Raw genomic sequence first — 65,909 nt, forward strand, 5'->3', positions numbered from 1 at the left:
CAAGGAGTCTCCCTGGGGTTTTGGCACCTGCAGCGACAGGGCAGCGATTGGGCTCCAAACTTCAAGAAACACATGGAGGGGCTGGAGCATGTCCAGAGATGGGAACGGAGCTGGGGAAGGGTCTGGAGGACTTCTGAGGGGCAGCTGAGGGATCTGAGGGGGCTGAGCCTGGAGGAAAGGAGGCTCAGGGGGGACCTGGCTCTCTCCAAGTCCCTTACAGGAGAGGGCAGCCAGGAGGGCTGGGGCTCTGCTCCCAAGGGAAAGGACGAGAGGAAATGGCCTCGGGGGAACCTTTGGGGTGGATGGTGGGGAAATTCTCATCCTCCATGTCTCGACAGAGGGGGAGGGGGGGAGGGGTGGGGCACGACCTGGGGACACGGGGGTGGTGACGGTGGGCTGGGGACACGGGAAAGGGCACGGGAAAGGGCACGGGAAGCCAAAGCCCCGCTGAGCGCTGGCGCTGGGCTGGCGCGGGGTGAGCCGGCAGCAGGGCCCCACAGCCCTGAGGGACTCGCCCTGACGCCCGGGGAGTATTGATCCTGGTCTCTAAAAAATGACACTCAATAAAATACCATTAAAAGATGCCTCCTTCTCCTTCTCCTCCTCCCCCATCCCTTCTCCTGCTCCCCCCGGGCCCAGTGCCCACCCTTGGCCCCCCGTTTTCCCAGCGCGGTCGCATCCGGCGGGAGGAGCCGGGATGGAGTCGGGGCAGGTCGGGCTGGGGCAGGGCTGGGCTGTGGGCCCGGCCTGGGAGCCCCCCACGCGCCCCCTCCTCAAATTCCCCTGGCGGGGGGCGCTGGGGGCGAGGGGGGGCGCAGGTGGGGTCCGGGTGGGGAGCGCCGGGCGCTGCGGGTCTGCCTGGCAACTGGTGAGTCACCAGCGCCGCGCGCTCTGATTGCCTGAAGGTTGTTCAGCGCCTTCTCTGATTATCTGATACTCGCGGGCAATTTTGGTTGGTCGGTGGGGGCTGTGGGGCGGCTTAGGGGGGGGGCCTCTGCGCCTTTGGGGTTCGCTGGGTGCCGATTTGGGGTTGAGGCGCCTCCCAAGGACCCCCCCGGGGGGGCGACACAAGGGTGACACACGGGGGTCCCCATTCCCGATCCATCCTGGGGCCGGTTCCGCCCCCTCCACTCTCGGTCCCCGCGCGGGATCCCCCAAAGTCCCTTCCCACTGTTCCCCAATCAACGGGACCGGGGCGAACTGGGAAGCCTTCCTGGGAACACTGGGAGCAGCCGGGCAGGGGCAGAGTGACAGCGGGGCTGGGGGGGACACACGACCCCCCAAAATCAGTTCAGTGCCGCAGCGTGTTGTGCACAATGTATATGCTGACAAGAGAAGGGGGTGCTTTTGGAACGTGTTCCTTCCTGACACGTCTGTCTGTGGGAGCTTTAGGTGCTTGGACTCAGGGATAGCGAAGGTGTGTGAAAGTGACTGGGCTGCGAGAATCATGTTGCACAGGGAAGAGGGAAGGTCAGCAAATGTCTCCTGTCCTGGCACATGTCTCAGTCTGAACTGCAGCTGGAGATGCTTCACTTCCGCCAAGGACTCTGCCACCTGGAGAGAAGGATGCGCTCGATGGAGTTGAGAAAGAAAGTGCGTATCACTAGCTTGTTTCCTCTAGTTCCTAGACAGCAAAGGGGCTATGAAAGCCAGCAGTGGCTTTTTGTTCTAGGACTTTTTCTTGACAAGCAGCTGCTGGATGTTTGGAAGGGGGTTTGGCATATGCAAAAATGAGAGGGTAAGATGGTACACTGAGCTTGAGAGAAGAAGCATATCTTCAGGGATTTGGATGCATTTCAGAGGGTGTGAGTTCCATGCTGAGCAGCTGATGGCACAGAAAAGGTTCTAAAGAAAGAGGCCGTGCTGGAATTGCCTTTTCTTTTGCAGCCTAGAAACTGCACAGCCAACAGCAAAAACGATTCCTCCTCCCTCCCTGCACCATGCAGGATCACATTCCTTTATGTCTCCAAGAGGCAGGATGCACAGCCGAGCTCTTCCACCGACTGCTCGCACACCACTGGGGCCGCGCCAGCGGAGCGCTTGGCTTTTTCCTGGGCACTGTCAGCGCTCATCGAAACAAGCACACGATAGCGCTGCCCACTTGCAGAAGAAGGAATCACTGCGAGCCCAGCTCGAAAGCAGCCCAAGGGCAGAGGCAACTTGGAAACTTCCCTGCTCTCAAATCAACGGTGTCAGGACAAAAAGATTTCCCTCATCTTCCCCTTGCAAGTGCAGACTCCTCTTTGCACCCACACTCCAAGAGCAAGATGAACTCCTTTGCCCTAACTTGCACTTTCCTTCTCAGCTCTAGGCACCATCCTAAGCCTTCCCTCTCGCAGAGTCAGGATCCAAAGACAACGGCACCAGGGACTGCTCACACACGAAAGGCACCAGGACAAAAGGCTCCCGAGCTTGGCCTTTGCATTCCCGCTGACAGCTCAACAGCTCTAAGCCAGAGAAGTGCCTGGTGGGAACAGCCTTTAGAATCACTCTCAGCACCTCATGACAAGGAGCTGCAGCGTGTGGCGATGAATCTCCAGCAGCCTCCTGCCCCAGAGTGTCCCCCGGGAGCAGCCATGCTCCAGGCCGTCACTGCCACCTGCACACCCAAAGGAGCCGGTGTTCCACACCACGGCTGTGCCTGGGACAGAGACACGAGTGGCCACAGAAGTGGCCATGGCACTGTCCGCACGCTGTCCCTGCTGCTTCTCCCCCAGCCGCTGGCGGGGCACCAAGTCCCAGCCACCCACTCCTAAAGCCACTGGGACACTGCGGGGGCTCGTGGAAGCCGGCGGCCATTGTGACACAGCGGGGCTGCACAGAACCCACGCTGCTTTGTGACCCGTGGCTCCCAGGAGAGCCTTTGTGATGCTGGGGACCTACACGGAACCCTGGCTCCACTGTGACACCAGCACAGAAGCTCGGGGAGCCCTGCAGACCGTGGGGATGCTAGGGAAGCTGACGGAAGCCTGGGCACCACAGTGACGCTATGGAACCTGGTGGAACCGAGGGGCCACGGTGACACTCTGGGGCCTTTTGGAAGCAATGAGACCCTGGTGGGAAGCCACGGGATGATTAATCCTGACAGGAACCTGCTCCAGGTGGGCTCCTCTCTCCCAGCTTCCACAAGCGCTGCTAGGATCCCACTGCGGCACTGGCTTGTCCCGGGCTCACGGCTTCCTTTGGGAATGGCTCTGCTCCCGGATGGCATGCTGCAGAGAATGCAGGTAGATTTTGTGCTCCCTCCTGGCATGCAGGTGGACAAGAAAGCCTGATCCAGCCCCCCCTCAGCCCATGTCCGGCTGTGTCACTGGGGCGGGGGAACTTTGGGAGCAGCCCCAGCCCTGCTGCACAAATCCACAGGGAGCTGGGATTTTTCCAAGTCTCGTGTCTCCGTTGTGCCGTACTCCCAAAGAAGCAGCACCCCCTCCCGATGAACACGGCGAGTTACGCGGATGCTTGTCAGCTCCACTGCCTGCCTAGAAATCTGGGAACTGCTTCTACATGCTGCTCCCTTCAGCTCTTGGGCACCGACTGACACAGAGCTGGGAAACAAATCCCCTGGCTGCTGGCTGACAAGGTGACTTCCGCCAGAGTCAGAGCTCCGTGGGAAATCTCTATCCACGCCTGTCCTTTGAATAGATCCGCACACGGGGTGCGCAGGGACGTGTCCTGTATGGAAAGGAAGGAGTGTGCCAGCACCGTGACTGACACTTTCCCTCTCCGTGTGCGTTGCAGAGCCACGGGTACACAGACGTGATGGAAACCCTCGCACAGCCAGAGCCTTCTGTCCCTGCAGAACGGAGCGCGGCGGGTGGGGGCGGTTGGTGGGCAGCGAGTCCCGGACAGCGGGCGAGATCCGGCTCCACAGCTGCCAGGCCCCGCTAAGGCTTAATGCCGCCTCCTCGGCAACAGGAAAGGCCTTCAGCCTCGTCCCTGCCCAGAGGAGCAGCGCTGGCCTGGCTGCACAGCTCCTTTTCCCCACAGGTCACAGGAGATGAGATCACAATGCTTGCAACCACCGACTGCGAGCCACAGCTCTGGGTGCTCACCATGAACCTCAGCTCTGCGAGCGCTGTCTGCCCCAGGCTCCAGGGGATGCAGTGGGAGCCCGGCTGGGCTCTGCCCTGGGACCATCCTCCAGGGACAGCTGCACACAGGGAGCATTTGGTTGCCACAAAGAGCCAGGCCATGGCTGCAGGGAGCTGCTCCAGGTGCGGCCTGCACTGCTGTGTGCTGCGCTCTGGGGCTGCTGCTCCCCACAGAGGGGACTGCCCTGGGGTGCCAGAGGAGACAAAGAAGCTCCATCTTAAGCCTAACTGGGCTGGGTGGCTGGGCTGGGAAGAGTGGCGAGAGTCAAGGGCATTCACAGAGCTCATCCTGCTCTGTGAAGAACGAGGAAAAGGGAGTGGGAAGCCAGCAGTGAGCAGAGCTGAGGCCTGGAGAGCAGCTCTGAATGACACCCAAATCTCACCAGACCTCTGAGACATTGCTGTTCTTCAGCCAGTGACTACATGAGTCCCTAAACCTGGGGCTCGCTCTTCCTCGTGGCCAGGGGTATCAAGGAAGGCTACAGCGCAATGGGGACTGCAGTGAGCTGGGAACTCACTGGGGGAAAGAGGGAGCACTTGTGGAGCAAAAGGCAGGTGGGGGAGAGAACTGTTCAGAGAAGGGCTGAGCTTCAGCTTGAGCAAGCTGAAAAACGTCATTGGGGGTCATCCCAGACTGATTTCATTTCAGAAGTTACTGAACAAGTTTGTTATTGGGGGGTGTCATATTTTCCCCTGGAGGTGCACGCTCTGCAAACTTGAGCTGCACTGCCGAGCTGCTCGGGCACGTCTCTGCTGCAGGTCACGGCGTTTCTTCTTTGGCTTCTCGTGGCCCCGGGGCTGAGCCGCAGCAGAGCCCTGGCGGAGCCCAGAGCAGCCTCAGCATCCACAGAGCCCGGCTGCATGGAGGCAAAGCAGAAAGCGCCCGTCAGCTGAAGGCTCCCGTTCCCCTTGTCCCAGCCGCCCGCGGTGCCCAGGCCGTGCTGGCCGTGCTCAGAGCGCTGCCCAAAGCTGCCCAGCATTGCTGCCTCTGGCAGGAGAGCAGGAGGGCAGGACACGTGCCCAGCCTGCAGCCGGCCGTGGCACAGCCACCTCCTCAGCAGCTGCCCAGAGCGGGATGCTGCTGCGCTCGCTGCCGTCTCCCAAAAGCCCTTATCCCAGCCGTGCCAAGAGGACGGGCACCCACCTCACGCCTCCCGCCGCCAGAAGAAAAGCTGCTCCCAAACGCTGTCCTCAGCCTTCTCCAAGGGCACGTCCCACCCACGCCGCAGCTGCTCCCGAGCACTTCGCCATCCGGACCCGACAGCACCTAGAACGCTTCCTTTGGAAAAACAAACCATAAATCAATGAAAAGAGATTACAGACAAAAAGGGGAAACAAGGAAAAAGGTAAAAAATCTTCTCTCTGCTGGGGCCTTGAGGAAGGCCCAAGCCCGCCATGCGAGGGAAAAACCCACCCACGGGCCAGGGCAGCCCACGCTTTCTGCCTTCCCCCTGCACTGCCCCCAAAAGTCATGCTGAGCCCAAAGCCAACAAGGGCAGTGGAGTAGCCCAAGCCCTTCCTTGCCTGCAGAGCAAAGCAGCCCATGCACAGCTTCTGGTGTCCAACCTCTGCTCCCACCATGGGGCTTGCTTTGTGTCGGGCCGGCTGCCCCAGCCCCAACGTGGGGCACGGTGGGTGCTGGGGGCTGTTGGCAGGGCCAGGAGCAGACTCCCAGTTCAAAACCAGCCCAGCCTATCCCCCCAGCCCTGCCAAAAAGCAGCTTGGCAGCCGACTGAAGAATTGGTTGCATCCGCCCCAGCAAAGGGGGGAACCTTTGCTTCCCGGCCAGGCTGTGCAATGCACAAATCTGGGAGCAGCCCCCTGCGTGTGGACTCATCTGCAAATTCGCCGTGGAGCCTGGCTTTGGAGAAGGTGCCACAATTGAAGTCCATCATCTTCAGCTTGCCAGGTGGAGGAAGAGCTTGTCATCCTTGATGTCACCCTCCATGTCTCCAGCAGCAGCAGCCGCACCTGGCACAGCTTCTCCAGGGGCTTCTTCTTCCCTGGGGCTGGAGCAGGCTGTCAGTGCTCTGCCCAGGGCCCCGGCTGTCGCTGAAGCAGGACAAGCAAAAGCAGCTGGCATGGGGGCCACCAGTGCTGGGAAGAGCAGCTCAGCTCCAGCAGCAGGGCTGCGCGTGCCCAGCTGAGGAGCCCTGCGCAGCGATTCAGGCAGGACAAAAACTCTGCCTTTCTTTGCTGCCTCTTGCCAAGGCACGTGTGCAGCTGGAACTTACCGGCTCCCTGGCTCAAAGCGTGCGTGTGGCTCTCTCCATTCTCCTACGGCACGCGAATATCCTGCATCCAAGGATCACAGGACAGGTCTTCTAATGAGGGCCTTTCCGAGGAGAGCACGGATAAACACCGTCGGATGAGATCCTGGCACTCTGCGCAGAGAAAGCAGAAAGCACCAGTCAGTTGCAGAAGGCTCCTGTCCGCTTTGCCCCACTCTTGCCATGGCCAGGCCGTGCTGCCTGTGCTCAGGGCTGTGCCTAAACTTTGCCATCAATTCTTTCTTTTGGAGGGGAGCAGGACATTGCCACCTCCTCAGCAGCTGCCAGGGTGGCATGCTCCTGAGCCCGCTGCTGTCTCCCAGCACTGCTATTCCCCCCGTGCTGCAGAGACGAGGATCCACCTGGAGAGAGCCGTCGTGGGAGCGAGAGCCGGCCCCAGGTGCTGTTCCAGCCCCTCCTGAAAGGGTGCTCCCCGCAGACCATCTGGTGCAGCACGATGCCCAGGGACCAGACGGTCGCTGCCTCGCCGTGGTACCAGCCGAGGTGCGTCCATTCCGGGGGGCTGTAGGACGGTGTTCCTATGGAATAGAGATGGAGTTCTTCAGGGGGACGCTGCCTGCTCCCAGAGCCTCACCCCAGCATCCCTGGGCCTGCGGGGGCCGCACCCGCTGCCCTCTCGCCAGCACCGGGGACTTGTGTCCAAACTGGGGGTTGGAAAAGAAGCCGCTGGTGTCGCAAGAGGGCAGCGGAAGCCCTGGCAAGGCCCGAGCATTCCATGCAAAGGAAAAACGCACTTGGTGCTGGGGAAAAACCACGCTTTCATCCTCCCTGCCTGCACTGCCCCAGAAACCATTCTTAAGCCAAGGCAAGCGCGGGCAGCAGAGCGGTCCGAGCCCTGTCTCGCCTGCACACCAAACGGGCTGGAGCACAGGTTCTGGCCCCCCCTCTCTGCTACCCCCACCCACGGGTGTTTCTGTGGCGCTGGCTGCCCCAGCCCCAGCGCCAGTCCTGGGCAGAGTGGCTGGCAAAGGCTGCCAGCAGGGCTGGAAGATGGGCCCTCAGCCAGCGCCGCTCAAAAGCAGCTCAGCTGAAGACTCCGGCTGCCATGACTGGCAGCAAAAGGGACGATCCCCCGGGCCACAGCCGGCTTGGGCTGTGAGCTCTTGGGCTCTGAGATGCCGCTACCAGGAGCCTCCCCCTGCGTGGGCTCACCTGCAAAGCTGGTGTAGGCTGCGGCTTGCAGGTAGGTGCCACAGCCAAAGTCGATGAGTTTGGCCTGCCCGGTGGCCAGGTCAACCAGGATGTTCTCTGGTTTGATGTCCCGGTGCAGGACCCCGCAGCTGGCGCAGTGCCGCACGGCCTCCAGCACCTGGCGGAACAGGTGCCGCGCCACCTCCTCGCACAGGAAGCCCCGTGCCCAAATGAAGTGCAGGAGGTCCTGAGACCGCTCCGGGCGCTCCAGCACCATCACCACGTTGCTGGGGAGCTCCAGCCACTCGTGGAGCTGGACGATGCCGGGGAAGCCAGCGGACACCTTGTCCAGCAGCACGATCTCCAGTGGTGCTCGGGTGCCGTCGGGCTGTGGGAGGAGCACGATGCCGTCAGCGGGGCCGATGCCGTGCCGGGGCTCGGCAAGCCCTCAGCCAGCCGGGGACGCTCTGCGCGCTCCGCTGGCCCCACGGCCGCTCTCCCTCGAGGCGTTCTGGCGGCTTCCACCCTGCCGGGCCTCGGCTCATCCCCGCCCGTCGCGCCCCGGCTTCTCCCGCTGCCCCTCGCTCACTCACCAGCTGGCCCCAATGGTGGATGCGGTTCCGTGGCACCCGTTTGATGGCCACCTGCAAGGCAAGGGGAGCAGCGGGCTGAGCTCGCCGCCCGCCGTGCCGAGCCCCGTGCTCCTTCTCCTCCTCCTTTGCCCCCCGCCTCCTGCGCCCGCCGCCGGCCCCGCCACTCACCGGGGCGCCGTCCGAGAGCCGCGTCGCCGCGAAGACGCTGCCGAAGCCGCCGCGCCCCAGCAGCGAACCCAGCCGGTACCGCTCCTTCAGGCCCTGCTGCGCCTTCCCTGCCGGCGAGACGCGGCCGTCAGCGCTCGGCCCGGGGCCAGGAACGGCCGCCGAGCGCCGCTCAACCGCCCCGGGCCGGCCATGTCCACATGTTGGCTCTTTTGAAGCGGACACCGGCGGCTCGGGGCCGGCGGCCGCGCTCAAGAGCGGCGGACTTCGGAGCGGGGAAGACGCTGCGGAGGCGGCGGGAGCGGCCGCGCCGCCTGTGTCCCCGGCGGGCCCCGGCAGGAGCCGAGGCCGGGGTCGGGGTGGGGGTAGGGGTCGGGGTCGGGGTCGGGCCAGCCGGAGCCAGGGGCTGGCGATGGTGCCCAGGAGCCAGGCACTGATGCCCGCCCAGCAGCGCCACAGCCAGGACGGCGAGAGCCGGGCGGAGGCGGGACCGCGGCGGGACGCCCGGGGGCGGGGAGGGGGCAGCCCCGCCCGGGGCCGGGGGCGGGCCGGGGGCATGGCCCGGCCGGGCGTGGGGAGAGGGAGGCCGCGGGAGGGGGGGTTGGGGAACGAAAGGGAGAGCGGGAGAGGGTGCGAGACACTGGGAGAGGGAGAGGAGGAGCAGGAGAAGGGACGCAGAGGGTTCGTGGACTCGCTGCTCTTGTGCTGCTCTTGTGCTGCTGCTGCCGCTGCTGCCGCTGCTGCCGCTGCTGCCGCTGCCGCTGAAGCGCTGGGAGCGTTTGTCCGCGTGTCCGTGTGTCCGGTGCCCGTTTGTCCGTTCCCCCCCGCGCGCCCCACGGCCGAGCCCCGCGCGCCCCGGGGCAGCACGGGCCGCTCCGCTCCGGGGCCGAGGCGGAGTCCCGGAGCATCTCTTCCTCCCGCAGCCACAGCAAACCCGCTCGGCCATTGGGAGCATTTTTGCACACGTTTCCCTTTGAAGGGCTCCTCTCTACCCCCATTTCCAAGGAGTCTCCCTGGGGTTTTGGCACCTGCAGCGACAGGGCAGCGATTGGGCTCCAAACTTCAAGAAACACATGGAGGGGCTGGAGCATGTCCAGAGATGGGAACGGAGCTGGGGAAGGGTCTGGAGGACTTCTGAGGGGCAGCTGAGGGATCTGAGGGGGCTGAGCCTGGAGGAAAGGAGGCTCAGGGGGGACCTGGCTCTCTCCAAGTCCCTTACAGGAGAGGGCAGCCAGGAGGGCTGGGGCTCTGCTCCCAAGGGAAAGGACGAGAGGAAATGGCCTCGGGGGAACCTTTGGGGTGGATGGTGGGGAAATTCTCATCCTCCATGTCTCGACAGAGGGGGAGGGGGGGAGGGGTGGGGCACGACCTGGGGACACGGGGGTGGTGACGGTGGGCTGGGGACACGGGAAAGGGCACGGGAAAGGGCACGGGAAGCCAAAGCCCCGCTGAGCGCTGGCGCTGGGCTGGCGCGGGGTGAGCCGGCAGCAGGGCCCCACAGCCCTGAGGGACTCGCCCTGACGCCCGGGGAGTATTGATCCTGGTCTCTAAAAAATGACACTCAATAAAATACCATTAAAAGATGCCTCCTTCTCCTTCTCCTCCTCCCCCATCCCTTCTCCTGCTCCCCCCGGGCCCAGTGCCCACCCTTGGCCCCCCGTTTTCCCAGCGCGGTCGCATCCGGCGGGAGGAGCCGGGATGGAGTCGGGGCAGGTCGGGCTGGGGCAGGGCTGGGCTGTGGGCCCGGCCTGGGAGCCCCCCACGCGCCCCCTCCTCAAATTCCCCTGGCGGGGGGCGCTGGGGGCGAGGGGGGGCGCAGGTGGGGTCCGGGTGGGGAGCGCCGGGCGCTGCGGGTCTGCCTGGCAACTGGTGAGTCACCAGCGCCGCGCGCTCTGATTGCCTGAAGGTTGTTCAGCGCCTTCTCTGATTATCTGATACTCGCGGGCAATTTTGGTTGGTCGGTGGGGGCTGTGGGGCGGCTTAGGGGGGGGGCCTCTGCGCCTTTGGGGTTCGCTGGGTGCCGATTTGGGGTTGAGGCGCCTCCCAAGGACCCCCCCGGGGGGGCGACACAAGGGTGACACACGGGGGTCCCCATTCCCGATCCATCCTGGGGCCGGTTCCGCCCCCTCCACTCTCGGTCCCCGCGCGGGATCCCCCAAAGTCCCTTCCCACTGTTCCCCAATCAACGGGACCGGGGCGAACTGGGAAGCCTTCCTGGGAACACTGGGAGCAGCCGGGCAGGGGCAGAGTGACAGCGGGGCTGGGGGGGACACACGACCCCCCAAAATCAGTTCAGTGCCGCAGCGTGTTGTGCACAATGTATATGCTGACAAGAGAAGGGGGTGCTTTTGGAACGTGTTCCTTCCTGACACGTCTGTCTGTGGGAGCTTTAGGTGCTTGGACTCAGGGATAGCGAAGGTGTGTGAAAGTGACTGGGCTGCGAGAATCATGTTGCACAGGGAAGAGGGAAGGTCAGCAAATGTCTCCTGTCCTGGCACATGTCTCAGTCTGAACTGCAGCTGGAGATGCTTCACTTCCGCCAAGGACTCTGCCACCTGGAGAGAAGGATGCGCTCGATGGAGTTGAGAAAGAAAGTGCGTATCACTAGCTTGTTTCCTCTAGTTCCTAGACAGCAAAGGGGCTATGAAAGCCAGCAGTGGCTTTTTGTTCTAGGACTTTTTCTTGACAAGCAGCTGCTGGATGTTTGGAAGGGGGTTTGGCATATGCAAAAATGAGAGGGTAAGATGGTACACTGAGCTTGAGAGAAGAAGCATATCTTCAGGGATTTGGATGCATTTCAGAGGGTGTGAGTTCCATGCTGAGCAGCTGATGGCACAGAAAAGGTTCTAAAGAAAGAGGCCGTGCTGGAATTGCCTTTTCTTTTGCAGCCTAGAAACTGCACAGCCAACAGCAAAAACGATTCCTCCTCCCTCCCTGCACCATGCAGGATCACATTCCTTTATGTCTCCAAGAGGCAGGATGCACAGCCGAGCTCTTCCACCGACTGCTCGCACACCACTGGGGCCGCGCCAGCGGAGCGCTTGGCTTTTTCCTGGGCACTGTCAGCGCTCATCGAAACAAGCACACGATAGCGCTGCCCACTTGCAGAAGAAGGAATCACTGCGAGCCCAGCTCGAAAGCAGCCCAAGGGCAGAGGCAACTTGGAAACTTCCCTGCTCTCAAATCAACGGTGTCAGGACAAAAAGATTTCCCTCATCTTCCCCTTGCAAGTGCAGACTCCTCTTTGCACCCACACTCCAAGAGCAAGATGAACTCCTTTGCCCTAACTTGCACTTTCCTTCTCAGCTCTAGGCACCATCCTAAGCCTTCCCTCTCGCAGAGTCAGGATCCAAAGACAACGGCACCAGGGACTGCTCACACACGAAAGGCACCAGGACAAAAGGCTCCCGAGCTTGGCCTTTGCATTCCCGCTGACAGCTCAACAGCTCTAAGCCAGAGAAGTGCCTGGTGGGAACAGCCTTTAGAATCACTCTCAGCACCTCATGACAAGGAGCTGCAGCGTGTGGCGATGAATCTCCAGCAGCCTCCTGCCCCAGAGTGTCCCCCGGGAGCAGCCATGCTCCAGGCCGTCACTGCCACCTGCACACCCAAAGGAGCCGGTGTTCCACACCACGGCTGTGCCTGGGACAGAGACACGAGTGGCCACAGAAGTGGCCATGGCACTGTCCGCACGCTGTCCCTGCTGCTTCTCCCCCAGCCGCTGGCGGGGCACCAAGTCCCAGCCACCCACTCCTAAAGCCACTGGGACACTGCGGGGGCTCGTGGAAGCCGGCGGCCATTGTGACACAGCGGGGCTGCACAGAACCCACGCTGCTTTGTGACCCGTGGCTCCCAGGAAGAGCCTTTGTGATGCTGGGGACCTACACGGAACCCTGGCTCCACTGTGACACCAGCACAGAAGCTCGGGGAGCCCTGCAGACCGTGGGGATGCTAGGGAAGCTGACGGAAGCCTGGGCACCACAGTGACGCTATGGAACCTGGTGGAACCGAGGGGCCACGGTGACACTCTGGGGCCTTTTGGAAGCAATGAGACCCTGGTGGGAAGCCACGGGATGATTAATCCTGACAGGAACCTGCTCCAGGTGGGCTCCTCTCTCCCAGCTTCCACAAGCGCTGCTAGGATCCCACTGCGGCACTGGCTTGTCCCGGGCTCACGGCTTCCTTTGGGAATGGCTCTGCTCCCGGATGGCATGCTGCAGAGAATGCAGGTAGATTTTGTGCTCCCTCCTGGCATGCAGGTGGACAAGAAAGCCTGATCCAGCCCCCCCTCAGCCCATGTCCGGCTGTGTCACTGGGGCGGGGGAACTTTGGGAGCAGCCCCAGCCCTGCTGCACAAATCCACAGGGAGCTGGGATTTTTCCAAGTCTCGTGTCTCCGTTGTGCCGTACTCCCAAAGAAGCAGCACCCCCTCCCGATGAACACGGCGAGTTACGCGGATGCTTGTCAGCTCCACTGCCTGCCTAGAAATCTGGGAACTGCTTCTACATGCTGCTCCCTTCAGCTCTTGGGCACCGACTGACACAGAGCTGGGAAACAAATCCCCTGGCTGCTGGCTGACAAGGTGACTTCTGCCAGAGTCAGAGCTCCGTGGGAAATCTCTATCCACGCCTGTCCTTTGAATAGATCCGCACACGGGGTGCGCAGGGACGTGTCCTGTATGGAAAGGAAGGAGTGTGCCAGCACCGTGACTGACACTTTCCCTCTCCGTGTGCGTTGCAGAGCCACGGGTACACAGACGTGATGGAAACCCTCGCACAGCCAGAGCCTTCTGTCCCTGCAGAACGGAGCGCGGCGGGTGGGGGCGGTTGGTGGGCAGCGAGTCCCGGACAGCGGGCGAGATCCGGCTCCACAGCTGCCAGGCCCCGCTAAGGCTTAATGCCGCCTCCTCGGCAACAGGAAAGGCCTTCAGCCTCGTCCCTGCCCAGAGGAGCAGCGCTGGCCTGGCTGCACAGCTCCTTTTCCCCACAGGTCACAGGAGATGAGATCACAATGCTTGCAACCACCGACTGCGAGCCACAGCTCTGGGTGCTCACCATGAACCTCAGCTCTGCGAGCGCTGTCTGCCCCAGGCTCCAGGGGATGCAGTGGGAGCCCGGCTGGGCTCTGCCCTGGGACCATCCTCCAGGGACAGCTGCACACAGGGAGCATTTGGTTGCCACAAAGAGCCAGGCCATGGCTGCAGGGAGCTGCTCCAGGTGCGGCCTGCACTGCTGTGTGCTGCGCTCTGGGGCTGCTGCTCCCCACAGAGGGGACTGCCCTGGGGTGCCAGAGGAGACAAAGAAGCTCCATCTTAAGCCTAACTGGGCTGGGTGGCTGGGCTGGGAAGAGTGGCGAGAGTCAAGGGCATTCACAGAGCTCATCCTGCTCTGTGAAGAACGAGGAAAAGGGAGTGGGAAGCCAGCAGTGAGCAGAGCTGAGGCCTGGAGAGCAGCTCTGAATGACACCCAAATCTCACCAGACCTCTGAGACATTGCTGTTCTTCAGCCAGTGACTACATGAGTCCCTAAACCTGGGGCTCGCTCTTCCTCGTGGCCAGGGGTATCAAGGAAGGCTACAGCGCAATGGGGACTGCAGTGAGCTGGGAACTCACTGGGGGAAAGAGGGAGCACTTGTGGAGCAAAAGGCAGGTGGGGGAGAGAACTGTTCAGAGAAGGGCTGAGCTTCAGCTTGAGCAAGCTGAAAAACGTCATTGGGGGTCATCCCAGACTGATTTCATTTCAGAAGTTACTGAACAAGTTTGTTATTGGGGGGTGTCATATTTTCCCCTGGAGGTGCACGCTCTGCAAACTTGAGCTGCACTGCCGAGCTGCTCGGGCACGTCTCTGCTGCAGGTCACGGCGTTTCTTCTTTGGCTTCTCGTGGCCCCGGGGCTGAGCCGCAGCAGAGCCCTGGCGGAGCCCAGAGCAGCCTCAGCATCCACAGAGCCCGGCTGCATGGAGGCAAAGCAGAAAGCGCCCGTCAGCTGAAGGCTCCCGTTCCCCTTGTCCCAGCCGCCCGCGGTGCCCAGGCCGTGCTGGCCGTGCTCAGAGCGCTGCCCAAAGCTGCCCAGCATTGCTGCCTCTGGCAGGAGAGCAGGAGGGCAGGACACGTGCCCAGCCTGCAGCCGGCCGTGGCACAGCCACCTCCTCAGCAGCTGCCCAGAGCGGGATGCTGCTGCGCTCGCTGCCGTCTCCCAAAAGCCCTTATCCCAGCCGTGCCAAGAGGACGGGCACCCACCTCACGCCTCCCGCCGCCAGAAGAAAAGCTGCTCCCAAACGCTGTCCTCAGCCTTCTCCAAGGGCACGTCCCACCCACGCCGCAGCTGCTCCCGAGCACTTCGCCATCCGGACCCGACAGCACCTAGAACGCTTCCTTTGGAAAAACAAACCATAAATCAATGAAAAGAGATTACAGACAAAAAGGGGAAACAAGGAAAAAGGTAAAAAATCTTCTCTCTGCTGGGGCCTTGAGGAAGGCCCAAGCCCGCCATGCGAGGGAAAAACCCACCCACGGGCCAGGGCAGCCCACGCTTTCTGCCTTCCCCCTGCACTGCCCCCAAAAGTCATGCTGAGCCCAAAGCCAACAAGGGCAGTGGAGTAGCCCAAGCCCTTCCTTGCCTGCAGAGCAAAGCAGCCCATGCACAGCTTCTGGTGTCCAACCTCTGCTCCCACCATGGGGCTTGCTTTGTGTCGGGCCGGCTGCCCCAGCCCCAACGTGGGGCACGGTGGGTGCTGGGGGCTGTTGGCAGGGCCAGGAGCAGACTCCCAGTTCAAAACCAGCCCAGCCTATCCCCCCAGCCCTGCCAAAAAGCAGCTTGGCAGCCGACTGAAGAATTGGTTGCATCCGCCCCAGCAAAGGGGGGAACCTTTGCTTCCCGGCCAGGCTGTGCAATGCACAAATCTGGGAGCAGCCCCCTGCGTGTGGACTCATCTGCAAATTCGCCGTGGAGCCTGGCTTTGGAGAAGGTGCCACAATTGAAGTCCATCATCTTCAGCTTGCCAGGTGGAGGAAGAGCTTGTCATCCTTGATGTCACCCTCCATGTCTCCAGCAGCAGCAGCCGCACCTGGCACAGCTTCTCCAGGGGCTTCTTCTTCCCTGGGGCTGGAGCAGGCTGTCAGTGCTCTGCCCAGGGCCCCGGCTGTCGCTGAAGCAGGACAAGCAAAAGCAGCTGGCATGGGGGCCACCAGTGCTGGGAAGAGCAGCTCAGCTCCAGCAGCAGGGCTGCGCGTGCCCAGCTGAGGAGCCCTGCGCAGCGATTCAGGCAGGACAAAAACTCTGCCTTTCTTTGCTGCCTCTTGCCAAGGCACGTGTGCAGCTGGAACTTACCGGCTCCCTGGCTCAAAGCGTGCGTGTGGCTCTCTCCATTCTCCTACGGCACGCGAATATCCTGCATCCAAGGATCACAGGACAGGTCTTCTAATGAGGGCCTTTCCGAGGAGAGCACGGATAAACACCGTCGGATGAGATCCTGGCACTCTGCGCAGAGAAAGCAGAAAGCACCAGTCAGTTGCAGAAGGCTCCTGTCCGCTTTGCCCCACTCTTGCCATGGCCAGGCCGTGCTGCCTGTGCTCAGGGCTGTGCCTAAACTTTGCCATCAATTCTTTCTTTTGGAGGGGAGCAGGACATTGCCACCTCCTCAGCAGCTGCCAGGGTGGCATGCTCCTGAGCCCGCTGCTGTCTCCCAGCACTGCTATTCCCCCCGTGCTGCAGAGACGAGGATCCACCTGGAGAGAGCCGTCGTGGGAGCGAGAGCCGGCCCCAGGTGCTGTTCCAGCCCCTCCTGAAAGGGTGCTCCCCGCAGACCATCTGGTGCAGCACGATGCCCAGGGACCAGACGGTCGCTGCCTCGCCGTGGTACCAGCCGAGGTGCGTCCATTCCGGGGGGCTGTAGGACGGTGTTCCTATGGAATAGAGATGGAGTTCTTCAGGGGGACGCTGCCTGCTCCCAGAGCCTCACCCCAGCATCCCTGGGCCTGCGGGGGCCGCACCCGCTGCCCTCTCGCCAGCACCGGGGACTTGTGTCCAAACTGGGGGTTGGAAAAGAAGCCGCTGGTGTCGCAAGAGGGCAGCGGAAGCCCTGGCAAGGCCCGAGCATTCCATGCAAAGGAAAAACGCACTTGGTGCTGGGGAAAAACCACGCTTTCATCCTCCCTGCCTGCACTGCCCCAGAAACCATTCTTAAGCCAAGGCAAGCGCGGGCAGCAGAGCGGTCTGAGCCCTGTCTCGCCTGCACACCAAACGGGCTGGAGCACAGGTTCTGGCCCCCCCTCTCTGCTACCCCCACCCACGGGTGTTTCTGTGGCGCTGGCTGCCCCAGCCCCAGCGCCAGTCCTGGGCAGAGTGGCTGGCAAAGGCTGCCAGCAGGGCTGGAAGATGGGCCCTCAGCCAGCGCCGCTCAAAAGCAGCTCAGCTGAAGACTCCGGCTGCCATGACTGGCAGCAAAAGGGACGATCCCCCGGGCCACAGCCGGCTTGGGCTGTGAGCTCTTGGGCTCTGAGATGCCGCTACCAGGAGCCTCCCCCTGCGTGGGCTCACCTGCAAAGCTGGTGTAGGCTGCGGCTTGCAGGTAGGTGCCACAGCCAAAGTCGATGAGTTTGGCCTGCCCGGTGGCCAGGTCAACCAGGATGTTCTCTGGTTTGATGTCCCGGTGCAGGACCCCGCAGCTGGCGCAGTGCCGCACGGCCTCCAGCACCTGGCGGAACAGGTGCCGCGCCACCTCCTCGCACAGGAAGCCCCGTGCCCAAATGAAGTGCAGGAGGTCCTGAGACCGCTCCGGGCGCTCCAGCACCATCACCACGTTGCTGGGGAGCTCCAGCCACTCGTGGAGCTGGACGATGCCGGGGAAGCCAGCGGACACCTTGTCCAGCAGCACGATCTCCAGTGGTGCTCGGGTGCCGTCGGGCTGTGGGAGGAGCACGATGCCGTCAGCGGGGCCGATGCCGTGCCGGGGCTCGGCAAGCCCTCAGCCAGCCGGGGACGCTCTGCGCGCTCCGCTGGCCCCACGGCCGCTCTCCCTCGAGGCGTTCTGGCGGCTTCCACCCTGCCGGGCCTCGGCTCATCCCCGCCCGTCGCGCCCCGGCTTCTCCCGCTGCCCCTCGCTCACTCACCAGCTGGCCCCAATGGTGGATGCGGTTCCGTGGCACCCGTTTGATGGCCACCTGCAAGGCAAGGGGAGCAGCGGGCTGAGCTCGCCGCCCGCCGTGCCGAGCCCCGTGCTCCTTCTCCTCCTCCTTTGCCCCCCGCCTCCTGCGCCCGCCGCCGGCCCCGCCACTCACCGGGGCGCCGTCCGAGAGCCGCGTCGCCGCGAAGACGCTGCCGAAGCCGCCGCGCCCCAGCAGCGAACCCAGCCGGTACCGCTCCTTCAGGCCCTGCTGCGCCTTCCCTGCCGGCGAGACGCGGCCGTCAGCGCTCGGCCCGGGGCCAGGAACGGCCGCCGAGCGCCGCTCAACCGCCCCGGGCCGGCCATGTCCACATGTTGGCTCTTTTGAAGCGGACACCGGCGGCTCGGGGCCGGCGGCCGCGCTCAAGAGCGGCGGACTTCGGAGCGGGGAAGACGCTGCGGAGGCGGCGGGAGCGGCCGCGCCGCCTGTGTCCCCGGCGGGCCCCGGCAGGAGCCGAGGCCGGGGTCGGGGTGGGGGTAGGGGTCGGGGTCGGGGTCGGGCCAGCCGGAGCCAGGGGCTGGCGATGGTGCCCAGGAGCCAGGCACTGATGCCCGCCCAGCAGCGCCACAGCCAGGACGGCGAGAGCCGGGCGGAGGCGGGACCGCGGCGGGACGCCCGGGGGCGGGGAGGGGGCAGCCCCGCCCGGGGCCGGGGGCGGGCCGGGGGCATGGCCCGGCCGGGCGTGGGGAGAGGGAGGCCGCGGGAGGGGGGGTTGGGGAACGAAAGGGAGAGCGGGAGAGGGTGCGAGACACTGGGAGAGGGAGAGGAGGAGCAGGAGAAGGGACGCAGAGGGTTCGTGGACTCGCTGCTCTTGTGCTGCTCTTGTGCTGCTGCTGCCGCTGCTGCCGCTGCTGCCGCTGCTGCCGCTGCTGCCGCTGCTGCCGCTGCCGCTGAAGCGCTGGGAGCGTTTGTCCGCGTGTCCGTGTGTCCGGTGCCCGTTTGTCCGTTCCCCCCCGCGCGCCCCACGGCCGAGCCCCGCGCGCCCCGGGGCAGCACGGGCCGCTCCGCTCCGGGGCCGAGGCGGAGTCCCGGAGCATCTCTTCCTCCCGCAGCCACAGCAAACCCGCTCGGCCATTGGGAGCATTTTTGCACACGTTTCCCTTTGAAGGGCTCCTCTCTACCCCCATTTCCAAGGAGTCTCCCTGGGGTTTTGGCACCTGCAGCGACAGGGCAGCGATTGGGCTCCAAACTTCAAGAAACACATGGAGGGGCTGGAGCATGTCCAGAGATGGGAATGGAGCTGGGGAAGGGTCTGGAGGACTTCTGAGGGGCAGCTGAGGGATCTGAGGGGGCTGAGCCTGGAGGAAAGGAGGCTCAGGGGGGACCTGGCTCTCTCCAAGTCCCTTACAGGAGAGGGCAGCCAGGAGGGCTGGGGCTCTGCTCCCAAGGGAAAGGACGAGAGGAAATGGCCTCGGGGGAACCTTTGGGGTGGATGGTGGGGAAATTCTCATCCTCCATGTCTCGACAGAGGGGGAAGGGGGGAGGGGTGGGGCACGACCTGGGGACACGGGGGTGGTGACGGTGGGCTGGGGACACGGGAAAGGGCACGGGAAAGGGCACGGGAAGCCAAAGCCCCGCTGAGCGCTGGCGCTGGGCTGGCGCGGGGTGAGCCGGCAGCAGGGCCCCACAGCCCTGAGGGACTCGCCCTGACGCCCGGGGAGTATTGATCCTGGTCTCTAAAAAATGACACTCAATAAAATACCATTAAAAGATGCCTCCTTCTCCTTCTCCTCCTCCCCCATCCCTTCTCCTGCTCCCCCCGGGCCCAGTGCCCACCCTTGGCCCCCCGTTTTCCCAGCGCGGTCGCATCCGGCGGGAGGAGCCGGGATGGAGTCGGGGCAGGTCGGGCTGGGGCAGGGCTGGGCTGTGGGCCCGGCCTGGGAGCCCCCCACGCGCCCCCTCCTCAAATTCCCCTGGCGGGGGGCGCTGGGGGCGAGGGGGGGCGCAGGTGGGGTCCGGGTGGGGAGCGCCGGGCGCTGCGGGTCTGCCTGGCAACTGGTGAGTCACCAGCGCCGCGCGCTCTGATTGCCTGAAGGTTGTTCAGCGCCTTCTCTGATTATCTGATACTCGCGGGCAATTTTGGTTGGTCGGTGGGGGCTGTGGGGCGGCTTAGGGGGGGGGCCTCTGCGCCTTTGGGGTTCGCTGGGTGCCGATTTGGGGTTGAGGCGCCTCCCAAGGACCCCCCCGGGGGGGCGACACAAGGGTGACACACGGGGGTCCCCATTCCCGATCCATCCTGGGGCCGGTTCCGCCCCCTCCACTCTCGGTCCCCGCGCGGGATCCCCCAAAGTCCCTTCCCACTGTTCCCCAATCAACGGGACCGGGGCGAACTGGGAAGCCTTCCTGGGAACACTGGGAGCAGCCGGGCAGGGGCAGAGTGACAGCGGGGCTGGGGGGGACACACGACCCCCCAAAATCAGTTCAGTGCCGCAGCGTGTTGTGCACAATGTATATGCTGACAAGAGAAGGGGGTGCTTTTGGAACGTGTTCCTTCCTGACACGTCTGTCTGTGGGAGCTTTAGGTGCTTGGACTCAGGGATAGCGAAGGTGTGTGAAAGTGACTGGGCTGCGAGAATCATGTTGCACAGGGAAGAGGGAAGGTCAGCAAATGTCTCCTGTCCTGGCACATGTCTCAGTCTGAACTGCAGCTGGAGATGCTTCACTTCCGCCAAGGACTCTGCCACCTGGAGAGAAGGATGCGCTCGATGGAGTTGAGAAAGAAAGTGCGTATCACTAGCTTGTTTCCTCTAGTTCCTAGACAGCAAAGGGGCTATGAAAGCCAGCAGTGGCTTTTTGTTCTAGGACTTTTTCTTGACAAGCAGCTGCTGGATGTTTGGAAGGGGGTTTGGCATATGCAAAAATGAGAGGGTAAGATGGTACACTGAGCTTGAGAGAAGAAGCATATCTTCAGGGATTTGGATGCATTTCAGAGGGTGTGAGTTCCATGCTGAGCAGCTGATGGCACAGAAAAGGTTCTAAAGAAAGAGGCCGTGCTGGAATTGCCTTTTCTTTTGCAGCCTAGAAACTGCACAGCCAACAGCAAAAACGATTCCTCCTCCCTCCCTGCACCATGCAGGATCACATTCCTTTATGTCTCCAAGAGGCAGGATGCACAGCCGAGCTCTTCCACCGACTGCTCGCACACCACTGGGGCCGCGCCAGCGGAGCGCTTGGCTTTTTCCTGGGCACTGTCAGCGCTCATCGAAACAAGCACACGATAGCGCTGCCCACTTGCAGAAGAAGGAATCACTGCGAGCCCAGCTCGAAAGCAGCCCAAGGGCAGAGGCAACTTGGAAACTTCCCTGCTCTCAAATCAACGGTGTCAGGACAAAAAGATTTCCCTCATCTTCCCCTTGCAAGTGCAGACTCCTCTTTGCACCCACACTCCAAGAGCAAGATGAACTCCTTTGCCCTAACTTGCACTTTCCTTCTCAGCTCTAGGCACCATCCTAAGCCTTCCCTCTCGCAGAGTCAGGATCCAAAGACAACGGCACCAGGGACTGCTCACACACGAAAGGCACCAGGACAAAAGGCTCCCGAGCTTGGCCTTTGCATTCCCGCTGACAGCTCAACAGCTCTAAGCCAGAGAAGTGCCTGGTGGGAACAGCCTTTAGAATCACTCTCAGCACCTCATGACAAGGAGCTGCAGCGTGTGGCGATGAATCTCCAGCAGCCTCCTGCCCCAGAGTGTCCCCCGGGAGCAGCCATGCTCCAGGCCGTCACTGCCACCTGCACACCCAAAGGAGCCGGTGTTCCACACCACGGCTGTGCCTGGGACAGAGACACGAGTGGCCACAGAAGTGGCCATGGCACTGTCCGCACGCTGTCCCTGCTGCTTCTCCCCCAGCCGCTGGCGGGGCACCAAGTCCCAGCCACCCACTCCTAAAGCCACTGGGACACTGCGGGGGCTCGTGGAAGCCGGCGGCCATTGTGACACAGCGGGGCTGCACAGAACCCACGCTGCTTTGTGACCCGTGGCTCCCAGGAGAGCCTTTGTGATGCTGGGGACCTACACGGAACCCTGGCTCCACTGTGACACCAGCACAGAAGCTCGGGGAGCCCTGCAGACCGTGGGGATGCTAGGGAAGCTGACGGAAGCCTGGGCACCACAGTGACGCTATGGAACCTGGTGGAACCGAGGGGCCACGGTGACACTCTGGGGCCTTTTGGAAGCAATGAGACCCTGGTGGGAAGCCACGGGATGATTAATCCTGACAGGAACCTGCTCCAGGTGGGCTCCTCTCTCCCAGCTTCCACAAGCGCTGCTAGGATCCCACTGCGGCACTGGCTTGTCCCGGGCTCACGGCTTCCTTTGGGAATGGCTCTGCTCCCGGATGGCATGCTGCAGAGAATGCAGGTAGATTTTGTGCTCCCTCCTGGCATGCAGGTGGACAAGAAAGCCTGATCCAGCCCCCCCTCAGCCCATGTCCGGCTGTGTCACTGGGGCGGGGGAACTTTGGGAGCAGCCCCAGCCCTGCTGCACAAATCCACAGGGAGCTGGGATTTTTCCAAGTCTCGTGTCTCCGTTGTGCCGTACTCCCAAAGAAGCAGCACCCCCTCCCGATGAACACGGCGAGTTACGCGGATGCTTGTCAGCTCCACTGCCTGCCTAGAAATCTGGGAACTGCTTCTACATGCTGCTCCCTTCAGCTCTTGGGCACCGACTGACACAGAGCTGGGAAACAAATCCCCTGGCTGCTGGCTGACAAGGTGACTTCCGCCAGAGTCAGAGCTCCGTGGGAAATCTCTATCCACGCCTGTCCTTTGAATAGATCCGCACACGGGGTGCGCAGGGACGTGTCCTGTATGGAAAGGAAGGAGTGTGCCAGCACCGTGACTGACACTTTCCCTCTCCGTGTGCGTTGCAGAGCCACGGGTACACAGACGTGATGGAAACCCTCGCACAGCCAGAGCCTTCTGTCCCTGCAGAACGGAGCGCGGCGGGTGGGGGCGGTTGGTGGGCAGCGAGTCCCGGACAGCGGGCGAGATCCGGCTCCACAGCTGCCAGGCCCCGCTAAGGCTTAATGCCGCCTCCTCGGCAACAGGAAAGGCCTTCAGCCTCGTCCCTGCCCAGAGGAGCAGCGCTGGCCTGGCTGCACAGCTCCTTTTCCCCACAGGTCACAGGAGATGAGATCACAATGCTTGCAACCACCGACTGCGAGCCACAGCTCTGGGTGCTCACCATGAACCTCAGCTCTGCGAGCGCTGTCTGCCCCAGGCTCCAGGGGATGCAGTGGGAGCCCGGCTGGGCTCTGCCCTGGGACCATCCTCCAGGGACAGCTGCACACAGGGAGCATTTGGTTGCCACAAAGAGCCAGGCCATGGCTGCAGGGAGCTGCTCCAGGTGCGGCCTGCACTGCTGTGTGCTGCGCTCTGGGGCTGCTGCTCCCCGCAGAGGGGACTGCCCTGGGGTGCCAGAGGAGACAAAGAAGCTCCATCTTAAGCCTAACTGGGCTGGGTGGCTGGGCTGGGAAGAGTGGCGAGAGTCAAGGGCATTCACAGAGCTCATCCTGCTCTGTGAAGAACGAGGAAAAGGGAGTGGGAAGCCAGCAGTGAGCAGAGCTGAGGCCTGGAGAGCAGCTCTGAATGACACCCAAATCTCACCAGACCTCTGAGACATTGCTGTTCTTCAGCCAGTGACTACATGAGTCCCTAAACCTGGGGCTCGCTCTTCCTCGTGGCCAGGGGTATCAAGGAAGGCTACAGTGCAATGGGGACTGCAGTGAGCTGGGAACTCACTGGGGGAAAGAGGGAGCACTTGTGGAGCAAAAGGCAGGTGGGGGAGAGAACTGTTCAGAGAAGGGCTGAGCTTCAGCTTGAGCAAGCTGAAAAACGTCATTGGGGGTCATCCCAGACTGATTTCATTTCAGAAGTTACTGAACAAGTTTGTTATTGGGGGGTGTCATATTTTCCCCTGGAGGTGCACGCTCTGCAAACGTGAGCTGCACTGCCGAGCTGCTCGGGCACGTCTCTGCTGCAGGTCACGGCGTTTCTTCTTTGGCTTCTCGTGGCCCCGGGGCTGAGCCGCAGCAGAGCCCTGGCGGAGCCCAGAGCAGCCTCAGCATCCACAGAGCCCGGCTGCATGGAGGCAAAGCAGAAAGCGCCCGTCAGCTGAAGGCTCCCGTTCCCCTTGTCCCAGCCGCCCGCGGTGCCCAGGCCGTGCTGGCCGTGCTCAGAGCGCTGCCCAAAGCTGCCCAGCATTGCTGCCTCTGGCAGGAGAGCAGGAGGGCAGGACACGTGCCCAGCCTGCAGCCGGCCGTGGCACAGCCACCTCCTCAGCAGCTGCCCAGAGCGGGATGCTGCTGCGCTCGCTGCCGTCTCCCAAAAGCCCTTATCCCAGCCGTGCCAAGAGGACGGGCACCCACCTCACGCCTCCCGCCGCCAGAAGAAAAGCTGCTCCCAAACGCTGTCCTCAGCCTTCTCCAAGGGCACGTCCCACCCACGCCGCAGCTGCTCCCGAGCACTTCGCCATCCGGACCCGACAGCACCTAGAACGCTTCCTTTGGAAAAACAAACCATAAATCAATGAAAAGAGATTACAGACAAAAAGGGGAAACAAGGAAAAAGGTAAAAAATCTTCTCTCTGCTGGGGCCTTGAGGAAGGCCCAAGCCCGCCATGGGAGGGAAAAACCCACCCACGGGCCAGGGCAGCCCACGCTTTCTGCCTTCCCCCTGCACTGCCCCCAAAAGTCATGCTGAGCCCAAAGCCAACAAGGGCAGTGGAGTAGCCCAAGCCCTTCCTTGCCTGCAGAGCAAAGCAGCCCATGCACAGCTTCTGGTGTCCAACCTCTGCTCCCACCATGGGGCTTGCTTTGTGTCGGGCCGGCTGCCCCAGCCCCAACGTGGGGCACGGTGGGTGCTGGGGGCTGTTGGCAGGGCCAGGAGCAGACTCCCAGTTCAAAACCAGCCCAGCCTATCCCCCCAGCCCTGCCAAAAAGCAGCTTGGCAGCCGACTGAAGAATTGGTTGCATCCGCCCCAGCAAAGGGGGGAACCTTTGCTTCCCGGCCAGGCTGTGCAATGCACAAATCTGGGAGCAGCCCCCTGCGTGTGGACTCATCTGCAAATTCGCCGTGGAGCCTGGCTTTGGAGAAGGTGCCACAATTGAAGTCCATCATCTTCAGCTTGCCAGGTGGAGGAAGAGCTTGTCATCCTTGATGTCACCCTCCATGTCTCCAGCAGCAGCAGCCGCACCTGGCACAGCTTCTCCAGGGGCTTCTTCTTCCCTGGGGCTGGAGCAGGCTGTCAGTGCTCTGCCCAGGGCCCCGGCTGTCGCTGAAGCAGGACAAGCAAAAGCAGCTGGCATGGGGGCCACCAGTGCTGGGAAGAGCAGCTCAGCTCCAGCAGCAGGGCTGCGCGTGCCCAGCTGAGGAGCCCTGCGCAGCGATTCAGGCAGGACAAAAACTCTGCCTTTCTTTGCTGCCTCTTGCCAAGGCACGTGTGCAGCTGGAACTTACCGGCTCCCTGGCTCAAAGCGTGCGTGTGGCTCTCTCCATTCTCCTACGGCACGCGAATATCCTGCATCCAAGGATCACAGGACAGGTCTTCTAATGAGGGCCTTTCCGAGGAGAGCACGGATAAACACCGTCGGATGAGATCCTGGCACTCTGCGCAGAGAAAGCAGAAAGCACCAGTCAGTTGCAGAAGGCTCCTGTCCGCTTTGCCCCACTCTTGCCATGGCCAGGCCGTGCTGCCTGTGCTCAGGGCTGTGCCTAAACTTTGCCATCAATTCTTTCTTTTGGAGGGGAGCAGGACATTGCCACCTCCTCAGCAGCTGCCAGGATGGCATGCTCCTGAGCCCGCTGCTGTCTCCCAGCACTGCTATTCCCCCCGTGCTGCAGAGACGAGGATCCACCTGGAGAGAGCCGTCGTGGGAGCGAGAGCCGGCCCCAGGTGCTGTTCCAGCCCCTCCTGAAAGGGTGCTCCCCGCAGACCATCTGGTGCAGCACGATGCCCAGGGACCAGACGGTCGCTGCCTCGCCGTGGTACCAGCCGAGGTGCGTCCATTCCGGGGGGCTGTAGGACGGTGTTCCTATGGAATAGAGATGGAGTTCTTCAGGGGGACGCTGCCTGCTCCCAGAGCCTCACCCCAGCATCCCTGGGCCTGCGGGGGCCGCACCCGCTGCCCTCTCGCCAGCACCGGGGACTTGTGTCCAAACTGGGGGTTGGAAAAGAAGCCGCTGGTGTCGCAAGAGGGCAGCGGAAGCCCTGGCAAGGCCCGAGCATTCCATGCAAAGGAAAAACGCACTTGGTGCTGGGGAAAAACCACGCTTTCATCCTCCCTGCCTGCACTGCCCCAGAAACCATTCTTAAGCCAAGGCAAGCGCGGGCAGCAGAGCGGTCTGAGCCCTGTCTCGCCTGCACACCAAACGGGCTGGAGCACAGGTTCTGGCCCCCCCTCTCTGCTACCCCCACCCACGGGTGTTTCTGTGGCGCTGGCTGCCCCAGCCCCAGCGCCAGTCCTGGGCAGAGTGGCTGGCAAAGGCTGCCAGCAGGGCTGGAAGATGGGCCCTCAGCCAGCGCCGCTCAAAAGCAGCTCAGCTGAAGACTCCGGCTGCCATGACTGGCAGCAAAAGGGACGATCCCCCGGGCCACAGCCGGCTTGGGCTGTGAGCTCTTGGGCTCTGAGATGCCGCTACCAGGAGCCTCCCCCTGCGTGGGCTCACCTGCAAAGCTGGTGTAGGCTGCGGCTTGCAGGTAGGTGCCACAGCCAAAGTCGATGAGTTTGGCCTGCCCGGTGGCCAGGTCAACCAGGATGTTCTCTGGTTTGATGTCCCGGTGCAGGACCCCGCAGCTGGCGCAGTGCCGCACGGCCTCCAGCACCTGGCGGAACAGGTGCCGCGCCACCTCCTCGCACAGGAAGCCCCGTGCCCAAATGAAGTGCAGGAGGTCCTGAGACCGCTCCGGGCGCTCCAGCACCATCACCACGTTGCTGGGGAGCTCCAGCCACTCGTGGAGCTGGACGATGCCGGGGAAGCCAGCGGACACCTTGTCCAGCAGCACGATCTCCAGTGGTGCTCGGGTGCCGTCGGGCTGTGGGAGGAGCACGATGCCGTCAGCGGGGCCGATGCCGTGCCGGGGCTCGGCAAGCCCTCAGCCAGCCGGGGACGCTCTGCGCGCTCCGCTGGCCCCACGGCCGCTCTCCCTCGAGGCGTTCTGGCGGCTTCCACCCTGCCGGGCCTCGGCTCATCCCCGCCCGTCGCGCCCCGGCTTCTCCCGCTGCCCCTCGCTCACTCACCAGCTGGCCCCAATGGTGGATGCGGTTCCGTGGCACCCGTTTGATGGCCACCTGCAAGGCAAGGGGAGCAGCGGGCTGAGCTCGCCGCCCGCCGTGCCGAGCCCCGTGCTCCTTCTCCTCCTCCTTTGCCCCCCGCCTCCTGCGCCCGCCGCCGGCCCCGCCACTCACCGGGGCGCCGTCCGAGAGCCGCGTCGCCGCGAAGACGCTGCCGAAGCCGCCGCGCCCCAGCAGCGAACCCAGCCGGTACCGCTCCTTCAGGCCCTGCTGCGCCTTCCCTGCCGGCGAGACGCGGCCGTCAGCGCTCGGCCCGGGGCCAGGAACGGCCGCCGAGCGCCGCTCAACCGCCCCGGGCCGGCCATGTCCACATGTTGGCTCTTTTGAAGCGGACACCGGCGGCTCGGGGCCGGCGGCCGCGCTCAAGAGCGGCGGACTTCGGAGCGGGGAAGACGCTGCGGAGGCGGCGGGAGCGGCCGCGCCGCCTGTGTCCCCGGCGGGCCCCGGCAGGAGCCGAGGCCGGGGTCGGGGTGGGGGTAGGGGTCGGGGTCGGGGTCGGGCCAGCCGGAGCCAGGGGCTGGCGATGGTGCCCAGGAGCCAGGCACTGATGCCCGCCCAGCAGCGCCACAGCCAGGACGGCGAGAGCCGGGCGGAGGCGGGACCGCGGCGGGACGCCCGGGGGCGGGGAGGGGGCAGCCCCGCCCGGGGCCGGGGGCGGGCCGGGGGCATGGCCCGGCCGGGCGTGGGGAGAGGGAGGCCGCGGGAGGGGGGGTTGGGGAACGAAAGGGAGAGCGGGAGAGGGTGCGAGACACTGGGAGAGGGAGAGGAGGAGCAGGAGAAGGGACGCAGAGGGTTCGTGGACTCGCTGCTCTTCTGCTGCTCTTGTGCTGCTGCTGCCGCTGCTGCCGCTGCTGCCGCTGCTGCCGCTGCTGCCGCTGCTGCCGCTGCCGCTGAAGCGCTGGGAGCGTTTGTCCGCGTGTCCGTGTGTCCGGTGCCCGTTTGTCCGTTCCCCCCCGCGCGCCCCACGGCCGAGCCCCGCGCGCCCCGGGGCAGCACGGGCCGCTCCGCTCCGGGGCCGAGGCGGAGTCCCGGAGCATCTCTTCCTCCCGCAGCCACAGCAAACCCGCTCGGCCATTGGGAGCATTTTTGCACACGTTTCCCTTTGAAGGGCTCCTCTCTACCCCCATTTCCAAGGAGTCTCCCTGGGGTTTTGGCACCTGCAGCGACAGGGCAGCGATTGGGCTCCAAACTTCAAGAAACACATGGAGGGGCTGGAGCATGTCCAGAGATGGGAATGGAGCTGGGGAAGGGTCTGGAGGACTTCTGAGGGGCAGCTGAGGGATCTGAGGGGGCTGAGCCTGGAGGAAAGGAGGCTCAGGGGGGACCTGGCTCTCTCCAAGTCCCTTACAGGAGAGGGCAGCCAGGAGGGCTGGGGCTCTGCTCCCAAGGGAAAGGACGAGAGGAAATGGCCTCGGGGGAACCTTTGGGGTGGATGGTGGGGAAATTCTCATCCTCCATGTCTCGACAGAGGGGGAGGGGGGGAGGGGTGGGGCACGACCTGGGGACACGGGGGTGGTGACGGTGGGCTGGGGACACGGGAAAGGGCACGGGAAAGGGCACGGGAAGCCAAAGCCCCGCTGAGCGCTGGCGCTGGGCTGGCGCGGGGTGAGCCGGCAGCAGGGCCCCACAGCCCTGAGGGACTCGCCCTGACGCCCGGGGAGTATTGATCCTGGTCTCTAAAAAATGACACTCAATAAAATACCATTAAAAGATGCCTCCTTCTCCTTCTCCTCCTCCCCCATCCCTTCTCCTGCTCCTCCCGGGCCCAGTGCCCACCCTTGGCCCCCCGTTTTCCCAGCGCGGTCGCATCCGGCGGGAGGAGCCGGGATGGAGTCGGGGCAGGTCGGGCTGGGGCAGGGCTGGGCTGTGGGCCCGGCCTGGGAGCCCCCCACGCGCCCCCTCCTCAAATTCCCCTGGCGGGGGGCGCTGGGGGCGAGGGGGGGCGCAGGTGGGGTCCGGGTGGGGAGCGCCGGGCGCTGCGGGTCTGCCTGGCAACTGGTGAGTCACCAGCGCCGCGCGCTCTGATTGCCTGAAGGTTGTTCAGCGCCTTCTCTGATTATCTGATACTCGCGGGCAATTTTGGTTGGTCGGTGGGGGCTGTGGGGCGGCTTAGGGGGGGGGCCTCTGCGCCTTTGGGGTTCGCTGGGTGCCGATTTGGGGTTGAGGCGCCTCCCAAGGACCCCCCCGGGGGGGCGACACAAGGGTGACACACGGGGGTCCCCATTCCCGATCCATCCTGGGGCCGGTTCCGCCCCCTCCACTCTCGGTCCCCGCGCGGGATCCCCCAAAGTCCCTTCCCACTGTTCCCCAATCAACGGGACCGGGGCGAACTGGGAAGCCTTCCTGGGAACACTGGGAGCAGCCGGGCAGGGGCAGAGTGACAGCGGGGCTGGGGGGGACACACGACCCCCCAAAATCAGTTCAGTGCCGCAGCGTGTTGTGCACAATGTATATGCTGACAAGAGAAGGGGGTGCTTTTGGAACATGTTCCTTCCTGACACGTCTGTCTGTGGGAGCTTTAGGTGCTTGGACTCAGGGATAGCGAAGGTGTGTGAAAGTGACTGGGCTGCGAGAATCATGTTGCACAGGGAAGAGGGAAGGTCAGCAAATGTCTCCTGTCCTGGCACATGTCTCAGTCTGAACTGCAGCTGGAGATGCTTCACTTCCGCCAAGGACTCTGCCACCTGGAGAGAAGGATGCGCTCGATGGAGTTGAGAAAGAAAGTGCGTATCACTAGCTTGTTTCCTCTAGTTCCTAGACAGCAAAGGGGCTATGAAAGCCAGCAGTGGCTTTTTGTTCTAGGACTTTTTCTTGACAAGCAGCTGCTGGATGTTTGGAAGGGGGTTTGGCATATGCAAAAATGAGAGGGTAAGATGGTACACTGAGCTTGAGAGAAGAAGCATATCTTCAGGGATTTGGATGCATTTCAGAGGGTGTGAGTTCCATGCTGAGCAGCTGATGGCACAGAAAAGGTTCTAAAGAAAGAGGCCGTGCTGGAATTGCCTTTTCTTTTGCAGCCTAGAAACTGCACAGCCAACAGCAAAAACGATTCCTCCTCCCTCCCTGCACCATGCAGGATCACATTCCTTTATGTCTCCAAGAGGCAGGATGCACAGCCGAGCTCTTCCACCGACTGCTCGCACACCACTGGGGCCGCGCCAGCGGAGCGCTTGGCTTTTTCCTGGGCACTGTCAGCGCTCATCGAAACAAGCACACGATAGCGCTGCCCACTTGCAGAAGAAGGAATCACTGCGAGCCCAGCTCGAAAGCAGCCCAAGGGCAGAGGCAACTTGGAAACTTCCCTGCTCTCAAATCAACGGTGTCAGGACAAAAAGATTTCCCTCATCTTCCCCTTGCAAGTGCAGACTCCTCTTTGCACCCACACTCCAAGAGCAAGATGAACTCCTTTGCCCTAACTTGCACTTTCCTTCTCAGCTCTAGGCACCATCCTAAGCCTTCCCTCTCGCAGAGTCAGGATCCAAAGACAACGGCACCAGGGACTGCTCACACACGAAAGGCACCAGGACAAAAGGCTCCCGAGCTTGGCCTTTGCATTCCCGCTGACAGCTCAACAGCTCTAAGCCAGAGAAGTGCCTGGTGGGAACAGCCTTTAGAATCACTCTCAGCACCTCATGACAAGGAGCTGCAGCGTGTGGCGATGAATCTCCAGCAGCCTCCTGCCCCAGAGTGTCCCCCGGGAGCAGCCATGCTCCAGGCCGTCACTGCCACCTGCACACCCAAAGGAGCCGGTGTTCCACACCACGGCTGTGCCTGGGACAGAGACACGAGTGGCCACAGAAGTGGCCATGGCACTGTCCGCACGCTGTCCCTGCTGCTTCTCCCCCAGCCGCTGGCGGGGCACCAAGTCCCAGCCACCCACTCCTAAAGCCACTGGGACACTGCGGGGGCTCGTGGAAGCCGGCGGCCATTGTGACACAGCGGGGCTGCACAGAACCCACGCTGCTTTGTGACCCGTGGCTCCCAGGAAGAGCCTTTGTGATGCTGGGGACCTACACGGAACCCTGGCTCCACTGTGACACCAGCACAGAAGCTCGGGGAGCCCTGCAGACCGTGGGGATGCTAGGGAAGCTGACGGAAGCCTGGGCACCACAGTGACGCTATGGAACCTGGTGGAACCGAGGGGCCACGGTGACACTCTGGGGCCTTTTGGAAGCAATGAGACCCTGGTGGGAAGCCACGGGATGATTAATCCTGACAGGAACCTGCTCCAGGTGGGCTCCTCTCTCCCAGCTTCCACAAGCGCTGCTAGGATCCCACTGCGGCACTGGCTTGTCCCGGGCTCACGGCTTCCTTTGGGAATGGCTCTGCTCCCGGATGGCATGCTGCAGAGAATGCAGGTAGATTTTGTGCTCCCTCCTGGCATGCAGGTGGACAAGAAAGCCTGATCCAGCCCCCCCTCAGCCCATGTCCGGCTGTGTCACTGGGGCGGGGGAACTTTGGGAGCAGCCCCAGCCCTGCTGCACAAATCCACAGGGAGCTGGGATTTTTCCAAGTCTCGTGTCTCCGTTGTGCCGTACTCCCAAAGAAGCAGCACCCCCTCCCGATGAACACGGCGAGTTACGCGGATGCTTGTCAGCTCCACTGCCTGCCTAGAAATCTGGGAACTGCTTCTACATGCTGCTCCCTTCAGCTCTTGGGCACCGACTGACACAGAGCTGGGAAACAAATCCCCTGGCTGCTGGCTGACAAGGTGACTTCCGCCAGAGTCAGAGCTCCGTGGGAAATCTCTATCCACGCCTGTCCTTTGAATAGATCCGCACACGGGGTGCGCAGGGACGTGTCCTGTATGGAAAGGAAGGAGTGTGCCAGCACCGTGACTGACACTTTCCCTCTCCGTGTGCGTTGCAGAGCCACGGGTACACAGACGTGATGGAAACCCTCGCACAGCCAGAGCCTTCTGTCCCTGCAGAACGGAGCGCGGCGGGTGGGGGCGGTTGGTGGGCAGCGAGTCCCGGACAGCGGGCGAGATCCGGCTCCACAGCTGCCAGGCCCCGCTAAGGCTTAATGCCGCCTCCTCGGCAACAGGAAAGGCCTTCAGCCTCGTCCCTGCCCAGAGGAGCAGCGCTGGTCTGGCTGCACAGCTCCTTTTCCCCACAGGTCACAGGAGATGAGATCACAATGCTTGCAACCACCGACTGCGAGCCACAGCTCTGGGTGCTCACCATGAACCTCAGCTCTGCGAGCGCTGTCTGCCCCAGGCTCCAGGGGATGCAGTGGGAGCCCGGCTGGGCTCTGCCCTGGGACCATCCTCCAGGGACAGCTGCACACAGGGAGCATTTGGTTGCCACAAAGAGCCAGGCCATGGCTGCAGGGAGCTGCTCCAGGTGCGGCCTGCACTGCTGTGTGCTGCGCTCTGGGGCTGCTGCTCCCCGCAGAGGGGACTGCCCTGGGGTGCCAGAGGAGACAAAGAAGCTCCATCTTAAGCCTAACTGGGCTGGGTGGCTGGGCTGGGAAGAGTGGCGAGAGTCAAGGGCATTCACAGAGCTCATCCTGCTCTGTGAAGAACGAGGAAAAGGGAGTGGGAAGCCAGCAGTGAGCAGAGCTGAGGCCTGGAGAGCAGCTCTGAATGACACCCAAATCTCACCAGACCTCTGAGACATTGCTGTTCTTCAGCCAGTGACTACATGAGTCCCTAAACCTGGGGCTCGCTCTTCCTCGTGGCCAGGGGCATCAAGGAAGGCTACAGTGCAATGGGGACTGCAGTGAGCTGGGAACTCACTGGGGGAAAGAGGGAGCACTTGTGGAGCAAAAGGCAGGTGGGGGAGAGAACTGTTCAGAGAAGGGCTGAGCTTCAGCTTGAGCAAGCTGAAAAACGTCATTGGGGGTCATCCCAGACTGATTTCATTTCAGAAGTTACTGAACAAGTTTGTTATTGGGGGGTGTCATATTTTCCCCTGGAGGTGCACGCTCTGCAAACGTGAGCTGCACTGCCGAGCTGCTCGGGCACGTCTCTGCTGCAGGTCACGGCGTTTCTTCTTTGGCTTCTCGTGGCCCCGGGGCTGAGCCGCAGCAGAGCCCTGGCGGAGCCCAGAGCAGCCTCAGCATCCACAGAGCCCGGCTGCAAGGAGGCAAAGCAGAAAGCGCCCGTCAGCTGAAGGCTCCCGTTCCCCTTGTCCCAGCCGCCCGCGGTGCCCAGGCCGTGCTGGCCGTGCTCAGAGCGCTGCCCAAAGCTGCCCAGCATTGCTGCCTCTGGCAGGAGAGCAGGAGGGCAGGACACGTGCCCAGCCTGCAGCCGGCCGTGGCACAGCCACCTCCTCAGCAGCTGCCCAGAGCGGGATGCTGCTGCGCTCGCTGCCGTCTCCCAAAAGCCCTTATCCCAGCCGTGCCAAGAGGACGGGCACCCACCTCACGCCTCCCGCCGCCAGAAGAAAAGCTGCTCCCAAACGCTGTCCTCAGCCTTCTCCAAGGGCACGTCCCACCCACGCCGCAGCTGCTCCCGAGCACTTCGCCATCCGGACCCGACAGCACCTAGAACGCTTCCTTTGGAAAAACAAACCATAAATCAATGAAAAGAGATTACAGACAAAAAGGGGAAACAAGGAAAAAGGTAAAAAATCTTCTCTCTGCTGGGGCCTTGAGGAAGGCCCAAGCCCGCCATGCGAGGGAAAAACCCACCCACGGGCCAGGGCAGCCCACGCTTTCTGCCTTCCCCCTGCACTGCCCCCAAAAGTCATGCTGAGCCCAAAGCCAACAAGGGCAGTGGAGTAGCCCAAGCCCTTCCTTGCCTGCAGAGCAAAGCAGCCCATGCACAGCTTCTGCTGTCCAACCTCTGCTCCCACCATGGGGCTTGCTTTGTGTCGGGCCGGCTGCCCCAGCCCCAACGTGGGGCACGGTGGGTGCTGGGGGCTGTTGGCAGGGCCAGGAGCAGACTCCCAGTTCAAAACCAGCCCAGCCTATCCCCCCAGCCCTGCCAAAAAGCAGCTTGGCAGCCGACTGAAGAATTGGTTGCATCCGCCCCAGCAAAGGGGGGAACCTTTGCTTCCCGGCCAGGCTGTGCAATGCACAAATCTGGGAGCAGCCCCCTGCGTGTGGACTCATCTGCAAATTCGCCGTGGAGCCTGGCTTTGGAGAAGGTGCCACAATTGAAGTCCATCATCTTCAGCTTGCCAGGTGGAGGAAGAGCTTGTCATCCTTGATGTCACCCTCCATGTCTCCAGCAGCAGCAGCCGCACCTGGCACAGCTTCTCCAGGGGCTTCTTCTTCCCTGGGGCTGGAGCAGGCTGTCAGTGCTCTGCCCAGGGCCCCGGCTGTCGCTGAAGCAGGACAAGCAAAAGCAGCTGGCATGGGGGCCACCAGTGCTGGGAAGAGCAGCTCAGCTCCAGCAGCAGGGCTGCGCGTGCCCAGCTGAGGAGCCCTGCGCAGCGATTCAGGCAGGACAAAAACTCTGCCTTTCTTTGCTGCCTCTTGCCAAGGCACGTGTGCAGCTGGAACTTACCGGCTCCCTGGCTCAAAGCGTGCGTGTGGCTCTCTCCATTCTCCTACGGCACGCGAATATCCTGCATCCAAGGATCACAGGACAGGTCTTCTAATGAGGGCCTTTCCGAGGAGAGCACGGATAAACACCGTCGGATGAGATCCTGGCACTCTGCGCAGAGAAAGCAGAAAGCACCAGTCAGTTGCAGAAGGCTCCTGTCCGCTTTGCCCCACTCTTGCCATGGCCAGGCCGTGCTGCCTGTGCTCAGGGCTGTGCCTAAACTTTGCCATCAATTCTTTCTTTTGGAGGGGAGCAGGACATTGCCACCTCCTCAGCAGCTGCCAGGGTGGCATGCTCCTGAGCCCGCTGCTGTCTCCCAGCACTGCTATTCCCCCCGTGCTGCAGAGACGAGGATCCACCTGGAGAGAGCCGTCGTGGGAGCGAGAGCCGGCCCCAGGTGCTGTTCCAGCCCCTCCTGAAAGGGTGCTCCCCGCAGACCATCTGGTGCAGCACGATGCCCAGGGACCAGACGGTCGCTGCCTCGCCGTGGTACCAGCCGAGGTGCGTCCATTCCGGGGGGCTGTAGGACGGTGTTCCTATGGAATAGAGATGGAGTTCTTCAGGGGGACGCTGCCTGCTCCCAGAGCCTCACCCCAGCATCCCTGGGCCTGCGGGGGCCGCACCCGCTGCCCTCTCGCCAGCACCGGGGACTTGTGTCCAAACTGGGGGTTGGAAAAGAAGCCGCTGGTGTCGCAAGAGGGCAGCGGAAGCCCTGGCAAGGCCCGAGCATTCCATGCAAAGGAAAAACGCACTTGGTGCTGGGGAAAAACCACGCTTTCATCCTCCCTGCCTGCACTGCCCCAGAAACCATTCTTAAGCCAAGGCAAGCGCGGGCAGCAGAGCGGTCCGAGCCCTGTCTCGCCTGCACACCAAACGGGCTGGAGCACAGGTTCTGGCCCCCCCTCTCTGCTACCCCCACCCACGGGTGTTTCTGTGGCGCTGGCTGCCCCAGCCCCAGCGCCAGTCCTGGGCAGAGTGGCTGGCAAAGGCTGCCAGCAGGGCTGGAAGATGGGCCCTCAGCCAGCGCCGCTCAAAAGCAGCTCAGCTGAAGACTCCGGCTGCCATGACTGGCAGCAAAAGGGACGATCCCCCGGGCCACAGCCGGCTTGGGCTGTGAGCTCTTGGGCTCTGAGATGCCGCTACCAGGAGCCTCCCCCTGCGTGGGCTCACCTGCAAAGCTGGTGTAGGCTGCGGCTTGCAGGTAGGTGCCACAGCCAAAGTCGATGAGTTTGGCCTGCCCGGTGGCCAGGTCAACCAGGATGTTCTCTGGTTTGATGTCCCGGTGCAGGACCCCGCAGCTGGCGCAGTGCCGCACGGCCTCCAGCACCTGGCGGAACAGGTGCCGCGCCACCTCCTCGCACAGGAAGCCCCGTGCCCAAATGAAGTGCAGGAGGTCCTGAGACCGCTCCGGGCGCTCCAGCACCATCACCACATTGCTGGGGAGCTCCAGCCACTCGTGGAGCTGGACGATGCCGGGGAAGCCAGCGGACACCTTGTCCAGCAGCACGATCTCCAGTGGTGCTCGGGTGCCGTCGGGCTGTGGGAGGAGCACGATGCCGTCAGCGGGGCCGATGCCGTGCCGGGGCTCGGCAAGCCCTCAGCCAGCCGGGGACGCTCTGCGCGCTCCGCTGGCCCCACGGCCGCTCTCCCTCGAGGCGTTCTGGCGGCTTCCACCCTGCCGGGCCTCGGCTCATCCCCGCCCGTCGCGCCCCGGCTTCTCCCGCTGCCCCTCGCTCACTCACCAGCTGGCCCCAATGGTGGATGCGGTTCCGTGGCACCCGTTTGATGGCCACCTGCAAGGCAAGGGGAGCAGCGGGCTGAGCTCGCCGCCCGCCGTGCCGAGCCCCGTGCTCCTTCTCCTCCTCCTTTGCCCCCCGCCTCCTGCGCCCGCCGCCGGCCCCGCCACTCACCGGGGCGCCGTCCGAGAGCCGCGTCGCCGCGAAGACGCTGCCGAAGCCGCCGCGCCCCAGCAGCGAACCCAGCCGGTACCGCTCCTTCAGGCCCTGCTGCGCCTTCCCTGCCGGCGAGACGCGGCCGTCAGCGCTCGGCCCGGGGCCAGGAACGGCCGCCGAGCGCCGCTCAACCGCCCCGGGCCGGCCATGTCCACATGTTGGCTCTTTTGAAGCGGACACCGGCGGCTCGGGGCCGGCGGCCGCGCTCAAGAGCGGCGGACTTCGGAGCGGGGAAGACGCTGCGGAGGCGGCGGGAGCGGCCGCGCCGCCTGTGTCCCCGGCGGGCCCCGGCAGGAGCCGAGGCCGGGGTCGGGGTGGGGGTAGGGGTCGGGGTCGGGGTCGGGCCAGCCGGAGCCAGGGGCTGGCGATGGTGCCCAGGAGCCAGGCACTGATGCCCGCCCAGCAGCGCCACAGCCAGGACGGCGAGAGCCGGGCGGAGGCGGGACCGCGGCGGGACGCCCGGGGGCGGGGAGGGGGCAGCCCCGCCCGGGGCCGGGGGCGGGCCGGGGGCATGGCCCGGCCGGGCGTGGGGAGAGGGAGGCCGCGGGAGGGGGGGTTGGGGAACGAAAGGGAGAGCGGGAGAGGGTGCGAGACACTGGGAGAGGGAGAGGAGGAGCAGGAGAAGGGACGCAGAGGGTTCGTGGACTCGCTGCTCTTGTGCTGCTCTTGTGCTGCTGCCGCTGCTGCCGCTGCTGCCGCTGCTGCCGCTGCCGCTGAAGCGCTGGGAGCGTTTGTCCGCGTGTCCGTGTGTCCGGTGCCCGTTTGTCCGTTCCCCCCCGCGCGCCCCACGGCCGAGCCCCGCGCGCCCCGGGGCAGCACGGGCCGCTCCGCTCCGGGGCCGAGGCGGAGTCCCGGAGCATCTCTTCCTCCCGCAGCCACAGCAAACCCGCTCGGCCATTGGGAGCATTTTTGCACACGTTTCCCTTTGAAGGGCTCCTCTCTACCCCCATTTCCAAGGAGTCTCCCTGGGGTTTTGGCACCTGCAGCGACAGGGCAGCGATTGGGCTCCAAACTTCAAGAAACACATGGAGGGGCTGGAGCATGTCCAGAGATGGGAACGGAGCTGGGGAAGGGTCTGGAGGACTTCTGAGGGGCAGCTGAGGGATCTGAGGGGGCTGAGCCTGGAGGAAAGGAGGCTCAGGGGGGACCTGGCTCTCTCCAAGTCCCTTACAGGAGAGGGCAGCCAGGAGGGCTGGGGCTCTGCTCCCAAGGGAAAGGACGAGAGGAAATGGCCTCGGGGGAACCTTTGGGGTGGATGGTGGGGAAATTCTCATCCTCCATGTCTCGACAGAGGGGGAGGGGGGGAGGGGTGGGGCACGACCTGGGGACACGGGGGTGGTGACGGTGGGCTGGGGACACGGGAAAGGGCACGGGAAAGGGCACGGGAAGCCAAAGCCCCGCTGAGCGCTGGCGCTGGGCTGGCGCGGGGTGAGCCGGCAGCAGGGCCCCACAGCCCTGAGGGACTCGCCCTGACGCCCGGGGAGTATTGATCCTGGTCTCTAAAAAATGACACTCAATAAAATACCATTAAAAGATGCCTCCTTCTCCTTCTCCTCCTCCCCCATCCCTTCTCCTGCTCCCCCCGGGCCCAGTGCCCACCCTTGGCCCCCCGTTTTCCCAGCGCGGTCGCATCCGGCGGGAGGAGCCGGGATGGAGTCGGGGCAGGTCGGGCTGGGGCAGGGCTGGGCTGTGGGCCCGGCCTGGGAGCCCCCCACGCGCCCCCTCCTCAAATTCCCCTGGCGGGGGGCGCTGGGGGCGAGGGGGGGCGCAGGTGGGGTCCGGGTGGGGAGCGCCGGGCGCTGCGGGTCTGCCTGGCAACTGGTGAGTCACCAGCGCCGCGCGCTCTGATTGCCTGAAGGTTGTTCAGCGCCTTCTCTGATTATCTGATACTCGCGGGCAATTTTGGTTGGTCGGTGGGGGCTGTGGGGCGGCTTAGGGGGGGGGCCTCTGCGCCTTTGGGGTTCGCTGGGTGCCGATTTGGGGTTGAGGCGCCTCCCAAGGACCCCCCCGGGGGGGCGACACAAGGGTGACACACGGGGGTCCCCATTCCCGATCCATCCTGGGGCCGGTTCCGCCCCCTCCACTCTCGGTCCCCGCGCGGGATCCCCCAAAGTCCCTTCCCACTGTTCCCCAATCAACGGGACCGGGGCGAACTGGGAAGCCTTCCTGGGAACACTGGGAGCAGCCGGGCAGGGGCAGAGTGACAGCGGGGCTGGGGGGGACACACGACCCCCCAAAATCAGTTCAGTGCCGCAGCGTGTTGTGCACAATGTATATGCTGACAAGAGAAGGGGGTGCTTTTGGAACGTGTTCCTTCCTGACACGTCTGTCTGTGGGAGCTTTAGGTGCTTGGACTCAGGGATAGCGAAGGTGTGTGAAAGTGACTGGGCTGCGAGAATCATGTTGCACAGGGAAGAGGGAAGGTCAGCAAATGTCTCCTGTCCTGGCACATGTCTCAGTCTGAACTGCAGCTGGAGATGCTTCACTTCCGCCAAGGACTCTGCCACCTGGAGAGAAGGATGCGCTCGATGGAGTTGAGAAAGAAAGTGCGTATCACTAGCTTGTTTCCTCTAGTTCCTAGACAGCAAAGGGGCTATGAAAGCCAGCAGTGGCTTTTTGTTCTAGGACTTTTTCTTGACAAGCAGCTGCTGGATGTTTGGAAGGGGGTTTGGCATATGCAAAAATGAGAGGGTAAGATGGTACACTGAGCTTGAGAGAAGAAGCATATCTTCAGGGATTTGGATGCATTTCAGAGGGTGTGAGTTCCATGCTGAGCAGCTGATGGCACAGAAAAGGTTCTAAAGAAAGAGGCCGTGCTGGAATTGCCTTTTCTTTTGCAGCCTAGAAACTGCACAGCCAACAGCAAAAACGATTCCTCCTCCCTCCCTGCACCATGCAGGATCACATTCCTTTATGTCTCCAAGAGGCAGGATGCACAGCCGAGCTCTTCCACCGACTGCTCGCACACCACTGGGGCCGCGCCAGCGGAGCGCTTGGCTTTTTCCTGGGCACTGTCAGCGCTCATCGAAACAAGCACACGATAGCGCTGCCCACTTGCAGAAGAAGGAATCACTGCGAGCCCAGCTCGAAAGCAGCCCAAGGGCAGAGGCAACTTGGAAACTTCCCTGCTCTCAAATCAACGGTGTCAGGACAAAAAGATTTCCCTCATCTTCCCCTTGCAAGTGCAGACTCCTCTTTGCACCCACACTCCAAGAGCAAGATGAACTCCTTTGCCCTAACTTGCACTTTCCTTCTCAGCTCTAGGCACCATCCTAAGCCTTCCCTCTCGCAGAGTCAGGATCCAAAGACAACGGCACCAGGGACTGCTCACACACGAAAGGCACCAGGACAAAAGGCTCCCGAGCTTGGCCTTTGCATTCCCGCTGACAGCTCAACAGCTCTAAGCCAGAGAAGTGCCTGGTGGGAACAGCCTTTAGAATCACTCTCAGCACCTCATGACAAGGAGCTGCAGCGTGTGGCGATGAATCTCCAGCAGCCTCCTGCCCCAGGGTGTCCCCCGGGAGCAGCCATGCTCCAGGCCGTCACTGCCACCTGCACACCCAAAGGAGCCGGTGTTCCACACCACGGCTGTGCCTGGGACAGAGACACGAGTGGCCACAGAAGTGGCCATGGCACTGTCCGCACGCTGTCCCTGCTGCTTCTCCCCCAGCCGCTGGCGGGGCACCAAGTCCCAGCCACCCACTCCTAAAGCCACTGGGACACTGCGGGGGCTCGTGGAAGCCGGCGGCCATTGTGACACAGCGGGGCTGCACAGAACCCACGCTGCTTTGTGACCTGTGGCTCCCAGGAAGAGCCTTTGTGATGCTGGGGACCTACACGGAACCCTGGCTCCACTGTGACACCAGCACAGAAGCTCGGGGAGCCCTGCAGACCGTGGGGATGCTAGGGAAGCTGACGGAAGCCTGGGCACCACAGTGACGCTATGGAACCTGGTGGAACCGAGGGGCCACGGTGACACTCTGGGGCCTTTTGGAAGCAATGAGACCCTGGTGGGAAGCCACGGGATGATTAATCCTGACAGGAACCTGCTCCAGGTGGGCTCCTCTCTCCCAGCTTCCACAAGCGCTGCTAGGATCCCACTGCGGCACTGGCTTGTCCCGGGCTCACGGCTTCCTTTGGGAATGGCTCTGCTCCCGGATGGCATGCTGCAGAGAATGCAGGTAGATTTTGTGCTCCCTCCTGGCATGCAGGTGGACAAGAAAGCCTGATCCAGCCCCCCCTCAGCCCATGTCCGGCTGTGTCACTGGGGCGGGGGAACTTTGGGAGCAGCCCCAGCCCTGCTGCACAAATCCACAGGGAGCTGGGATTTTTCCAAGTCTCGTGTCTCCGTTGTGCCGTACTCCCAAAGAAGCAGCACCCCCTCCCGATGAACACGGCGAGTTACGCGGATGCTTGTCAGCTCCACTGCCTGCCTAGAAATCTGGGAACTGCTTCTACATGCTGCTCCCTTCAGCTCTTGGGCACCGACTGACACAGAGCTGGGAAACAAATCCCCTGGCTGCTGGCTGACAAGGTGACTTCCGCCAGAGTCAGAGCTCCGTGGGAAATCTCTATCCACGCCTGTCCTTTGAATAGATCCGCACACGGGGTGCGCAGGGACGTGTCCTGTATGGAAAGGAAGGAGTGTGCCAGCACCGTGACTGACACTTTCCCTCTCCGTGTGCGTTGCAGAGCCACGGGTACACAGACGTGATGGAAACCCTCGCACAGCCAGAGCCTTCTGTCCCTGCAGAACGGAGCGCGGCGGGTGGGGGCGGTTGGTGGGCAGCGAGTCCCGGACAGCGGGCGAGATCCGGCTCCACAGCTGCCAGGCCCCGCTAAGGCTTAATGCCGCCTCCTCGGCAACAGGAAAGGCCTTCAGCCTCGTCCCTGCCCAGAGGAGCAGCGCTGGCCTGGCTGCACAGCTCCTTTTCCCCACAGGTCACAGGAGATGAGATCACAATGCTTGCAACCACCGACTGCGAGCCACAGCTCTGGGTGCTCACCATGAACCTCAGCTCTGCGAGCGCTGCCTGCCCCAGGCTCCAGGGGATGCGGTGGGAGCCCGGCTGGGCTCTGCCCTGGGACCATCCTCCAGGGACAGCTGCACACAGGGAGCATTTGGTTGCCACAAAGAGCCAGGCCATGGCTGCAGGGAGCTGCTCCAGGTGCGGCCTGCACTGCTGTGTGCTGCGCTCTGGGGCTGCTGCTCCCCGCAGAGGGGACTGCCCTGGGGTGCCAGAGGAGACAAAGAAGCTCCATCTTAAGCCTAACTGGGCTGGGTGGCTGGGCTGGGAAGAGTGGCGAGAGTCAAGGGCATTCACAGAGCTCATCCTGCTCTGTGAAGAACGAGGAAAAGGGAGTGGGAAGCCAGCAGTGAGCAGAGCTGAGGCCTGGAGAGCAGCTCTGAATGACACCCAAATCTCACCAGACCTCTGAGACATTGCTGTTCTTCAGCCAGTGACTACATGAGTCCCTAAACCTGGGGCTCGCTCTTCCTCGTGGCCAGGGGTATCAAGGAAGGCTACAGCGCAATGGGGACTGCAGTGAGCTGGGAACTCACTGGGGGAAAGAGGGAGCACTTGTGGAGCAAAAGGCAGGTGGGGGAGAGAACTGTTCAGAGAAGGGCTGAGCTTCAGCTTGAGCAAGCTGAAAAACGTCATTGGGGGTCATCCCAGACTGATTTCATTTCAGAAGTTACTGAACAAGTTTGTTATTGGGGGGTGTCATATTTTCCCCTGGAGGTGCACGCTCTGCAAACGTGAGCTGCACTGCCGAGCTGCTCGGGCACGTCTCTGCTGCAGGTCACGGCGTTTCTTCTTTGGCTTCTCGTGGCCCCGGGGCTGAGCCGCAGCAGAGCCCTGGCGGAGCCCAGAGCAGCCTCAGCATCCACAGAGCCCGGCTGCAAGGAGGCAAAGCAGAAAGCGCCCGTCAGCTGAAGGCTCCCGTTCCCCTTGTCCCAGCCGCCCGCGGTGCCCAGGCCGTGCTGGCCGTGCTCAGAGCGCTGCCCAAAGCTGCCCAGCATTGCTGCCTCTGGCAGGAGAGCAGGAGGGCAGGACACGTGCCCAGCCTGCAGCCGGCCGTGGCACAGCCACCTCCTCAGCAGCTGCCCAGAGCGGGATGCTGCTGCGCTCGCTGCCGTCTCCCAAAAGCCCTTATCCCAGCCGTGCCAAGAGGACGGGCACCCACCTCACGCCTCCCGCCGCCAGAAGAAAAGCTGCTCCCAAACGCTGTCTTCAGCCTTCTCCAAGGGCACGTCCCACCCACGCCGCAGCTGCTCCCGAGCACTTCGCCATCCGGACCCGACAGCACCTAGAACGCTTCCTTTGGAAAAACAAACCATAAATCAATGAAAAGAGATTACAGACAAAAAGGGGAAACAAGGAAAAAGGTAAAAAATCTTCTCTCTGCTGGGGCCTTGAGGAAGGCCCAAGCCCGCCATGCGAGGGAAAAACCCACCCACGGGCCAGGGCAGCCCACGCTTTCTGCCTTCCCCCTGCACTGCCCCCAAAAGTCATGCTGAGCCCAAAGCCAACAAGGGCAGTGGAGTAGCCCAAGCCCTTCCTTGCCTGCAGAGCAAAGCAGCCCATGCACAGCTTCTGGTGTCCAACCTCTGCTCCCACCATGGGGCTTGCTTTGTGTCGGGCCGGCTGCCCCAGCCCCAACGTGGGGCACGGTGGGTGCTGGGGGCTGTTGGCAGGGCCAGGAGCAGACTCCCAGTTCAAAACCAGCCCAGCCTATCCCCCCAGCCCTGCCAAAAAGCAGCTTGGCAGCCGACTGAAGAATTGGTTGCATCCGCCCCAGCAAAGGGGGGAACCTTTGCTTCCCGGCCAGGCTGTGCAATGCACAAATCTGGGAGCAGCCCCCTGCGTGTGGACTCATCTGCAAATTCGCCGTGGAGCCTGGCTTTGGAGAAGGTGCCACAATTGAAGTCCATCATCTTCAGCTTGCCAGGTGGAGGAAGAGCTTGTCATCCTTGATGTCACCCTCCATGTCTCCAGCAGCAGCAGCCGCACCTGGCACAGCTTCTCCAGGGGCTTCTTCTTCCCTGGGGCTGGAGCAGGCTGTCAGTGCTCTGCCCAGGGCCCCGGCTGTCGCTGAAGCAGGACAAGCAAAAGCAGCTGGCATGGGGGCCACCAGTGCTGGGAAGAGCAGCTCAGCTCCAGCAGCAGGGCTGCGCGTGCCCAGCTGAGGAGCCCTGCGCAGCGATTCAGGCAGGACAAAAACTCTGCCTTTCTTTGCTGCCTCTTGCCAAGGCACGTGTGCAGCTGGAACTTACCGGCTCCCTGGCTCAAAGCGTGCGTGTGGCTCTCTCCATTCTCCTACGGCACGCGAATATCCTGCATCCAAGGATCACAGGACAGGTCTTCTAATGAGGGCCTTTCCGAGGAGAGCACGGATAAACACCGTCGGATGAGATCCTGGCACTCTGCGCAGAGAAAGCAGAAAGCACCAGTCAGTTGCAGAAGGCTCCTGTCCGCTTTGCCCCACTCTTGCCATGGCCAGGCCGTGCTGCCTGTGCTCAGGGCTGTGCCTAAACTTTGCCATCAATTCTTTCTTTTGGAGGGGAGCAGGACATTGCCACCTCCTCAGCAGCTGCCAGGGTGGCATGCTCCTGAGCCCGCTGCTGTCTCCCAGCACTGCTATTCCCCCCGTGCTGCAGAGACGAGGATCCACCTGGAGAGAGCCGTCGTGGGAGCGAGAGCCGGCCCCAGGTGCTGTTCCAGCCCCTCCTGAAAGGGTGCTCCCCGCAGACCATCTGGTGCAGCACGATGCCCAGGGACCAGACGGTCGCTGCCTCGCCGTGGTACCAGCCGAGGTGCGTCCATTCCGGGGGGCTGTAGGACGGTGTTCCTATGGAATAGAGATGGAGTTCTTCAGGGGGACGCTGCCTGCTCCCAGAGCCTCACCCCAGCATCCCTGGGCCTGCGGGGGCCGCACCCGCTGCCCTCTCGCCAGCACCGGGGACTTGTGTCCAAACTGGGGGTTGGAAAAGAAGCCGCTGGTGTCGCAAGAGGGCAGCGGAAGCCCTGGCAAGGCCCGAGCATTCCATGCAAAGGAAAAACGCACTTGGTGCTGGGGAAAAACCACGCTTTCATCCTCCCTGCCTGCACTGCCCCAGAAACCATTCTTAAGCCAAGGCAAGCGCGGGCAGCAGAGCGGTCCGAGCCCTGTCTCGCCTGCACACCAAACGGGCTGGAGCACAGGTTCTGGCCCCCCCTCTCTGCTACCCCCACCCACGGGTGTTTCTGTGGCGCTGGCTGCCCCAGCCCCAGCGCCAGTCCTGGGCAGAGTGGCTGGCAAAGGCTGCCAGCAGGGCTGGAAGATGGGCCCTCAGCCAGCGCCGCTCAAAAGCAGCTCAGCTGAAGACTCCGGCTGCCATGACTGGCAGCAAAAGGGACGATCCCCCGGGCCACAGCCGGCTTGGGCTGTGAGCTCTTGGGCTCTGAGATGCCGCTACCAGGAGCCTCCCCCTGCGTGGGCTCACCTGCAAAGCTGGTGTAGGCTGCGGCTTGCAGGTAGGTGCCACAGCCAAAGTCGATGAGTTTGGCCTGCCCGGTGGCCAGGTCAACCAGGATGTTCTCTGGTTTGATGTCCCGGTGCAGGACCCCGCAGCTGGCGCAGTGCCGCACGGCCTCCAGCACCTGGCGGAACAGGTGCCGCGCCACCTCCTCGCACAGGAAGCCCCGTGCCCAAATGAAGTGCAGGAGGTCCTGAGACCGCTCCGGGCGCTCCAGCACCATCACCACGTTGCTGGGGAGCTCCAGCCACTCGTGGAGCTGGACGATGCCGGGGAAGCCAGCGGACACCTTGTCCAGCAGCACGATCTCCAGTGGTGCTCGGGTGCCGTCGGGCTGTGGGAGGAGCACGATGCCGTCAGCGGGGCCGATGCCGTGCCGGGGCTCGGCAAGCCCTCAGCCAGCCGGGGACGCTCTGCGCGCTCCGCTGGCCCCACGGCCGCTCTCCCTCGAGGCGTTCTGGCGGCTTCCACCCTGCCGGGCCTCGGCTCATCCCCGCCCGTCGCGCCCCGGCTTCTCCCGCTGCCCCTCGCTCACTCACCAGCTGGCCCCAATGGTGGATGCGGTTCCGTGGCACCCGTTTGATGGCCACCTGCAAGGCAAGGGGAGCAGCGGGCTGAGCTCGCCGCCCGCCGTGCCGAGCCCCGTGCTCCTTCTCCTCCTCCTTTGCCCCCCGCCTCCTGCGCCCGCCGCCGGCCCCGCCACTCACCGGGGCGCCGTCCGAGAGCCGCGTCGCCGCGAAGACGCTGCCGAAGCCGCCGCGCCCCAGCAGCGAACCCAGCCGGTACCGCTCCTTCAGGCCCTGCTGCGCCTTCCCTGCCGGCGAGACGCGGCCGTCAGCGCTCGGCCCGGGGCCAGGAACGGCCGCCGAGCGCCGCTCAACCGCCCCGGGCCGGCCATGTCCACATGTTGGCTCTTTTGAAGCGGACACCGGCGGCTCGGGGCCGGCGGCCGCGCTCAAGAGCGGCGGACTTCGGAGCGGGGAAGACGCTGCGGAGGCGGCGGGAGCGGCCGCGCCGCCTGTGTCCCCGGCGGGCCCCGGCAGGAGCCGAGGCCGGGGTCGGGGTGGGGGTAGGGGTCGGGGTCGGGGTCGGGCCAGCCGGAGCCAGGGGCTGGCGATGGTGCCCAGGAGCCAGGCACTGATGCCCGCCCAGCAGCGCCACAGCCAGGACGGCGAGAGCCGGGCGGAGGCGGGACCGCGGCGGGACGCCCGGGGGCGGGGAGGGGGCAGCCCCGCCCGGGGCCGGGGGCGGGCCGGGGGCATGGCCCGGCCGGGCGTGGGGAGAGGGAGGCCGCGGGAGGGGGGGTTGGGGAACGAAAGGGAGAGCGGGAGAGGGTGCGAGACACTGGGAGAGGGAGAGGAGGAGCAGGAGAAGGGACGCAGAGGGTTCGTGGACTCGCTGCTCTTCTGCTGCTCTTGTGCTGCTGCTGCCGCTGCTGCCGCTGCTGCCGCTGCTGCCGCTGCTGCCGCTGCCGCTGAAGCGCTGGGAGCGTTTGTCCGCGTGTCCGTGTGTCCGGTGCCCGTTTGTCCGTTCCCCCCCGCGCGCCCCACGGCCGAGCCCCGCGCGCCCCGGGGCAGCACGGGCCGCTCCGCTCCGGGGCCGAGGCGGAGTCCCGGAGCATCTCTTCCTCCCGCAGCCACAGCAAACCCGCTCGGCCATTGGGAGCATTTTTGCACACGTTTCCCTTTGAAGGGCTCCTCTCTACCCCCATTTCCAAGGAGTCTCCCTGGGGTTTTGGCACCTGCAGCGACAGGGCAGCGATTGGGCTCCAAACTTCAAGAAACACATGGAGGGGCTGGAGCATGTCCAGAGATGGGAACGGAGCTGGGGAAGGGTCTGGAGGACTTCTGAGGGGCAGCTGAGGGATCTGAGGGGGCTGAGCCTGGAGGAAAGGAGGCTCAGGGGGGACCTGGCTCTCTCCAAGTCCCTTACAGGAGAGGGCAGCCAGGAGGGCTGGGGCTCTGCTCCCAAGGGAAAGGACGAGAGGAAATGGCCTCGGGGGAACCTTTGGGGTGGATGGTGGGGAAATTCTCATCCTCCATGTCTCGACAGAGGGGGAGGGGGGGAGGGGTGGGGCACGACCTGGGGACACGGGGGTGGTGACGGTGGGCTGGGGACACGGGAAAGGGCACGGGAAAGGGCACGGGAAGCCAAAGCCCCGCTGAGCGCTGGCGCTGGGCTGGCGCGGGGTGAGCCGGCAGCAGGGCCCCACAGCCCTGAGGGACTCGCCCTGACGCCCGGGGAGTATTGATCCTGGTCTCTAAAAAATGACACTCAATAAAATACCATTAAAAGATGCCTCCTTCTCCTTCTCCTCCTCCCCCATCCCTTCTCCTGCTCCCCCCGGGCCCAGTGCCCACCCTTGGCCCCCCGTTTTCCCAGCGCGGTCGCATCCGGCGGGAGGAGCCGGGATGGAGTCGGGGCAGGTCGGGCTGGGGCAGGGCTGGGCTGTGGGCCCGGCCTGGGAGCCCCCCACGCGCCCCCTCCTCAAATTCCCCTGGCGGGGGGCGCTGGGGGCGAGGGGGGGCGCAGGTGGGGTCCGGGTGGGGAGCGCCGGGCGCTGCGGGTCTGCCTGGCAACTGGTGAGTCACCAGCGCCGCGCGCTCTGATTGCCTGAAGGTTGTTCAGCGCCTTCTCTGATTATCTGATACTCGCGGGCAATTTTGGTTGGTCGGTGGGGGCTGTGGGGCGGCTTAGGGGGGGGGCCTCTGCGCCTTTGGGGTTCGCTGGGTGCCGATTTGGGGTTGAGGCGCCTCCCAAGGACCCCCCCGGGGGGGCGACACAAGGGTGACACACGGGGGTCCCCATTCCCGATCCATCCTGGGGCCGGTTCCGCCCCCTCCACTCTCGGTCCCCGCGCGGGATCCCCCAAAGTCCCTTCCCACTGTTCCCCAATCAACGGGACCGGGGCGAACTGGGAAGCCTTCCTGGGAACACTGGGAGCAGCCGGGCAGGGGCAGAGTGACAGCGGGGCTGGGGGGGACACACGACCCCCCAAAATCAGTTCAGTGCCGCAGCGTGTTGTGCACAATGTATATGCTGACAAGAGAAGGGGGTGCTTTTGGAACGTGTTCCTTCCTGACACGTCTGTCTGTGGGAGCTTTAGGTGCTTGGACTCAGGGATAGCGAAGGTGTGTGAAAGTGACTGGGCTGCGAGAATCATGTTGCACAGGGAAGAGGGAAGGTCAGCAAATGTCTCCTGTCCTGGCACATGTCTCAGTCTGAACTGCAGCTGGAGATGCTTCACTTCCGCCAAGGACTCTGCCACCTGGAGAGAAGGATGCGCTCGATGGAGTTGAGAAAGAAAGTGCGTATCACTAGCTTGTTTCCTCTAGTTCCTAGACAGCAAAGGGGCTATGAAAGCCAGCAGTGGCTTTTTGTTCTAGGACTTTTTCTTGACAAGCAGCTGCTGGATGTTTGGAAGGGGGTTTGGCATATGCAAAAATGAGAGGGTAAGATGGTACACTGAGCTTGAGAGAAGAAGCATATCTTCAGGGATTTGGATGCATTTCAGAGGGTGTGAGTTCCATGCTGAGCAGCTGATGGCACAGAAAAGGTTCTAAAGAAAGAGGCCGTGCTGGAATTGCCTTTTCTTTTGCAGCCTAGAAACTGCACAGCCAACAGCAAAAACGATTCCTCCTCCCTCCCTGCACCATGCAGGATCACATTCCTTTATGTCTCCAAGAGGCAGGATGCACAGCCGAGCTCTTCCACCGACTGCTCGCACACCACTGGGGCCGCGCCAGCGGAGCGCTTGGCTTTTTCCTGGGCACTGTCAGCGCTCATCGAAACAAGCACACGATAGCGCTGCCCACTTGCAGAAGAAGGAATCACTGCGAGCCCAGCTCGAAAGCAGCCCAAGGGCAGAGGCAACTTGGAAACTTCCCTGCTCTCAAATCAACGGTGTCAGGACAAAAAGATTTCCCTCATCTTCCCCTTGCAAGTGCAGACTCCTCTTTGCACCCACACTCCAAGAGCAAGATGAACTCCTTTGCCCTAACTTGCACTTTCCTTCTCAGCTCTAGGCACCATCCTAAGCCTTCCCTCTCGCAGAGTCAGGATCCAAAGACAACGGCACCAGGGACTGCTCACACACGAAAGGCACCAGGACAAAAGGCTCCCGAGCTTGGCCTTTGCATTCCCGCTGACAGCTCAACAGCTCTAAGCCAGAGAAGTGCCTGGTGGGAACAGCCTTTAGAATCACTCTCAGCACCTCATGACAAGGAGCTGCAGCGTGTGGCGATGAATCTCCAGCAGCCTCCTGCCCCAGGGTGTCCCCCGGGAGCAGCCATGCTCCAGGCCGTCACTGCCACCTGCACACCCAAAGGAGCCGGTGTTCCACACCACGGCTGTGCCTGGGACAGAGACACGAGTGGCCACAGAAGTGGCCATGGCACTGTCCGCACGCTGTCCCTGCTGCTTCTCCCCCAGCCGCTGGCGGGGCACCAAGTCCCAGCCACCCACTCCTAAAGCCACTGGGACACTGCGGGGGCTCGTGGAAGCCGGCGGCCATTGTGACACAGCGGGGCTGCACAGAACCCACGCTGCTTTGTGACCTGTGGCTCCCAGGAAGAGCCTTTGTGATGCTGGGGACCTACACGGAACCCTGGCTCCACTGTGACACCAGCACAGAAGCTCGGGGAGCCCTGCAGACCGTGGGGATGCTAGGGAAGCTGACGGAAGCCTGGGCACCACAGTGACGCTATGGAACCTGGTGGAACCGAGGGGCCACGGTGACACTCTGGGGCCTTTTGGAAGCAATGAGACCCTGGTGGGAAGCCACGGGATGATTAATCCTGACAGGAACCTGCTCCAGGTGGGCTCCTCTCTCCCAGCTTCCACAAGCGCTGCTAGGATCCCACTGCGGCACTGGCTTGTCCCGGGCTCACGGCTTCCTTTGGGAATGGCTCTGCTCCCGGATGGCATGCTGCAGAGAATGCAGGTAGATTTTGTGCTCCCTCCTGGCATGCAGGTGGACAAGAAAGCCTGATCCAGCCCCCCCTCAGCCCATGTCCGGCTGTGTCACTGGGGCGGGGGAACTTTGGGAGCAGCCCCAGCCCTGCTGCACAAATCCACAGGGAGCTGGGATTTTTCCAAGTCTCGTGTCTCCGTTGTGCCGTACTCCCAAAGAAGCAGCACCCCCTCCCGATGAACACGGCGAGTTACGCGGATGCTTGTCAGCTCCACTGCCTGCCTAGAAATCTGGGAACTGCTTCTACATGCTGCTCCCTTCAGCTCTTGGGCACCGACTGACACAGAGCTGGGAAACAAATCCCCTGGCTGCTGGCTGACAAGGTGACTTCCGCCAGAGTCAGAGCTCCGTGGGAAATCTCTATCCACGCCTGTCCTTTGAATAGATCCGCACACGGGGTGCGCAGGGACGTGTCCTGTATGGAAAGGAAGGAGTGTGCCAGCACCGTGACTGACACTTTCCCTCTCCGTGTGCGTTGCAGAGCCACGGGTACACAGACGTGATGGAAACCCTCGCACAGCCAGAGCCTTCTGTCCCTGCAGAACGGAGCGCGGCGGGTGGGGGCGGTTGGTGGGCAGCGAGTCCCGGACAGCGGGCGAGATCCGGCTCCACAGCTGCCAGGCCCCGCTAAGGCTTAATGCCGCCTCCTCGGCAACAGGAAAGGCCTTCAGCCTCGTCCCTGCCCAGAGGAGCAGCGCTGGCCTGGCTGCACAGCTCCTTTTCCCCACAGGTCACAGGAGATGAGATCACAATGCTTGCAACCACCGACTGCGAGCCACAGCTCTGGGTGCTCACCATGAACCTCAGCTCTGCGAGCGCTGCCTGCCCCAGGCTCCAGGGGATGCGGTGGGAGCCCGGCTGGGCTCTGCCCTGGGACCATCCTCCAGGGACAGCTGCACACAGGGAGCATTTGGTTGCCACAAAGAGCCAGGCCATGGCTGCAGGGAGCTGCTCCAGGTGCGGCCTGCACTGCTGTGTGCTGCGCTCTGGGGCTGCTGCTCCCCGCAGAGGGGACTGCCCTGGGGTGCCAGAGGAGACAAAGAAGCTCCATCTTAAGCCTAACTGGGCTGGGTGGCTGGGCTGGGAAGAGTGGCGAGAGTCAAGGGCATTCACAGAGCTCATCCTGCTCTGTGAAGAACGAGGAAAAGGGAGTGGGAAGCCAGCAGTGAGCAGAGCTGAGGCCTGGAGAGCAGCTCTGAATGACACCCAAATCTCACCAGACCTCTGAGACATTGCTGTTCTTCAGCCAGTGACTACATGAGTCCCTAAACCTGGGGCTCGCTCTTCCTCGTGGCCAGGGGCATCAAGGAAGGCTACAGTGCAATGGGGACTGCAGTGAGCTGGGAACTCACTGGGGGAAAGAGGGAGCACTTGTGGAGCAAAAGGCAGGTGGGGGAGAGAACTGTTCAGAGAAGGGCTGAGCTTCAGCTTGAGCAAGCTGAAAAACGTCATTGGGGGTCATCCCAGACTGATTTCATTTCAGAAGTTACTGAACAAGTTTGTTATTGGGGGGTGTCATATTTTCCCCTGGAGGTGCACGCTCTGCAAACGTGAGCTGCACTGCCGAGCTGCTCGGGCACGTCTCTGCTGCAGGTCACGGCGTTTCTTCTTTGGCTTCTCGTGGCCCCGGGGCTGAGCCGCAGCAGAGCCCTGGCGGAGCCCAGAGCAGCCTCAGCATCCACAGAGCCCGGCTGCAAGGAGGCAAAGCAGAAAGCGCCCGTCAGCTGAAGGCTCCCGTTCCCCTTGTCCCAGCCGCCCGCGGTGCCCAGGCCGTGCTGGCCGTGCTCAGAGCGCTGCCCAAAGCTGCCCAGCATTGCTGCCTCTGGCAGGAGAGCAGGAGGGCAGGACACGTGCCCAGCCTGCAGCCGGCCGTGGCACAGCCACCTCCTCAGCAGCTGCCCAGAGCGGGATGCTGCTGCGCTCGCTGCCGTCTCCCAAAAGCCCTTATCCCAGCCGTGCCAAGAGGACGGGCACCCACCTCACGCCTCCCGCCGCCAGAAGAAAAGCTGCTCCCAAACGCTGTCTTCAGCCTTCTCCAAGGGCACGTCCCACCCACGCCGCAGCTGCTCCCGAGCACTTCGCCATCCGGACCCGACAGCACCTAGAACGCTTCCTTTGGAAAAACAAACCATAAATCAATGAAAAGAGATTACAGACAAAAAGGGGAAACAAGGAAAAAGGTAAAAAATCTTCTCTCTGCTGGGGCCTTGAGGAAGGCCCAAGCCCGCCATGCGAGGGAAAAACCCACCCACGGGCCAGGGCAGCCCACGCTTTCTGCCTTCCCCCTGCACTGCCCCCAAAAGTCATGCTGAGCCCAAAGCCAACAAGGGCAGTGGAGTAGCCCAAGCCCTTCCTTGCCTGCAGAGCAAAGCAGCCCATGCACAGCTTCTGCTGTCCAACCTCTGCTCCCACCATGGGGCTTGCTTTGTGTCGGGCCGGCTGCCCCAGCCCCAACGTGGGGCACGGTGGGTGCTGGGGGCTGTTGGCAGGGCCAGGAGCAGACTCCCAGTTCAAAACCAGCCCAGCCTATCCCCCCAGCCCTGCCAAAAAGCAGCTTGGCAGCCGACTGAAGAATTGGTTGCATCCGCTCCAGCAAAGGGGGGAACCTTTGCTTCCCGGCCAGGCTGTGCAATGCACAAATCTGGGAGCATCCCCCTGCGTGTGGACTCATCTGCAAATTCGCCGTGGAGCCTGGCTTTGGAGAAGGTGCCACAATTGAAGTCCATCATCTTCAGCTTGCCAGGTGGAGGAAGAGCTTGTCATCCTTGATGTCACCCTCCATGTCTCCAGCAGCAGCAGCCGCACCTGGCACAGCTTCTCCAGGGGCTTCTTCTTCCCTGGGGCTGGAGCAGGCTGTCAGTGCTCTGCCCAGGGCCCCGGCTGTCGCTGAAGCAGGACAAGCAAAAGCAGCTGGCATGGGGGCCACCAGTGCTGGGAAGAGCAGCTCAGCTCCAGCAGCAGGGCTGCGCGTGCCCAGCTGAGGAGCCCTGCGCAGCGATTCAGGCAGGACAAAAACTCTGCCTTTCTTTGCTGCCTCTTGCCAAGGCACGTGTGCAGCTGGAACTTACCGGCTCCCTGGCTCAAAGCGTGCGTGTGGCTCTCTCCATTCTCCTACGGCACGCGAATATCCTGCATCCAAGGATCACAGGACAGGTCTTCTAATGAGGGCCTTTCCGAGGAGAGCACGGATAAACACCGTCGGATGAGATCCTGGCACTCTGCGCAGAGAAAGCAGAAAGCACCAGTCAGTTGCAGAAGGCTCCTGTCCGCTTTGCCCCACTCTTGCCATGGCCAGGCCGTGCTGCCTGTGCTCAGGGCTGTGCCTAAACTTTGCCATCAATTCTTTCTTTTGGAGGGGAGCAGGACATTGCCACCTCCTCAGCAGCTGCCAGGGTGGCATGCTCCTGAGCCCGCTGCTGTCTCCCAGCACTGCTATTCCCCCCGTGCTGCAGAGACGAGGATCCACCTGGAGAGAGCCGTCGTGGGAGCGAGAGCCGGCCCCAGGTGCTGTTCCAGCCCCTCCTGAAAGGGTGCTCCCCGCAGACCATCTGGTGCAGCACGATGCCCAGGGACCAGACGGTCGCTGCCTCGCCGTGGTACCAGCCGAGGTGCGTCCATTCCGGGGGGCTGTAGGACGGTGTTCCTATGGAATAGAGATGGAGTTCTTCAGGGGGACGCTGCCTGCTCCCAGAGCCTCACCCCAGCATCCCTGGGCCTGCGGGGGCCGCACCCGCTGCCCTCTCGCCAGCACCGGGGACTTGTGTCCAAACTGGGGGTTGGAAAAGAAGCCGCTGGTGTCGCAAGAGGGCAGCGGAAGCCCTGGCAAGGCCCGAGCATTCCATGCAAAGGAAAAACGCACTTGGTGCTGGGGAAAAACCACGCTTTCATCCTCCCTGCCTGCACTGCCCCAGAAACCATTCTTAAGCCAAGGCAAGCGCGGGCAGCAGAGCGGTCCGAGCCCTGTCTCGCCTGCACACCAAACGGGCTGGAGCACAGGTTCTGGCCCCCCCTCTCTGCTACCCCCACCCACGGGTGTTTCTGTGGCGCTGGCTGCCCCAGCCCCAGCGCCAGTCCTGGGCAGAGTGGCTGGCAAAGGCTGCCAGCAGGGCTGGAAGATGGGCCCTCAGCCAGCGCCGCTCAAAAGCAGCTCAGCTGAAGACTCCGGCTGCCATGACTGGCAGCAAAAGGGACGATCCCCCGGGCCACAGCCGGCTTGGGCTGTGAGCTCTTGGGCTCTGAGATGCCGCTACCAGGAGCCTCCCCCTGCGTGGGCTCACCTGCAAAGCTGGTGTAGGCTGCGGCTTGCAGGTAGGTGCCACAGCCAAAGTCGATGAGTTTGGCCTGCCCGGTGGCCAGGTCAACCAGGATGTTCTCTGGTTTGATGTCCCGGTGCAGGACCCCGCAGCTGGCGCAGTGCCGCACGGCCTCCAGCACCTGGCGGAACAGGTGCCGCGCCACCTCCTCGCACAGGAAGCCCCGTGCCCAAATGAAGTGCAGGAGGTCCTGAGACCGCTCCGGGCGCTCCAGCACCATCACCACGTTGCTGGGGAGCTCCAGCCACTCGTGGAGCTGGACGATGCCGGGGAAGCCAGCGGACACCTTGTCCAGCAGCACGATCTCCAGTGGTGCTCGGGTGCCGTCGGGCTGTGGGAGGAGCACGATGCCGTCAGCGGGGCCGATGCCGTGCCGGGGCTCGGCAAGCCCTCAGCCAGCCGGGGACGCTCTGCGCGCTCCGCTGGCCCCACGGCCGCTCTCCCTCGAGGCGTTCTGGCGGCTTCCACCCTGCCGGGCCTCGGCTCATCCCCGCCCGTCGCGCCCCGGCTTCTCCCGCTGCCCCTCGCTCACTCACCAGCTGGCCCCAATGGTGGATGCGGTTCCGTGGCACCCGTTTGATGGCCACCTGCAAGGCAAGGGGAGCAGCGGGCTGAGCTCGCCGCCCGCCGTGCCGAGCCCCGTGCTCCTTCTCCTCCTCCTTTGCCCCCCGCCTCCTGCGCCCGCCGCCGGCCCCGCCACTCACCGGGGCGCCGTCCGAGAGCCGCGTCGCCGCGAAGACGCTGCCGAAGCCGCCGCGCCCCAGCAGCGAACCCAGCCGGTACCGCTCCTTCAGGCCCTGCTGCGCCTTCCCTGCCGGCGAGACGCGGCCGTCAGCGCTCGGCCCGGGGCCAGGAACGGCCGCCGAGCGCCGCTCAACCGCCCCGGGCCGGCCATGTCCACATGTTGGCTCTTTTGAAGCGGACACCGGCGGCTCGGGGCCGGCGGCCGCGCTCAAGAGCGGCGGACTTCGGAGCGGGGAAGACGCTGCGGAGGCGGCGGGAGCGGCCGCGCCGCCTGTGTCCCCGGCGGGCCCCGGCAGGAGCCGAGGCCGGGGTCGGGGTGGGGGTAGGGGTCGGGGTCGGGGTCGGGCCAGCCGGAGCCAGGGACTGGCGATGGTGCCCAGGAGCCAGGCACTGATGCCCGCCCAGCAGCGCCACAGCCAGGACGGCGAGAGCCGGGCGGAGGCGGGACCGCGGCGGGACGCCCGGGGGCGGGGAGGGGGCAGCCCCGCCCGGGGCCGGGGGCGGGCCGGGGGCATGGCCCGGCCGGGCGTGGGGAGAGGGAGGCCGCGGGAGGGGGGGTTGGGGAACGAAAGGGAGAGCGGGAGAGGGTGCGAGACACTGGGAGAGGGAGAGGAGGAGCAGGAGAAGGGACGCAGAGGGTTCGTGGACTCGCTGCTCTTGTGCTGCTCTTGTGCTGCTGCCGCTGCTGCCGCTGCTGCCGCTGCTGCCGCTGCCGCTGAAGCGCTGGGAGCGTTTGTCCGCGTGTCCGTGTGTCCGGTGCCCGTTTGTCCGTTCCCCCCCGCGCGCCCCACGGCCGAGCCCCGCGCGCCCCGGGGCAGCACGGGCCGCTCCGCTCCGGGGCCGAGGCGGAGTCCCGGAGCATCTCTTCCTCCCGCAGCCACAGCAAACCCGCTCGGCCATTGGGAGCATTTTTGCACACGTTTCCCTTTGAAGGGCTCCTCTCTACCCCCATTTCCAAGGAGTCTCCCTGGGGTTTTGGCACCTGCAGCGACAGGGCAGCGATTGGGCTCCAAACTTCAAGAAACACATGGAGGGGCTGGAGCATGTCCAGAGATGGGAATGGAGCTGGGGAAGGGTCTGGAGGACTTCTGAGGGGCAGCTGAGGGATCTGAGGGGGCTGAGCCTGGAGGAAAGGAGGCTCAGGGGGGACCTGGCTCTCTCCAAGTCCCTTACAGGAGAGGGCAGCCAGGAGGGCTGGGGCTCTGCTCCCAAGGGAAAGGACGAGAGGAAATGGCCTCGGGGGAACCTTTGGGGTGGATGGTGGGGAAATTCTCATCCTCCATGTCTCGACAGAGGGGGAGGGGGGGAGGGGTGGGGCACGACCTGGGGACACGGGGGTGGTGACGGTGGGCTGGGGACACGGGAAAGGGCACGGGAAAGGGCACGGGAAGCCAAAGCCCCGCTGAGCGCTGGCGCTGGGCTGGCGCGGGGTGAGCCGGCAGCAGGGCCCCACAGCCCTGAGGGACTCGCCCTGACGCCCGGGGAGTATTGATCCTGGTCTCTAAAAAATGACACTCAATAAAATACCATTAAAAGATGCCTCCTTCTCCTTCTCCTCCTCCCCCATCCCTTCTCCTGCTCCCCCCGGGCCCAGTGCCCACCCTTGGCCCCCCGTTTTCCCAGCGCGGTCGCATCCGGCGGGAGGAGCCGGGATGGAGTCGGGGCAGGTCGGGCTGGGGCAGGGCTGGGCTGTGGGCCCGGCCTGGGAGCCCCCCACGCGCCCCCTCCTCAAATTCCCCTGGCGGGGGGCGCTGGGGGCGAGGGGGGGCGCAGGTGGGGTCCGGGTGGGGAGCGCCGGGCGCTGCGGGTCTGCCTGGCAACTGGTGAGTCACCAGCGCCGCGCGCTCTGATTGCCTGAAGGTTGTTCAGCGCCTTCTCTGATTATCTGATACTCGCGGGCAATTTTGGTTGGTCGGTGGGGGCTGTGGGGCGGCTTAGGGGGGGGGCCTCTGCGCCTTTGGGGTTCGCTGGGTGCCGATTTGGGGTTGAGGCGCCTCCCAAGGACCCCCCCGGGGGGGCGACACAAGGGTGACACACGGGGGTCCCCATTCCCGATCCATCCTGGGGCCGGTTCCGCCCCCTCCACTCTCGGTCCCCGCGCGGGATCCCCCAAAGTCCCTTCCCACTGTTCCCCAATCAACGGGACCGGGGCGAACTGGGAAGCCTTCCTGGGAACACTGGGAGCAGCCGGGCAGGGGCAGAGTGACAGCGGGGCTGGGGGGGACACACGACCCCCCAAAATCAGTTCAGTGCCGCAGCGTGTTGTGCACAATGTATATGCTGACAAGAGAAGGGGGTGCTTTTGGAACGTGTTCCTTCCTGACACGTCTGTCTGTGGGAGCTTTAGGTGCTTGGACTCAGGGATAGCGAAGGTGTGTGAAAGTGACTGGGCTGCGAGAATCATGTTGCACAGGGAAGAGGGAAGGTCAGCAAATGTCTCCTGTCCTGGCACATGTCTCAGTCTGAACTGCAGCTGGAGATGCTTCACTTCCGCCAAGGACTCTGCCACCTGGAGAGAAGGATGCGCTCGATGGAGTTGAGAAAGAAAGTGCGTATCACTAGCTTGTTTCCTCTAGTTCCTAGACAGCAAAGGGGCTATGAAAGCCAGCAGTGGCTTTTTGTTCTAGGACTTTTTCTTGACAAGCAGCTGCTGGATGTTTGGAAGGGGGTTTGGCATATGCAAAAATGAGAGGGTAAGATGGTACACTGAGCTTGAGAGAAGAAGCATATCTTCAGGGATTTGGATGCATTTCAGAGGGTGTGAGTTCCATGCTGAGCAGCTGATGGCACAGAAAAGGTTCTAAAGAAAGAGGCCGTGCTGGAATTGCCTTTTCTTTTGCAGCCTAGAAACTGCACAGCCAACAGCAAAAACGATTCCTCCTCCCTCCCTGCACCATGCAGGATCACATTCCTTTATGTCTCCAAGAGGCAGGATGCACAGCCGAGCTCTTCCACCGACTGCTCGCACACCACTGGGGCCGCGCCAGCGGAGCGCTTGGCTTTTTCCTGGGCACTGTCAGCGCTCATCGAAACAAGCACACGATAGCGCTGCCCACTTGCAGAAGAAGGAATCACTGCGAGCCCAGCTCGAAAGCAGCCCAAGGGCAGAGGCAACTTGGAAACTTCCCTGCTCTCAAATCAACGGTGTCAGGACAAAAAGATTTCCCTCATCTTCCCCTTGCAAGTGCAGACTCCTCTTTGCACCCACACTCCAAGAGCAAGATGAACTCCTTTGCCCTAACTTGCACTTTCCTTCTCAGCTCTAGGCACCATCCTAAGCCTTCCCTCTCGCAGAGTCAGGATCCAAAGACAACGGCACCAGGGACTGCTCACACACGAAAGGCACCAGGACAAAAGGCTCCCGAGCTTGGCCTTTGCATTCCCGCTGACAGCTCAACAGCTCTAAGCCAGAGAAGTGCCTGGTGGGAACAGCCTTTAGAATCACTCTCAGCACCTCATGACAAGGAGCTGCAGCGTGTGGCGATGAATCTCCAGCAGCCTCCTGCCCCAGGGTGTCCCCCGGGAGCAGCCATGCTCCAGGCCGTCACTGCCACCTGCACACCCAAAGGAGCCGGTGTTCCACACCACGGCTGTGCCTGGGACAGAGACACGAGTGGCCACAGAAGTGGCCATGGCACTGTCCGCACGCTGTCCCTGCTGCTTCTCCCCCAGCCGCTGGCGGGGCACCAAGTCCCAGCCACCCACTCCTAAAGCCACTGGGACACTGCGGGGGCTCGTGGAAGCCGGCGGCCATTGTGACACAGCGGGGCTGCACAGAACCCACGCTGCTTTGTGACCTGTGGCTCCCAGGAAGAGCCTTTGTGATGCTGGGGACCTACACGGAACCCTGGCTCCACTGTGACACCAGCACAGAAGCTCGGGGAGCCCTGCAGACCGTGGGGATGCTAGGGAAGCTGACGGAAGCCTGGGCACCACAGTGACGCTATGGAACCTGGTGGAACCGAGGGGCCACGGTGACACTCTGGGGCCTTTTGGAAGCAATGAGACCCTGGTGGGAAGCCACGGGATGATTAATCCTGACAGGAACCTGCTCCAGGTGGGCTCCTCTCTCCCAGCTTCCACAAGCGCTGCTAGGATCCCACTGCGGCACTGGCTTGTCCCGGGCTCACGGCTTCCTTTGGGAATGGCTCTGCTCCCGGATGGCATGCTGCAGAGAATGCAGGTAGATTTTGTGCTCCCTCCTGGCATGCAGGTGGACAAGAAAGCCTGATCCAGCCCCCCCTCAGCCCATGTCCGGCTGTGTCACTGGGGCGGGGGAACTTTGGGAGCAGCCCCAGCCCTGCTGCACAAATCCACAGGGAGCTGGGATTTTTCCAAGTCTCGTGTCTCCGTTGTGCCGTACTCCCAAAGAAGCAGCACCCCCTCCCGATGAACACGGCGAGTTACGCGGATGCTTGTCAGCTCCACTGCCTGCCTAGAAATCTGGGAACTGCTTCTACATGCTGCTCCCTTCAGCTCTTGGGCACCGACTGACACAGAGCTGGGAAACAAATCCCCTGGCTGCTGGCTGACAAGGTGACTTCCGCCAGAGTCAGAGCTCCGTGGGAAATCTCTATCCACGCCTGTCCTTTGAATAGATCCGCACACGGGGTGCGCAGGGACGTGTCCTGTATGGAAAGGAAGGAGTGTGCCAGCACCGTGACTGACACTTTCCCTCTCCGTGTGCGTTGCAGAGCCACGGGTACACAGACGTGATGGAAACCCTCGCACAGCCAGAGCCTTCTGTCCCTGCAGAACGGAGCGCGGCGGGTGGGGGCGGTTGGTGGGCAGCGAGTCCCGGACAGCGGGCGAGATCCGGCTCCACAGCTGCCAGGCCCCGCTAAGGCTTAATGCCGCCTCCTCGGCAACAGGAAAGGCCTTCAGCCTCGTCCCTGCCCAGAGGAGCAGCGCTGGCCTGGCTGCACAGCTCCTTTTCCCCACAGGTCACAGGAGATGAGATCACAATGCTTGCAACCACCGACTGCGAGCCACAGCTCTGGGTGCTCACCATGAACCTCAGCTCTGCGAGCGCTGCCTGCCCCAGGCTCCAGGGGATGCGGTGGGAGCCCGGCTGGGCTCTGCCCTGGGACCATCCTCCAGGGACAGCTGCACACAGGGAGCATTTGGTTGCCACAAAGAGCCAGGCCATGGCTGCAGGGAGCTGCTCCAGGTGCGGCCTGCACTGCTGTGTGCTGCGCTCTGGGGCTGCTGCTCCCCGCAGAGGGGACTGCCCTGGGGTGCCAGAGGAGACAAAGAAGCTCCATCTTAAGCCTAACTGGGCTGGGTGGCTGGGCTGGGAAGAGTGGCGAGAGTCAAGGGCATTCACAGAGCTCATCCTGCTCTGTGAAGAACGAGGAAAAGGGAGTGGGAAGCCAGCAGTGAGCAGAGCTGAGGCCTGGAGAGCAGCTCTGAATGACACCCAAATCTCACCAGACCTCTGAGACATTGCTGTTCTTCAGCCAGTGACTACATGAGTCCCTAAACCTGGGGCTCGCTCTTCCTCGTGGCCAGGGGCATCAAGGAAGGCTACAGTGCAATGGGGACTGCAGTGAGCTGGGAACTCACTGGGGGAAAGAGGGAGCACTTGTGGAGCAAAAGGCAGGTGGGGGAGAGAACTGTTCAGAGAAGGGCTGAGCTTCAGCTTGAGCAAGCTGAAAAACGTCATTGGGGGTCATCCCAGACTGATTTCATTTCAGAAGTTACTGAACAAGTTTGTTATTGGGGGGTGTCATATTTTCCCCTGGAGGTGCACGCTCTGCAAACGTGAGCTGCACTGCCGAGCTGCTCGGGCACGTCTCTGCTGCAGGTCACGGCGTTTCTTCTTTGGCTTCTCGTGGCCCCGGGGCTGAGCCGCAGCAGAGCCCTGGCGGAGCCCAGAGCAGCCTCAGCATCCACAGAGCCCGGCTGCAAGGAGGCAAAGCAGAAAGCGCCCGTCAGCTGAAGGCTCCCGTTCCCCTTGTCCCAGCCGCCCGCGGTGCCCAGGCCGTGCTGGCCGTGCTCAGAGCGCTGCCCAAAGCTGCCCAGCATTGCTGCCTCTGGCAGGAGAGCAGGAGGGCAGGACACGTGCCCAGCCTGCAGCCGGCCGTGGCACAGCCACCTCCTCAGCAGCTGCCCAGAGCGGGATGCTGCTGCGCTCGCTGCCGTCTCCCAAAAGCCCTTATCCCAGCCGTGCCAAGAGGACGGGCACCCACCTCACGCCTCCCGCCGCCAGAAGAAAAGCTGCTCCCAAACGCTGTCTTCAGCCTTCTCCAAGGGCACGTCCCACCCACGCCGCAGCTGCTCCCGAGCACTTCGCCATCCGGACCCGACAGCACCTAGAACGCTTCCTTTGGAAAAACAAACCATAAATCAATGAAAAGAGATTACAGACAAAAAGGGGAAACAAGGAAAAAGGTAAAAAATCTTCTCTCTGCTGGGGCCTTGAGGAAGGCCCAAGCCCGCCATGCGAGGGAAAAACCCACCCACGGGCCAGGGCAGCCCACGCTTTCTGCCTTCCCCCTGCACTGCCCCCAAAAGTCATGCTGAGCCCAAAGCCAACAAGGGCAGTGGAGTAGCCCAAGCCCTTCCTTGCCTGCAGAGCAAAGCAGCCCATGCACAGCTTCTGCTGTCCAACCTCTGCTCCCACCATGGGGCTTGCTTTGTGTCGGGCCGGCTGCCCCAGCCCCAACGTGGGGCACGGTGGGTGCTGGGGGCTGTTGGCAGGGCCAGGAGCAGACTCCCAGTTCAAAACCAGCCCAGCCTATCCCCCCAGCCCTGCCAAAAAGCAGCTTGGCAGCCGACTGAAGAATTGGTTGCATCCGCCCCAGCAAAGGGGGGAACCTTTGCTTCCCGGCCAGGCTGTGCAATGCACAAATCTGGGAGCATCCCCCTGCGTGTGGACTCATCTGCAAATTCGCCGTGGAGCCTGGCTTTGGAGAAGGTGCCACAATTGAAGTCCATCATCTTCAGCTTGCCAGGTGGAGGAAGAGCTTGTCATCCTTGATGTCACCCTCCATGTCTCCAGCAGCAGCAGCCGCACCTGGCACAGCTTCTCCAGGGGCTTCTTCTTCCCTGGGGCTGGAGCAGGCTGTCAGTGCTCTGCCCAGGGCCCCGGCTGTCGCTGAAGCAGGACAAGCAAAAGCAGCTGGCATGGGGGCCACCAGTGCTGGGAAGAGCAGCTCAGCTCCAGCAGCAGGGCTGCGCGTGCCCAGCTGAGGAGCCCTGCGCAGCGATTCAGGCAGGACAAAAACTCTGCCTTTCTTTGCTGCCTCTTGCCAAGGCACGTGTGCAGCTGGAACTTACCGGCTCCCTGGCTCAAAGCGTGCGTGTGGCTCTCTCCATTCTCCTACGGCACGCGAATATCCTGCATCCAAGGATCACAGGACAGGTCTTCTAATGAGGGCCTTTCCGAGGAGAGCACGGATAAACACCGTCGGATGAGATCCTGGCACTCTGCGCAGAGAAAGCAGAAAGCACCAGTCAGTTGCAGAAGGCTCCTGTCCGCTTTGCCCCACTCTTGCCATGGCCAGGCCGTGCTGCCTGTGCTCAGGGCTGTGCCTAAACTTTGCCATCAATTCTTTCTTTTGGAGGGGAGCAGGACATTGCCACCTCCTCAGCAGCTGCCAGGGTGGCATGCTCCTGAGCCCGCTGCTGTCTCCCAGCACTGCTATTCCCCCCGTGCTGCAGAGACGAGGATCCACCTGGAGAGAGCCGTCGTGGGAGCGAGAGCCGGCCCCAGGTGCTGTTCCAGCCCCTCCTGAAAGGGTGCTCCCCGCAGACCATCTGGTGCAGCACGATGCCCAGGGACCAGACGGTCGCTGCCTCGCCGTGGTACCAGCCGAGGTGCGTCCATTCCGGGGGGCTGTAGGACGGTGTTCCTATGGAATAGAGATGGAGTTCTTCAGGGGGACGCTGCCTGCTCCCAGAGCCTCACCCCAGCATCCCTGGGCCTGCGGGGGCCGCACCCGCTGCCCTCTCGCCAGCACCGGGGACTTGTGTCCAAACTGGGGGTTGGAAAAGAAGCCGCTGGTGTCGCAAGAGGGCAGCGGAAGCCCTGGCAAGGCCCGAGCATTCCATGCAAAGGAAAAACGCACTTGGTGCTGGGGAAAAACCACGCTTTCATCCTCCCTGCCTGCACTGCCCCAGAAACCATTCTTAAGCCAAGGCAAGCGCGGGCAGCAGAGCGGTCCGAGCCCTGTCTCGCCTGCACACCAAACGGGCTGGAGCACAGGTTCTGGCCCCCCCTCTCTGCTACCCCCACCCACGGGTGTTTCTGTGGCGCTGGCTGCCCCAGCCCCAGCGCCAGTCCTGGGCAGAGTGGCTGGCAAAGGCTGCCAGCAGGGCTGGAAGATGGGCCCTCAGCCAGCGCCGCTCAAAAGCAGCTCAGCTGAAGACTCCGGCTGCCATGACTGGCAGCAAAAGGGACGATCCCCCGGGCCACAGCCGGCTTGGGCTGTGAGCTCTTGGGCTCTGAGATGCCGCTACCAGGAGCCTCCCCCTGCGTGGGCTCACCTGCAAAGCTGGTGTAGGCTGCGGCTTGCAGGTAGGTGCCACAGCCAAAGTCGATGAGTTTGGCCTGCCCGGTGGCCAGGTCAACCAGGATGTTCTCTGGTTTGATGTCCCGGTGCAGGACCCCGCAGCTGGCGCAGTGCCGCACGGCCTCCAGCACCTGGCGGAACAGGTGCCGCGCCACCTCCTCGCACAGGAAGCCCCGTGCCCAAATGAAGTGCAGGAGGTCCTGAGACCGCTCCGGGCGCTCCAGCACCATCACCACGTTGCTGGGGAGCTCCAGCCACTCGTGGAGCTGGACGATGCCGGGGAAGCCAGCGGACACCTTGTCCAGCAGCACGATCTCCAGTGGTGCTCGGGTGCCGTCGGGCTGTGGGAGGAGCACGATGCCGTCAGCGGGGCCGATGCCGTGCCGGGGCTCGGCAAGCCCTCAGCCAGCCGGGGACGCTCTGCGCGCTCCGCTGGCCCCACGGCCGCTCTCCCTCGAGGCGTTCTGGCGGCTTCCACCCTGCCGGGCCTCGGCTCATCCCCGCCCGTCGCGCCCCGGCTTCTCCCGCTGCCCCTCGCTCACTCACCAGCTGGCCCCAATGGTGGATGCGGTTCCGTGGCACCCGTTTGATGGCCACCTGCAAGGCAAGGGGAGCAGCGGGCTGAGCTCGCCGCCCGCCGTGCCGAGCCCCGTGCTCCTTCTCCTCCTCCTTTGCCCCCCGCCTCCTGCGCCCGCCGCCGGCCCCGCCACTCACCGGGGCGCCGTCCGAGAGCCGCGTCGCCGCGAAGACGCTGCCGAAGCCGCCGCGCCCCAGCAGCGAACCCAGCCGGTACCGCTCCTTCAGGCCCTGCTGCGCCTTCCCTGCCGGCGAGACGCGGCCGTCAGCGCTCGGCCCGGGGCCAGGAACGGCCGCCGAGCGCCGCTCAACCGCCCCGGGCCGGCCATGTCCACATGTTGGCTCTTTTGAAGCGGACACCGGCGGCTCGGGGCCGGCGGCCGCGCTCAAGAGCGGCGGACTTCGGAGCGGGGAAGACGCTGCGGAGGCGGCGGGAGCGGCCGCGCCGCCTGTGTCCCCGGCGGGCCCCGGCAGGAGCCGAGGCCGGGGTCGGGGTGGGGGTAGGGGTCGGGGTCGGGGTCGGGCCAGCCGGAGCCAGGGACTGGCGATGGTGCCCAGGAGCCAGGCACTGATGCCCGCCCAGCAGCGCCACAGCCAGGACGGCGAGAGCCGGGCGGAGGCGGGACCGCGGCGGGACGCCCGGGGGCGGGGAGGGGGCAGCCCCGCCCGGGGCCGGGGGCGGGCCGGGGGCATGGCCCGGCCGGGCGTGGGGAGAGGGAGGCCGCGGGAGGGGGGGTTGGGGAACGAAAGGGAGAGCGGGAGAGGGTGCGAGACACTGGGAGAGGGAGAGGAGGAGCAGGAGAAGGGACGCAGAGGGTTCGTGGACTCGCTGCTCTTGTGCTGCTCTTGTGCTGCTGCCGCTGCTGCCGCTGCTGCCGCTGCTGCCGCTGCCGCTGAAGCGCTGGGAGCGTTTGTCCGCGTGTCCGTGTGTCCGGTGCCCGTTTGTCCGTTCCCCCCCGCGCGCCCCACGGCCGAGCCCCGCGCGCCCCGGGGCAGCACGGGCCGCTCCGCTCCGGGGCCGAGGCGGAGTCCCGGAGCATCTCTTCCTCCCGCAGCCACAGCAAACCCGCTCGGCCATTGGGAGCATTTTTGCACACGTTTCCCTTTGAAGGGCTCCTCTCTACCCCCATTTCCAAGGAGTCTCCCTGGGGTTTTGGCACCTGCAGCGACAGGGCAGCGATTGGGCTCCAAACTTCAAGAAACACATGGAGGGGCTGGAGCATGTCCAGAGATGGGAATGGAGCTGGGGAAGGGTCTGGAGGACTTCTGAGGGGCAGCTGAGGGATCTGAGGGGGCTGAGCCTGGAGGAAAGGAGGCTCAGGGGGGACCTGGCTCTCTCCAAGTCCCTTACAGGAGAGGGCAGCCAGGAGGGCTGGGGCTCTGCTCCCAAGGGAAAGGACGAGAGGAAATGGCCTCGGGGGAACCTTTGGGGTGGATGGTGGGGAAATTCTCATCCTCCATGTCTCGACAGAGGGGGAGGGGGGGAGGGGTGGGGCACGACCTGGGGACACGGGGGTGGTGACGGTGGGCTGGGGACACGGGAAAGGGCACGGGAAAGGGCACGGGAAGCCAAAGCCCCGCTGAGCGCTGGCGCTGGGCTGGCGCGGGGTGAGCCGGCAGCAGGGCCCCACAGCCCTGAGGGACTCGCCCTGACGCCCGGGGAGTATTGATCCTGGTCTCTAAAAAATGACACTCAATAAAATACCATTAAAAGATGCCTCCTTCTCCTTCTCCTCCTCCCCCATCCCTTCTCCTGCTCCCCCCGGGCCCAGTGCCCACCCTTGGCCCCCCGTTTTCCCAGCGCGGTCGCATCCGGCGGGAGGAGCCGGGATGGAGTCGGGGCAGGTCGGGCTGGGGCAGGGCTGGGCTGTGGGCCCGGCCTGGGAGCCCCCCACGCGCCCCCTCCTCAAATTCCCCTGGCGGGGGGCGCTGGGGGCGAGGGGGGGCGCAGGTGGGGTCCGGGTGGGGAGCGCCGGGCGCTGCGGGTCTGCCTGGCAACTGGTGAGTCACCAGCGCCGCGCGCTCTGATTGCCTGAAGGTTGTTCAGCGCCTTCTCTGATTATCTGATACTCGCGGGCAATTTTGGTTGGTCGGTGG

General features: G+C 63.5%; 7 protein-coding genes across 7 annotated transcripts in view; all 7 read right to left on the minus strand.

The window, feature by feature from the left end:
- Positions 1-6,105: 6,105 nt before the first annotated feature.
- LOC125321078 (serine/threonine-protein kinase pim-1-like) lies at positions 6,106-8,643 on the minus strand (the record flags this gene model as incomplete). The annotated part of the gene is made up of 6 exons (XM_048293480.1): positions 6,106-6,143; positions 6,326-6,475; positions 6,724-6,900; positions 7,535-7,901; positions 8,107-8,157; positions 8,275-8,643. Coding segments are annotated over 5 exons (1,071 nt in total), but the record flags the coding sequence as incomplete, so codon positions are not given.
- Positions 8,644-15,378: 6,735 nt separating this feature from the next.
- Positions 15,379-17,916, minus strand: LOC125321079 (serine/threonine-protein kinase pim-1-like; the record flags this gene model as incomplete). Its single annotated transcript, XM_048293481.1, has 6 exons — positions 15,379-15,416; positions 15,599-15,748; positions 15,997-16,173; positions 16,808-17,174; positions 17,380-17,430; positions 17,548-17,916. Coding segments are annotated over 5 exons (1,071 nt in total), but the record flags the coding sequence as incomplete, so codon positions are not given.
- A 6,752-nt stretch (positions 17,917-24,668) lies between these two features.
- LOC125321080 (serine/threonine-protein kinase pim-1-like) lies at positions 24,669-27,206 on the minus strand (the record flags this gene model as incomplete). The annotated part of the gene is made up of 6 exons (XM_048293482.1): positions 24,669-24,706; positions 24,889-25,038; positions 25,287-25,463; positions 26,098-26,464; positions 26,670-26,720; positions 26,838-27,206. Coding segments are annotated over 5 exons (1,071 nt in total), but the record flags the coding sequence as incomplete, so codon positions are not given.
- Positions 27,207-33,959: 6,753 nt separating this feature from the next.
- LOC125321081 (serine/threonine-protein kinase pim-1-like) lies at positions 33,960-36,497 on the minus strand (the record flags this gene model as incomplete). The annotated part of the gene is made up of 6 exons (XM_048293483.1): positions 33,960-33,997; positions 34,180-34,329; positions 34,578-34,754; positions 35,389-35,755; positions 35,961-36,011; positions 36,129-36,497. Coding segments are annotated over 5 exons (1,071 nt in total), but the record flags the coding sequence as incomplete, so codon positions are not given.
- A 6,732-nt stretch (positions 36,498-43,229) lies between these two features.
- On the minus strand, positions 43,230-45,767 carry LOC125321082 (serine/threonine-protein kinase pim-1-like; the record flags this gene model as incomplete). Its single annotated transcript, XM_048293484.1, has 6 exons — positions 43,230-43,267; positions 43,450-43,599; positions 43,848-44,024; positions 44,659-45,025; positions 45,231-45,281; positions 45,399-45,767. Coding segments are annotated over 5 exons (1,071 nt in total), but the record flags the coding sequence as incomplete, so codon positions are not given.
- A 6,744-nt stretch (positions 45,768-52,511) lies between these two features.
- LOC125321083 (serine/threonine-protein kinase pim-1-like) lies at positions 52,512-57,747 on the minus strand. The gene is made up of 7 exons (XM_048293485.1): positions 57,680-57,747; positions 54,681-55,110; positions 54,513-54,563; positions 53,941-54,307; positions 53,130-53,306; positions 52,732-52,881; positions 52,512-52,549 (listed from the first exon to the last, which is right to left on the minus strand). The coding sequence occupies exons 1-6, from the start codon at positions 57,745-57,747 to the stop codon at positions 52,775-52,777; spliced, it is 1,200 nt and encodes a 399-aa protein (XP_048149442.1). The 3' UTR covers positions 52,512-52,549; positions 52,732-52,774.
- A 4,034-nt stretch (positions 57,748-61,781) lies between these two features.
- LOC125321085 (serine/threonine-protein kinase pim-1-like) overlaps positions 61,782-65,909 on the minus strand; it is a 5,236-nt gene continuing 1,108 nt past the window's right edge. Inside the window, exons 2-7 of the mRNA XM_048293486.1 lie at positions 63,951-64,380; positions 63,783-63,833; positions 63,211-63,577; positions 62,400-62,576; positions 62,002-62,151; positions 61,782-61,819 (exon numbers count right to left, since the gene is read on the minus strand). Of these exons, the coding sequence (XP_048149443.1) occupies positions 62,045-62,151; positions 62,400-62,576; positions 63,211-63,577; positions 63,783-63,833; positions 63,951-64,380 (1,132 nt within the window). The 3' untranslated portion in view covers positions 61,782-61,819; positions 62,002-62,044. The remainder of the gene's footprint in view (positions 61,820-62,001; positions 62,152-62,399; positions 62,577-63,210; positions 63,578-63,782; positions 63,834-63,950; positions 64,381-65,909) is intronic.

This window comes from Corvus hawaiiensis, unplaced genomic scaffold (genome assembly GCF_020740725.1).
Source record: "Corvus hawaiiensis isolate bCorHaw1 unplaced genomic scaffold, bCorHaw1.pri.cur scaffold_60_ctg1, whole genome shotgun sequence".
Classification (NCBI taxonomy): domain Eukaryota; kingdom Metazoa; phylum Chordata; class Aves; order Passeriformes; family Corvidae; genus Corvus; species Corvus hawaiiensis.

Bases quoted from the DNA above. Each gene is read 5' to 3' on its own strand.
- LOC125321083 (XM_048293485.1), bottom strand. From the start codon at position 57,747: ATGAGCGCTGACAGTGCCCAGGAAAAAGCCAAGCGCTCCGCTGGCGCG. The intron at 55,111-57,679 runs GTCGGTGGAAGA...GGCGGGCATCAG, and splicing joins GCCCCAGTGGTGTGCGAGCA to TGCCTGGCTCCTGGGCACCA. The intron at 52,882-53,129 runs GTGGATCCTCGT...TTCTCTGCGCAG, and splicing joins CCCACGACGGCTCTCTCCAG to AGTGCCAGGATCTCATCCGA.